Genomic DNA, 72,089 nt, shown 5'->3' with positions numbered 1-72,089 from the left:
CGTAGTATCACTACCTTAATTCATCAGTATATATGTATTTTACAAAAAAGGATATTATAGGATCGACGCTGACATGCGCATATAACCTATTCACCAGTGCTGTAATATTTCATTTCTTCTGACACATATCGACACGAGAAATTATATTCAAATTTAAAAGGAGCCCAAGTGGGATAGAAATTTGAGTCTGAACCTGTTGAACAAGGCTTGTTTCATTTTGGGCTATAGCATTGCCGCAAGGCCTGGGCAGAAGGGAACACCTGTTTGCACCCATCAGATACCAATCACAACTTCTCTCTCCAAACGAAAACAAAATACGATAAATGTCGGAAGTGTATCCTTCTAATTTTCTTTTTAGATACATGTTTTAACTTAAATTAATTATATGTATCTCATGTATTATTGGTATCTGTGATGCTGGTACCGTTTTGTTGCCATTGTGTAGCTTTTGCGGAGTTATTATGAATATCAAATACATGCCTTGAAATATGGACTTGTGAAAGAACTCATCATTGAATCATTTGCATTTAAATTAATGCATATACCATTTACTTGGCGTGTATGGACATATTATCCATCTACTTATACACACTTATTATGGACATATACAGAATTTCATTGTACCCTATTATTTAAAAAAATACCCGTGAAGATCCGGGTTAGAATAGGCATTCAACAACCCATGCTTCTACGAAGGCGACTTGGCTCGCTGACTTGGTTGATGCATGTCATCGTATCCCAAATGCGTAGATCGGTGCTCTTGATGATAATGACTAAATGTTTGGTCCAGACTGGATTATTTACGAACCACCGTCATATAGCTGGTATATTGCTGAGGGCGGCGTTAAACAACAAAAAATCAAACAAAATCTATATAATTATTAAACACCTTCCAACAATGAGAAATTAAACTTATATTTTCTAAATATTCTGTTATATTTATAACATAATTTGATTCATAATTAAATTATTGCTTTGCTTTCTTCCCTGTCATTCAATGTGCATGTTCAAACCCCTAAACTTTTAATATTTCATTTTTCATAAATGGCTACGGAAGTGCGTTGCCTAGATCTCTCGTTACCTACTCACAAGAATAGATTAAAATAATTTGTTTTACTATCATATTTCTGTTTATCTAATTCATAATACGAAATTGATAATTCATTTATAATAATATAGATCATATTCGTGTTTACACTATCTGATGCTAAGGTTTTATTTCAGAAAATATAATTAATTCAAAATGTAGAAAGATACACAATTTGCCATTATTTGACTTTTAAACAGTACAAAGTATGATATAATGATCAGAATACCTGTAACGGGTAGTATTTAAGAAAGAAATATTTGTCGAGAAGTCCCATTTTCAGATATGCCCTTCAGTAGTATTATTGGAAATCTCCAGAGAGAGGTTTACATTGTAGTTTTCATTATTTGTGGATAATTCAAAAAGCAACATAGAAAATATATATGCTACCATGACGAAAGAATACAGAGTATACATAACTCGCAATTCTATATATTCAGCAAACAGCCCAAAACCGAAACTCCACAACATATCCGATTACACTGATTAAGGCTGTCCCAGTTCTCCATGCGATACTGACGCCCGTTCGTCTCCCAGACCATACAGAATAAATTTAAAAATAAAATCCAGCTCAAGTCTAGAACGATTTGGCAAGCCTAGATTGCCTTAATTCTATCCATGAAAGTAAGCATTAATAAAACAATATTGTTCTTGTCTGCTTCAGATTATATTTTGTAGATACTTATTTTATCTAGGAAAATTGTACTGACACCGGCGCTGTCCCTATTGAAGCTATCCATAAGAATTTCGAATTGCCGTCCATTGTTCGATGTCAATACATCGATGACAAGTGAGGATATCATAAAGTTATCGTTGATGCCGCGCTACACTTTGATAAAAATTATAATCAAGTTGACTGGTGTGTACATTGCTACAGTGAACATGTACATGATCATGCCCTAATAATCAAATGCCGTAATGTCAAATACTAATTTATTATTGTGTGATGAATTTAACTGGATCAGTGGTAACATGTGAGATTAATATTCCATCAATTTCTTTCCTGGTTGGTCCATCCATGTCTACAAAATGAAAATAATACAATTAAAATGGAGCATAGAACAATTCTTAATTTCAGGCTAGAGCTGTGGAAATCTAGACTTTCCCAATCATTATAGACTTGAGTTGGTCTCATGTTTTACATTATTCTCTTAGGTCAACGTCACAGCTCATACCATACACTAACAAGACCAGCTTGCCCCCCGCCGGAGCGCCTGGATTTTGGTTATATCATCTAACATGGCCAACTCTGCTCTTAAGTAAACAAGAACCTAAATCAGCGAGGGGTCCTTTGTCATCCCTATGTGGCTGCTTATAAAAATCTGATATCTTTTCCCAAAGACCTGGTTAATAATATATTTTCTGCTGAATATTCGAAACAAATAGAGTGAGTTGGTACCACATATATATACATATGTATACGGTTCTATTTTAAATGACTGCAGCGCTCCATTATGAAAACAATTTGTTTTAACGCCGCTCTCAGCAGTATTCCACTGATATATGACGGCGGTCTGTTGTACATGAAATATATGCAAATTGAATCTTGAATCTTGAAAGTTGTAACATGTCCGCAAATAAGTATCACATGCAGTATACAGTATATCAACTGCAATATACTTACAAGTCAGCAGACGGACAAGACATTGTTCTGCCTTGTGTGTTTGAGAAACGCGCCAATTTTCGTTTTTAGGAGTAAATGTGCAGGTCTTTTGAAACACTTTGCAGAGACCAAACCTTTTGAAATCTTTCGGAAACCTTGACAGGGTTACATTGGCTATCCGACTATGTTTAAATAACCACAATGGTGTTGCGCATGCGCGTGCGGTAGCACCCTAACAGTGGCCTCTGACGTCAATTTGGACACCTTCAAACGCTTGTATTTCCCTAACGACCAAATATATGTCTGTCGGATTTGGTATCAAACGTCTCAGAATTTCAAGAGCTATCCAACGAGCCATCATGCACTAAATCGCTTAATATTTAAGAAAAACGTGTTTTTTCACCTCTCCAGTAAAAATACTTCAAAGTCAGCAGACGGACAACACATTGTTCTGCCTCGTGTGTTTGAGAAACGCGCCAATTTTCGGTTTCTTTTAGTAAATGTGCAGGTCTTTTGAAACACTTTGCAGACGCAAAATATTTTGAAATCTTTTGTAAACCTAGACAGGGTTACATTGGCTATCCGACTATGTTAAAATAACCACGATGGTGTTGCGCATGCGCGTGCGGTAGCGCCCTTACAGAGGCCTCTGACGTCAATTTGGACACCTTCAACCGGTTGTATTTCCCTAACGACCAATTATATGTCTGTCGGATTTGGTATCAAACGCCTCAGAATTTCAAGAGCTTTCCAACGAGCCATCATGCACTAAATCACTTAATATGTAAGAAAAACGTGTTTTTTCACCTCTCCAGTAAAAATACTTCAAAGTCAGCAGAAGGACAACACATTGTTCTGCCTTCTGTGTTTGAGAAACGCGCCAATTTTCGGTTTTTGGAGTAAATGTGCAGGTCTTTTGAAACACTATGCAGAGACCAAATCTTTTGAAATCTTTTGGAAACCTTGACAGGGTTACATTGGCTATCCGACTATGTTAAAATAACCACAATGGTGTTGCGCATGCGCGTGCGGTAGCACCCTAACAGTGGCCTCTGACGTCAATTTGGACACCTTCAAACGCTTGTATTTCCCTAACGACCCATTATATGTCAGTCGGATTTGGTATCAAACGCCTCAGAATTTCAAGAGCTTTCCAACGAGCCATCATGCACTAAATCACTTAATATGTAAGAAAAACGTGTTTTTTCACCTCTCCAGTAAAAATACTTCAAAGTCAGCAGACGGACAACACATTGTTCTGCCTTCTGTGTTTGAGAAACGCGCCAATTTTCGGTTTTTGGAGTAAATGTGCAGGTCTTTTGAAACACTATGCAGAGACCAAATCTTTTGAAATCTTTTGGAAACCTTGACAGGGTTACATTGGCTATCCGACTATGTTAAAATAACCACGATGGTGTTGCGCATGCGCGTGCGGTAGCACCCTAACAGTGGCCTCTGACGTCAATTTGGACACCTTCAAACGGTTGTATTTCCCTAACGACCAATTATATGTCAGTCGGATTTGGTATCAAACGCCTCAGAATTTCAAGAGCTATCCAACGAGCCATCAAGCACTAAAATCGCTTAATATTTAAGAAAAATGTGTTTTTCACCTGTCCAGCAAAAGGACTTCCAAGTCAACAATCGGACAAGACATTGTTCTGCCTCGTTTGTGTGTTTGAGAAACGCGCCAATTTTCGTTTTTTGGAGTAAATGTTCAGGTCTTTTGAAACACTTTGCAGAGACCAAATCTTTTGAAATCTTTTGTAAACCTAGACAGGGTTACATTGGCTATCCGACTATGTTAAAATAACCACGATGGTGTCGCGCATGCGCGTGCGGTAGCACCCTAACAGAGGCCTCTGACGTCAATTTGGACACCTTCAAAAGGTTGTATTTCCCTAACGACCCATTATATGTCTGTCGGATTTGTGTAATTTGTATAGTGGAAGTTTGTGGTGATTGATGTGGGTTGTGTAATCTGTATGCCTAGTCCTGTTATGTGATTAGTTGCTTGGGATGCATCGGTATAGATATGGGCGTGTTTTGGCCAGTTTTGGTGAATGTAGTTGTTGGTTATTGATGTTTTGTCTAGTTTTTTGGTGTCTGGGTGGAGTGTGAATGTTTTGTGGAGGGTGAGGTCTGTTTCGGGGGTGGTTTGTCATTAATGTATATGTTTGATGGGGATGTGTGTTTGATGTTTTCAAGTTTGTGTGTTTTGATGAGTTTGTATAGGTGTGTAAGGTATGGGGCTAAGGTGTGATTGTTTTTGAATTTTTTCAGGGTGGCAGTTCTAAGGTTGTACTTGGTTGTAATCTGTTTGAATATTCGGTAGTGTTGGGCCCCAGCCCAGTAATTTAAGGTGGTTTGATTTCGTCTTAGCTGTAAGGAGGTGGTACATGATATAAGCTGGAGTGTGTTTAGTGCGGTACCGGTTCTAGTGCCCAGGGCTGTTTTAAGGGCTTTGTACTGGATGGAATTTAGTTTTTTGTTAATTTTTTTCTGAGATGGAGTTGAGGACTAGAGCGGCAGAGTCTAGTTTAGGTTGAATAAGTGATATATATATATTATGTAGTGTTTGTTTGTCAGCGCCCCAATCAGAGCCGCTGATGGCTCTCATTAGGTTTAGGTCTTTTTGGCATGATGTGACCAAATTATGAATATGGGGAGCCCATGTTAGTTGTTGGTCAAAGGTGATTTCCAGAATTCTCAAAAATTTTGAACACAAATTAGGTCAAACTGGACCTAAGATGGACGCCACTCGTCGTCGGCAATGGAAACCTCAATGCTCAACGCTCTAGAGATGTAATCCCATGTCCAATAGTGCTGCCCTTTCTCAAGCAACAACCTCGTGAAGTTCTGTACCAACACGACAACAGCAGGCCCCACACAGCACGCACCGTAGTGGACTTCCTGGCTAACAACGTCAACATCTTCCCGTGGGCGGTATGTTCTTACCATCCATAGAACACCTCTTGCACGTCATGGTCAGGCGAGTTAAGAGTCCAACCATACCCTCCCGCCAACAGATCAGAGTTGATACAAGCTCTACAAGATGAATGGAACGCTTGCCACGTGACGTCATCAGACGTTTTTGTCTTTCATTGGTCAACTCTCGTAAGATTATTCCAAAAGTCAGATCTTAGTTCTCGCTACCGCTAAACAAGAATCTGAGTACATCAAATTACGGGTCATGTCAGAACGACCTTTCATCTGACCAATCATGTCACCTCAAAAAACACACACAGGGTATTGTGAACGACAATTATGGGGTTGATGTCTGTATTCATACAACCACGGCCATCCATTAGCCATTCTAGAATGTTCTTTTGTTCAGATTTTTTTTTTTTAATCAAGCGTATGTCAAAATATGTTTCGAAGTGCAGTCGCCAGTTTGAAACTCGTGCTGTAAAGCTCGATTAAGCTGCTTTATGTTTGGCTATTGCTGACTTCTTGTAAGTCATTCCATTGCTCGGTCAAGGTTCGCGAAAGGTCGGTCTGACATGACTCGTAATGGGATTGGATTATTTCCCATGCACATGAAAAATGTTCGCGTTCGAAAGTTTTAATTTTAGAGAATCAAGTCAAGTCGACGTCCTGGCTACTATTCCCTGATAACCAGGTGTATGTGATAGGGGATTTTCATAATTATGCTCCACTGGCAAGAGGTAATGCTTAGCAACCCTTGACCGACAGTCTTTGTGCCGTTTGTTTGCTATTTATGCCACTCAACAATGTTTAAGTTGATCTAATGACATAGAGCTACTAGATATTTATAAAACAATATATCTTATTGTTGATTGTCATTTTGGAGACATAAATGCGGAGTTTCATTAATGCGAATGAAGATCATTCGAATCTTCGCATTTATGGCTAAAAAATAATAGTCTTGGATCTCAGGCACCACCCACATCATCATAAAGTCTGTCGCAAGTTTTGTTTTTATTTCCATTTTTCTTTTAATATAAAATCCCTAACACTTAAACACAATGGACAAAAAAATGAAAATGGAAACAAAAACGAAACGTGCAATAAACTTATGATTATGTGGGCAGTGCCCAAGATAGCAAGGAGAATATCCTTAGTTTTGTCGAATGATATTATCATAATAGTTGGAAATAATAATCACATATATTCATTTCCACAATATCAGAACAGGAACGACCAGTCGAGTAAACCTATTTGTGGGAATGGTGCAGTATAATAAAGTTCATTATGATGGTTGGGTCTCTTTGTCTCATCTCCATAGCCGTGACGCTGGGAAAGGGCAGCATTTAATTAATGAGAGTAGGAAGAGACCGGTAGATGTGGGCGGGGGGTTGTGTATAGATGGCCGTTGCACAATGGCAGCAAGGAGAGGTAAAGCAGTGTTGATTTCACCGGCTTGTTGAACAATTCTTACATTCCCATCGCCACTGTCAATATATCTACTACTTGATCCTAGATACATCATTTTTGTATTTACAATATATATTTTCTACGAACAATTATAGTTTACTAGTCATATCTTATAGTGTATTTGTCAATTGTGTTGAGCTTACAAGCAATAATTGTGATGTGTTGTGACATGTAAATATAAAACGCCTCATGTTAAAAGTAAATAAGATAGGAAATAATGTTATTCAAATCGCATTAAAAATAAAATGATAACAAGATACATATGTAATAAAAAAGCCCGTGTTCTACGTTCAGAGCCAGAAGGAAAACTGATCAAATAAAGGGGAAAAGCTTGCCCTTACTTATATGTATCATCTGAATATAACTATATATGTAAATGAAACGATATTGTTGCTATCTTCACGAATTATTAAAAAATGGGCATAAGGTTCACAGAGACGTAGACTATAGATACAATACAATATTCGATTTATTAGATGATAAATAGAGTGTCTTTTGATATCAAATATATCAACAAGTGTTGATAAAAGTGGGAAAACTCCGAGATTGTTTTATCATCCAATATCATTCTTCCAACTTTTTCATTTTGTGGACAGTAAAACTCAGTGTCTTAAGTGTAAAATGTAGCGTTAACAGCTTCAGTAGCAGAGCCATTAGTGATGTCATTTAATTGTGACGTCATGATAACAATGACGTCACAATGGTCTTCAAAGCATTGTGATGCAATTTCATTGCAGCGATATCTACAGTGTGGATATCACTTGATCTCACCAAAGCGATTTCTCCCATGGGAGCCAGTTTTGGATGATAAAGTACATTTTTTTATGTAATATATTTAGTTATTGATATCTAAAAAATGATTTGCGATAACTATAAATATTTCATGATAAAATATAATAAAATTTGAGATATAGGTTCATTCTTTGGTATCCATAAATGAAGTATTAATATCAAATAAGGAATAAATAGTAAAAAGGCGCCTTCTATATTGTTCTTTGTGTATTGTATTAAGAAACGCGATTACATCACATTATAGTGTTAATTGCTAGTCTTTCTATTGCACTTTGATTCAAAAGCACAGAAAATCAGTACCCCCAAATATTGTGTAACCCTTTACCCTTGTCTTCAGACGTTCCATTCTGACAAAAAGTCACATGTGACAGTTATCACAATCTCATCGGTTATAAGGATTTGAGTTATAAAAGCGAGTGGGGCCGAGTAAGCTTATGCTTACCCAGTTATGTGCGCACCGATTAGATAACCCTACCGATGGTGGGGATGGTGGCTCAAAGCGAAACGGACAACCCTGTTTGGTGTCTAATAAATGCTAGGAGGCGCCTTTGATCTTGCCTCCAACCATGCATGTAGTATAAGTAAACAATGATCAGGAGGGCCTGGAAATAAACAAGATTCTTTCTTGTTGCATATCAAGGCACCAATTCAACACATGCTTAACGCTTATTCACGCTTGGTGTGGCAGACTGAAATTGAACATTATGATAGCGTCAGCAGGGATAATAGAGATCACAAGACATATTTTTATTTGCCTTTCTGGCCACCGACCGTGGCATATGAACATCATACATAAATATGCTTAAGTTACATGGACAGCAGGCAAGATTATTTACAGCAATACACTGCAAATATTGTGTTCAATAAAAGAAAACGGACGTGACATCTAAACTTCCTCACAGACAATATATTTTTCGCGAAAGCGAAGCACATTTTGATCAAAGGTTTATTTACAATTTGATAAACTATGATAATGTGATACTGAAATTCATCATCACTTGTCAAGTTTACTAACAAGTCACCTGTTGGAAAATGTCATAGATAAACAAGGATTCTAACTAAGCTTGAACGTCTTTGACACAGAGATTTATAGCCCCACTTTGCTAGCACACTGCAGAGTGAGCGGGCATGGTTTTAGCAGTTACTGTATTAATAATACAAGCACTGAAGTCATGCCAAAAACGCTCTCAGTAGTTAGTGAGTAAACTCAATTGAGGATTTTACAAGTATCCATCAAAACCGAGGAAAGCTTACATGTGAATAAACTCAGTTCACTGAAATTTAAGGCACTTGCAGTTACCAGTTAACATGTTAGTATACTGAACAACAAAAGTTCCTGTGACATTGAATAAGATTTAATGCAAAGTTATGTTTTTTGCCAATCTGAAACAATTTCGGTTTGCAACAGATAAAAGATTCGTGTAAGTGTTCAAATGGTTTAATTTGCCATACTGACTTCGGAAAATGCGTGATTTCATGATAACAAACATGAACAAGCCAAAATGTCAATTTACAAATCAAGAGCTTGCGTGTCCACCTCTGGCTGCGATGAAAGCAACACGTCTTCGTCTCATGGAATGGACCAGGCGTCGCACGAAGTCCTGTGGGATATATGTCCATATTTGCTGGAGCATGTTTCGAAGTTCCTTGAGTGTCTGTGGAACACGTGGTTGACGTCGAAGGCGCCGATCCATCTCATCCCACATGTGCTCGATTGGTGAGAGGTCAGGGGAGCGAACCGGCCAGGGTATGACATTCACGTTGTTTTGTTGAAGTCGAGCAATATGAGGCTGGGAGTTGTCATGTTGAAAGATAATGCCTGGGCCATGATGACGCAGAAACGGTAGAACAACAGGGCCATCGCGGGAAAGCTGTTCATTGAGATTTCTCTCTACCACTATCAAACGGGTCTTCTGTCTTGCTGTAATCCAACCCCATACCATAACGCTGCAGCCACGGAACCGATCTTCTTCCATGACACAGTGATTGACGTAACGTTCACCTCGATGTCGGTACACTCGAATCCGTCCATCACTGTGGCTGAGGTGAAAACGAGACTCGTCAGTGAATAGAACCTGTCCCAACTGCATGGCCGTCAAGCGTAAACGCTGTCTGCACCACTGTAGACGTGCTTGACGATGGTTTCCTGTCAAAATTGGACGTCTGGCGGGGCTTCTGGCGACAATCCCTGCACATCTGAGGCGACGACGTACAGTTTGTGAAGATATTCGTCGAAGGCCAGGGATGCTTCTTGCAGTCACCGTTGCTGGCTGGAATCGATTTCGTAGGTGTGTTATTCGAATCCAGTTGTCTTGTCGATTATTGGTTACGCGGGGCCTGCCACTCAGAGGATGGTCTCTGACTGCATTCGTCTGTTGTCAACGTTGCCATAAACACCAAATGGTGTTTCTGTGGACCTTAAATTGTCTTGCAACATCACGTTGACTCGATCCTGCTACAAGCATACCAATGGCTCGCACACGCTCATTTTCGGACAGACGCAATGTTGAATAATTGTGTAATTTTGTTGTTTTTATGAGTAGTTGTTGTCAGGACATGGGAAATGCATGGGCGTAAAAGTCAACTTTTGCAAGGAATGTATGCTTTTCTGTAGCAGTTGCGTTTTTGTGACTTGATTCCATAAATGTACTACAATATTGAAAACCAAACTTTACTTATTTGAAAAATACACTAAAATATTGGTGTCACAGGAACTTTTGTTGTTGAGTATATATAAATACCGGGAACGCCGAACAACTTCATTGTAAATAGACACATGTACCTGTTAATGGCGTGGTGGCCGTAGCCCTGTATATCAAGGTTTTAAATACGAGTGAAACAAAGACGAGGTACCAGCAAACACTGGAAATGCTTTATGCTGCATGTCAATCAACACCTCCAGTTATCGTTTGGCGATCCCGAGTCTTGCGCATAACCATTATCCTGACCAGGTTGAGTGACTTCCTACCTTCAACGTAAAAGGATTATCCAGAGAAAGAAATGATTAAAAGCCTAAAGATATCCAAACCACATGGTATAAGTATTTCCTTTTATGATAAACTGTCACCTTTGGTATCCCCAGTATCCCCAGCAATACTCACTATTGTCATTGGGTAAATGTAAAAATCACAAACCATAACGATATTCTGTCTACATGGTCACACCCGGTGATTATGAAGATCTAAACCTCTATCAACACTTAGACAACATGGCTATTCATATTCATTTCAAATATCCTCTTAGAATTAGTGATAAATGAAAGTCCCACACAAAAATTTCTCTTAATAATTCTTACAAAATATAATACAGAAAATAGGGGTATGGGGAAATGGGACATATTCCTACGTGACATAATAAGACACAAGTAGTGGCGACTATTCTATAATAATTGTACTATCTAAAGCAAGAAATTGGCGAATCGTTATATTTAATATAGAGAATCTCACCCGAGGCTTGCCGAGGATTTTTGCCACTTTTGTCAATGAGTGTTGATATATTTGATGTCAAAAGACACGAGGGTGAGATTATATTTATGATCCAACATCATTCTTCCAACTTTTTCAATTTGTAGACAGTAATGAGCAGTGTCTTCAGTGTAAAAAGTACTGTTAATAGCTTCAGTAGCAGAGCCATTAGTGATGGCATTTGATTGTGACGTCATGGTAACCAGTGATGTCACAATGGTATGCGAAGCATTGTGATGTAATTTCATTGCAGCGATATCTACAGTGTAGATATCGCTTGATCTCATCCAAGCGATGTATTTTTTTGGGAGCCAGTTTTGGATGATAAATTATGTTTATCGTTCGCCAATTTCTTGCTATTATTTGCAGTCAACTGGAATGACTCAGGTGGGCAAAACTTAAAGCGAATATGTCCGCAATCCACAAATAGTCACTTCATTAAAGACGAACATTTACCAGCCCGTGGCAATCGTGTCAACTCTGGGTTGCAATATACTCGACTCTAACTTTACTACCGTTCCACTGTCGGCGAACTTCATCACAACTGTTAGTTTTTCCTTTATGTGTCTGTGGCACTGCTACTCGTCATTCATGTAACTCAAGATACACTTAACATATATATTGAATATGCTCCAAGAATACCCATGGACTGTTATCCCAAATTGAATTTAGTGATTATAGCAAATATAGTAAATTAAAGTAACATCTTTAGATATATCTATCTTCTTAGCAGACAAATCATTAACAACTTGCATTTTTATACATTTAGATTTCATTACATTGTTTTAATTTAAATTTGCGTGCAGTGGTAGAAACTAACATTTCTTTACACTAGGCCTTATGTTAACATATAGCAAAACCTTCATAAATGGCAAGTTTCTACAAGTCCTTATGACACCTTAGCTATTGGGCAGCTTGGCAAGGACTACAGGACTTTGCTTCGATATTTCAGTTTTCAACTATATTGGCTACTGTCACTGTCCGGCTGACACATCATTTACCCTGTGACGTGATAAATATTAATGCGCGAATTCAAGGAAAACTCGCAATGTTTCGGTAATATTTGTGAGGGAGGGAAAGCAATTTTCAAGCACTGAGTATAAAAGAATGACATTATATGACAAAGAGGTTATCCCGCCAAGGCTCGCTAAATACAATGTTTATTCCTAATGCAGAATATTGACCATCCCCAAACACACTCCCGTGATAACCTCTATATACCCATGTCCAAGCATGTACCGTTCCAACGTTCACGCGATACTTCTTTACAAGAGTTTCACTATAAAATCTTTCACCACATTTTACATCGATAACATAGCTTTTGTCCAATTACAGCAAGAAGTGGCTTTCACATATGTTCCGAGTATAGCAGGCTAAACCCGATGTGGCAGCAACTGGAGAGTTGGATTTTTACAAAAAACAGATGTTAGAACACACGTCACAAACGACACATTTTGCTCGGATTCCCGAAAGAAACAACGACCCTTTAAATGTGATACTAAAATTCTTCCAACAACTAATATTCATATGTAGAATCACAAAAATAAATCCAACTTTCCAGTTCCTACAGCGGACATTGTATTAATATTTTACCATTAACAAAAAGTGTGGCAATTTTAAGCTCGCGATTGGATATATTTTTACAAATTAAGGACTTTCTTTCATCTATTGTTTAATTGATTCACTTTGTCCATTTCATATACATGATAAAATCAGCGTGTATTGTTAAATGTTGTAATAGCTGTAAATGTAAAATACTCCGCTGTACACACCTTTGTTCTGTGTCACAGAAAGCTCCTGCATAATTCATCATCTTAGAAGATGTGACATGACAAAGCAATTAAACATGTCGTATAATGAAACAATGAATAAATATTGCTTTACACAGCATCACCAATATATCAGTTATCTGCGACGAGATCCATTTGAGGAAAATCAAAATGTTTTGTGCAGAAGACCCCATGCTGAAAAAGAGATCAAACAGCCTATCTCATAGAAGCAAAATGTTTTACAAATATTCCAATTAAATGTTATGCACACAAGCATTGCAGTTTAGATCTCTCCACCGAATGCAAGTTACCTTATATACTCCTCACAAAAGTTAAGCAATAAAATTATTGAATCAAGTTATTGAATCATGTTATAGCAAAATAAAAGAAATACGCGCAATAACCAAAAGTGGCACTGAACAATGACAGAGCTAGAAACGTGGAAACCTCGAAAAATATCGTGCAAGATGTGTTTTCTGCACGATTCGGAAAAATCTATCTTTTGATTTTCCAACATCAAGTCGTTGTGAGATGACCATACAAGATTCCTTAACGTGTATGCCCACCGTTGGCATGACTGCAGGTTTTTAACGTCTTCGCATTGACGAAATGAGATGATCAAATTGCTGCTGGGGAATATTTTGCCATTCTACCCGTAAAGCCTGCTCAAGTTGGTCTGGGTGTGAACATGGCGACCGTAAACACGTCTCCAAAGGATGTCCCAAGCATGTTCAGTTGATTGAAGTATATCTCGCTGATCAGTTCACGTGTGTAATATTGTTGGCCTGGACGACATCAGTAAAGACTCTTGCTCGCTGCGGTTGGGCGTCACTGTCATTGAGACAGGTGTATATTTCATCTCTGTAATGTACGTCAGTCGTGGTACCCCGTCTGATGACCACAAGACCGGTTTTCTGTCACCCATGATGCCACCCAACACCATAGCAGAAACAATTAGTAAAATGTCAATGCAGTAAATTGTAGTCTGTCAATTATGATCCTCTCAAAACCCAAATAAAAGAACATCAAAGCTCAGTCTGCTAAGATGACTCCAAATCAGCTCTATCAGACCACACCCGTGACAACCCAAGCCACAGCATTCAGTGGGAGAGAGTTACAGCCCTCACCACCAACCTCAAAGACTTCAAGATCAGGAAACTACAAGAAGTCATCAACATCAAAAGACTCCAGCTGTCAATCAACCGTGACCAAGGCTATTACATATCCCCGGCGTACCATCAACTCATCAGAGACTCCAATCAGCTATAATCCCGTTGTTTATATTAATGGCTTCATCCTTTGTTTATGTCACTGACTTCACCGATGATTGTCATCACTACCCTTGTACATAACAGGCTTCTCTACTCCAGTATAACAATATCTACTCTACTGTATAAACATTGCCTCCTACTTGTATATATACTTGCCGACCCCACTCTGAATATCACCTGCTTGATAACGGTATTAGAACTTACACCGAAACGTCGCTCTTAATTGTAATAAAGAAGTTGTTCATCCATAAAATTCTTATCCTTACTTAATTATGATCCTAAATTTCAAGGTATCAACATTTGAAGAAAGAAGATTCTGAATTTTTAATCTAATGATTTAGAAGATTACAATATATCTTTTTCCTTACCTGAAATGCAAGAGGCTCTGATTAAAGTTCATGACACATCATCTGGTAGATATCCACTACCAACTATTGAAACATGTACCTACGTGGGACGAGGTTCCAGATTGAGCGACCGACCCCTTGTATTTTTATGGTTTTTATATATTAAATATTACAAATCGGAGTCAGTGAACTTATTTATATATAAGAGACAATTTTTAAATTGGACCGCCTCCGTGGTCTAGTGGTAAAGCGTCCGCCAAGAGAGCGGAAGGTCCGGGGTCCGGGGCTAGCGTCATTCCAAAAGACGTTAAAAGATGGTACTTGTTGTTACCCTGTCTGGCGCTGGGCACTAAGGGGCTAAAACAAGGACAGATCGGCTAGGAGTCAGTATACTGTGTCTGAGTGGAGTTTGAGTGGAGTTTTCACGTTAAACTGCAGCATGGTATCTCAGTCGGATAGCAGAAAAGGCATTAGTTCGGACTGGTACAAGCAGTCACACATACACACATGGCCTGATGTCAGTTTACTTTTGTCAAAACTATAGAAGTCTGACACAAATCGATTGATACGTTGTGCTTGTTTACAAATAGTGAGACGTCTCCGCATTGTTATTCGGCGTTAAGCAACAATTCAGTGCCTTGTGTGCATAATATTTAATTGCAACATTTGCAAAACATTTGGCTTCCATGAGATAAACTGTTTGATCTCTCTTTCAATCTTTCAAAACATTTTGAAAAAAATCCAATCCTTTATAACACAATATGGATTTAAGTTTTTCATCTATTAGTGTCACATCTTTTATATCTGATATTTAACGTCATGATTTCATTATTTCTTATTAATATGCAAATGTGAATTTTCTTCAATGGGTCGTCTCGAATAGCTGTTATATTGGTGATGCTGTGTAAAGCAGTATTTATTCATTGCTTCATTACACGACATGTTTAACTGCTTTGTCATATCACATCTTCTAGGGCGGTCGGGTAGCCTAGTGGTTAAAGCGTTCGCTCGTTACGCCGAAGACCCAGGTTTCCTCCCCGACATGGGTACAATGTGTGAAGCCCATTTCTGGTGTCCCCCGCCGTGATATTGCTGCAATATTGCTAAAGGCCGCGTAAAACAATACTCACTCGCTCACATGCTCACATGCTCTAACAAAGGTGTGTACAGCGGAATATTATAAATTTCCAGCCATTACAAAATGTAACAATACACACTGATTTTATTATGTATATGAAATGGACAAATGGAATCAATTAAGCAATAGATGAAAGAGTGAGTGAGTAAGTTAATATTTTCATCGCATCGGCAATATTTCAGCCATATAGTATAGATGAAAGAAAGTCCCAAATTGGTAAAAATATCCAATCACGAGCCTAAAATTGCCACACATTTTGTTTATGGTATAATATTAATACAATGTCCGCTGTAGGAACTGGAGAGTTGGATTTATTTTTGTGATTCTACATATGAATATTAGTTGTTGGAATAATTTTAGTATCACATTTAAAGGGTCGTTGTTTCTTTGTAGGAATCCGAGCAAAATGTGTCGTTTGTGACGTTGTATTCTAACATCTGTGTGTGTAAAAATCCAACTCTCCAGTTCCTGCCACATCGGGTTTAGCCTGCTACACTCGGACCATATGTGAAAGCCACTTCTTGCTGTAATTGGACAAAAGCTGCAAGAATCAATGTCTATTAATCCATTTTTTACAAGTCAAGTATTGATGTCAAATGTGGTGAAAGATTTTATAGTGAAACTCTTGTAAAGAAGTATCGCGTGAACATCGTAACGGAACATGCTTGGACATGGGTATATAGAGGTTATCACGCGAGTTTGGGATTTGGCATTAGGAATAATTCCAAAGCTCGCTAAACACAATGTTTATCCCAAATGCAGTATATTTACCATCCCAAACACACAAGCGTGATAACCTCTTTGTCATATAATGTCATTCTTTTATACTCAGTGCTTGAAAATTGCTTTCCGTCTCTCACAAACATTACCGAAACATTGCAAGCTTTCCTGGAATGCGCGCATTAATATTTGTCACGTCACAGGGTAAATGATTTGCAGTCGGACAGTGACAGTAGCCAATATATACTGCTCACACAAAGTAGGGGATATTGAGAAGTTACGACGAAAAGCTTCAGAATTATGTTTAATTTTCGTTGGGAAACAATAATAATGTGGAAATAAGGATGTTAAGAAACAGTTTTGAAAGTAATGACTTTGATCAAGCTGCAATTTCATTTTGTAGACACTGGAAAGTTCATAAATGGGTTAATACCGGGTTGGCCCACCATTAGCAGCCAAACAAGCATTACACCAACGTCTCATACTCCTAATGATGCGACCAATGTGAACTTGGGGAATCCTTTGCCATTCCTCTTGGAGTGCCACGCCCAGTTGTTGCAAGTCTTGACATGGGGGATGCCGCCTCTGCACTCGTCTTCCGAGCATATCCCACGCATGCTCTATAGGGGAGAGGTCGGGGGACATCGCTGGCCATGGAAGAGTTTCAATTTGGTGCCGCCGCAAATGGTTAAGGACGACGTGCGCACGGTGAGCCCTGGCATTATCGTCCTGGAAGATGAAACCCTGTCCGTGACGGTGTGCAAATGGCAGGACATGTGGCGTGATGATGTTGTCCCGATAGTAAACACCAGTAACTCTTCCTTGGGAGATGTGGAGATCGGTTCTGCCTGTTACCGTGATTCCACCCCACACCAAAACAGAACCCCTCCCATACCGACCATGTGGAATCATGGCAGCTGGCTGATGACGCTCACCAGGACGACGCCAGACACGATGACGGCCATCATTGAAGTCTAAAGAGAACCTCGACTCATCACTGAACATCACATGGTACCACCGGGCATTGCTCCACCTCTGGTGACGACGACCCCACTCTCGCCGGGCTTATCTGTGACGCTTGTTAGGGGTAATGTGATGTAAGGTCGCCTTGCTCGTAGTTCTGCAGCATGGAGCCTGTCTGTGTGGAGATGAGATTCACAGTGGCATGTCTGTAAACCTGCTGCAGCTGTGTCGCATTTAAACGTCGATCACGGAGGGCTCCAATGATGATCCGCCGGTCATCACGTCTGGTCGTGCATTTTGGACGACCTCTTCGGGGTTTGTCTTGAACCCATCCGTGCCCACAACCGGCTGACTACTGACTGTGAGACATACAGTTGTGCTGCTGTGTAGGCCTGCGTTCTTCCGGCCTGGATCATCCCAATTGCTCTCAATCTTTCGTCTTCTCGTAACCTTCGCATTGTGGAAAGTGGTGAAGTGATGGATGAACTTGGTCCAAGACCCATGTCAACACCCATTTTGCACGTTAGGCACATGGACATTGTCATTTGCACGTGTGACACAAGATGTGCTTTCTCATCCCCACCCCTGGTACGTTTGGGTGCAATTTTCTTGGATGCAGGGGCATCTGGTGGTCATTGTGAGCCATGCTCAGACGGACCTATGCTTTTCCTCAATCATACATAAATTATTTGTAGGCCTCTATATTACTGTCTTTGTGCCACTGATTTTAATTTCAATATCCCCTACTTCTTGTGAGCAGTATAGTTCCAACTGAAATCTGTTTCTTATTCAGTGGCGAAGCAACATATACGCAAAACAACACTTGTTTTTACTTGCCTTTCGCGGCAAAGGGAAGCTACTCTAACCCTAGTCTATGAGACGTCACGGCCATGCTCAGACGTTGTTGACAGTCGGCCTGTCCTGCAATAACGTTAAGAAGTGCAGTCAGATGCACACACGGCGACAAAACGAAACAAGGTAACAATTCAAACATATTTCGGCCAAATCCAATTATTTTAATTTGTGGAAAAGGTTTCAAGCCGCAGAGGTCTACAAGCACAGATATCACTACTGATCCGTCTTGGCTAGGCGTTATGTCCTCGCAAAATTGTTTCGAAATTTGTATCTCCAAAGTTGCCTAAACTTATAAAATGCCTTAGCTTACGTCACAGTTAGACACTGATTTTCAGTATATTAGGCTGTTGCATCGGACATCATGATGGTCAAACTTGGAAATCCATTTCCGTCGTCGACAGCTGATAAGACCAGTTCTTCATTAATACCGGGGCACCATGTGTCAAACTTATTTAACGCAATAAGGTGAATAAGGGCATCGGATGTCACACATGAGATAGAAATAAAATAAAAGGGAATCGGATGGTGATGACCTAAAAGTGTATGGTTTCAATATCGGGTTTTTTAGGAGTAGGGGGTGTGTATAGGGTGGGGGTGGGTTGGGGTGGGGAAGACACGTCATCCATATCGAATTCACACCAGTCTAGCGTAGTTACAATGGTGTAGGGGGGCACGGGTGGCCCAGTCGTCTAAGGCGCCGCGATTCGCTGTGCAGAGTTGCGTCCCTTGGGCACGCCAGAAACCTATGATTGTGGGTTCGAATCCCGGTTCGCCCCGATTATGTTTCTAGGTTTGTCAGCACCATGCCCGTGCTCGTGGGTTTCACTGAAGTGGTAAACGTCTAAGACCTGCATTACTTCGGGCTTTCCTCCCACATTAAGCTGACACGCCGCGATATAACTGGAATACTGTTAAAAGCGGCGTTCAACCCAACTCACTCACTCACTCACTCACTCACTCACTCACTTTGCATGTGTGTGTATCTCTGCCGTCACTGGAAGTCTTAAACCCAATCCGCTTGTGTAACGCTAGGGCAATACAAAGAGACAAAGCAATTTCAGATATCATGGTGTCGTTTAGATTTTAAACAAGAATTTGTTTTTTGTAGATTTTGCAAGATCAAAGTTGACAGTGAACAAATTTACAAACCTCGAACAACAATTCGTTTTTTCTCTTTTTCAAGCGGGTCTTACATTTGCAATTATTTTTTACACCCTCGGATAGGCAGTTAAATGTTCTGTAACTCAATGTAATGTAACAGTAAGAGAAGAACCCTTTTTCAGAAGGTATAAAAAATATAGACTGTTTTGCGGAATGATTACGTACAACCAATGTCAGACCTTTTCATGTCAAGCTTAATTATAGTAACAATCATTAAACGGGCAACATATGGTTATATGTGTTATCAATGCTGCTATTAAACGAAAATTGAAACATCTACTTAAAGCATTATCTCAAATGAAGCGAAAATTGTGACTGATGTGTTTGCTCTATGATATGTTTAACATACGGAAAGAGTCTGACATCACTCAATAATATTTGTGTCCAAAAGAAAAAACATTACACTGGTTATTAGCAAAAAAGTACACGCTTTCTTCTTTCCGTTTGCAAATGATCATCGTTTTGGAAAAGGTCAAAATAGTTGCAAGAACCTATGCAAAACCCTACCCTGTTTCTTCAACGTCAAAGCCAATTCTTTCATAATATTAGAATTAAAAATGTATTTTCATACTTTTATCAAACATGACTCAATGGATTGTTTGTTCATTTGTTGTTTAACGCCGCACTCAGCAATATTCCAGCTATATGACGGCGGTCTGTAAATAATCGCGTCTGGACCAGACAATCCAGTGATTGACATCATGAGCATCGATCCACGCAATTGGGATCGATGACATGCATCAACCAAGTCAGCGAGCCTGACCACTCGATCCCGTTAGTCGCCTCTTACGACAAGCATAGTCGCCTTTTACGGCAAGCATGGGTTGCTGAAGACCTATTCTACCCCGGATCAAACAAACAAACAAACAAACTTTATCGGTGGTATTTCACGAAAATAATTGACACCCGAGACATAAGTACAAACATGAGATCATTTATTTCCAATTAAATCAGGCCTGCCTGTTCTTCCTTGGTGGTATTTCACGAAAATATATGGGGTCAAATTTTTGTCGGCTCCGAAACAGCAAATAGTTCGCCTTCACGATCCGCGTGATAAGCACGTGTTCGAGGCCGCCTTGTGGAGATACACGCTGATAGGAAATGGGAGAAAGACGAAGCCGTTTCCGAATTCTTTCCCTTTTCAAAAATTGTCCCAGCGCATGACGAGCTTCCGCTAAACCAAACGCTCTTCCTTTGTGTAATATGGACGTTCTGAGATTATCTGAATTTAAAGAGTAAACGTCGTATGCGTTTACGCATGCCCAGATCTCTCCACTGTCGACGTCACAAGGGCTGGACCAACAGTTTTTAACTTCCGGGTCATCAAAAGATACGAACCCTGATGTTTTAATAAAAGATTTTTCTTTAGCCAGGACGTCCATGTATTTCATTTTCTCGCGTACTGTTCTTGCTAACAGCATAATGCGCAGAGAGAATTGGAACATTGGTTGTTTTATGGGGTGGAAGGAAATGGCATTTTGTTTCTCAGCTTTTAAGCCTACAGTCCAAGCCCCGGTCTTCTCGTTGTAGTTTTGAGAAAACATGCCGTCAAACTGAAACAAATGGATTTGAATTTATATATGCTTTGTGTAAAACAAGAGAATCACGATCAGTTGGATTGAAAATCTCCTTAAACATAGTTGAAATTCGAGTCAATTTGATGTGGGATTCGTTTGTTGGCTAACACCGCACCCATCAATATTACAGCTATATGACGGCGGTGTGTAATTATCCGAGTCTGGACCAGACAATCCAGTGACTGACATCATGAGCATCGATCCACGCAATTGGGATGCGATGACATGCATCAACCACGTCAGCGAGCCTGACCACCCGATCCCGTTAGTGGCCTCTTACGACAAGCACAGTCGCCTCTTACGACAAGCACATGGTCTCAGGCGCTTACTAACGAACACGGCTATGGTTCTGAAAGACCAAGAACGTAATCAGAACTAATCAGCGAATCGAACCAGCTCTTCCACTGAGTGAGTGAGTGAGTGAGTGAGTGAGTGAGTGAGGTTTAAAGCCGCTTTTAACAGTATCAGCTTAATGTGGGAGGAAAGCCCGAAGTGATGCAGGTCTCAGACGTCTACCACTTCGGTGAAACCCACGAGCACGGGTATGGTGCTGACAAACCTAGAAACATAATCGGGGCGAACCGGGTTTCGTAGGTTTCTGGCGTGCCCAAAGGACGCAACTCTGCACAGCGAATCGCGGCGCCTCAGACATATCATATCAGTGTTCATATCAGTGTGTGATTTGGCAATATTCCAAAAATATCACGGCGAGGAACACTAGAAATGGGTTTTACAAATTGTACCCATGTGAGGACATCGAACCCGGGTCTTCGGCGTGACGAGCGAACGCTTTAACAACTAGACCCGCCTCCTTGTTCAAATGAACTATATGTCTCTATGCGACTATGTAGATAACAGGGGGCACGGGTGGCCAAGTCGTCTGAGGCGCCGCGATTCGCTGTGCAGAGTTGCGTCCTTTGGGCAAGCCAGAAACCTATAATTATGGGCTCGAATCCCAGTTCGCCCCGATTATGTTTCTAGGTTTGTCAGCACCATGCCCGTGCTCGTGGGTTTCACCGAAGTGGTAAACGTCTGAGACCTGCATCACTTCGGGCTTTCCTCCCACATTAAGCTGACACGCCGTGATATAACTGGAATACTGTTAAAAGCGGGGTTAAACCCAACTCACTCACTCACTATGTAACAATATTGTTAAACTTGCGTTCAGGTCATGGGGGGCTGTCGGGTAGCCTAGAGGTTAAAGCGTTCGCTCGTCACGCCGAAGACCCAGGTTCGATTCCCGACATGGGTACAAAAGGTGCCACTAGCCGTGATATTGCTGGAATATTGCTTAAAGCGGCGTAAAACCATACTCACTCACTCACCTTTTGCGGTTGTTCCAGATTCAGCTATTTACACGCTTCCGTAATCTACCAGGAATATAGCTGACAGCGGCGTAAAATCATATCCCCTCAATTTCATACAAACTGGTTGGCATCGGATCATAAACTTACCTCTCTCGCGATTGTACATGACAGACTCGTCACCTTCTCCACACACCTCCCAAGCTCCGAGTCCTCATGTGACGTCACGGTGTCGTTCAGGCAGCCCAGAAGGTGGGGTGCAACTTGCCTGAGGGTGGGGCCGCTCAGGATCACCCCCGGACCTCCCATACAGTAAGGCTTGTCGTCATGGAGACCTAAATTTCCCTTCTCGTCCGCCTTACCCGTACCCGGGTGCCCCATGTACAAGTGTTGAGAGCTGTTGATGGAATTGAGGAAAGTCCGGAGGCGTTCCGTGTTGACAAACACGTCGTCGTCGAGTCTCACGAACCAGTGGAAGTCGTGGCCGTGTTGGCTGGACATGTGGCGGAGCATCTCGAAGGACTTCCGTTGCGGCGGGTACTCGTCGTCGGCGACGTCGCTCAACACAATCACCGGCAGCGATGTTTCATAATTCTCGCCCGTCCCCACAAAAAACACAAGCCGGCCAGGAGCATGTTTTCCCCATGTTTTGTAAATAGCTTCAGCTCGTGTTTTGAGATACCTCCTGGCGGTCATCACGCCGATGAACACAAGTCTCTCCGTGGGAATGTCCGAGTCACACAGCGGCTTGGGATCTGTGGGTGGAGGGCGTGGCCGTCCCCATCCCCCCGGCGACCTGCACGCCGCCTCCTGTCGGCGCCACAGGACAACGAGGACGGTGTGACTGGTGATGTATCCGGTCAGAAAGCCGATAACGAGGCTGCACAGGAAGTCCCGGAACATACGATGTGACGCACGTCTACCCATGATGCATCTCACTCCCTCGTCGTTATCAACTGAAAAAGACAATGCAGAAAACTAAAAGGAATAAAATGCTCAATGATGTATCAGTTTAATTAAGGGAAACCATCAATCTTTCTAAAACCAGACCTTAGTTCTCGCTACCGCTAAACAAAGATCTGAGGACATCCCATTACGGGTCACGTCAGACCGACCTTGCACGAACTTTGACCGACAAACGGAATGACCAATCAGAAGGCAGCTTTCTCGTGCTTTACGGCACAAATTTCAAATTGGCGACTGCGCTTCGAAACATATTTTGACAAATTCTCGATTACAAATTTGAAACCTGAACAAAAAAACATTCTGGAATGGCTAATAGATGCAGGTCTAGATTGTAAGGATTCAGTCGTTAAACCCGTAACTATCGTTCGGAATACCCATGTTAAAGTTTTCTTGATTGCATGATTAGAAATCACATTCCGAGTGTCACTTTCATAATCTGGTAAGCGACGCACTGATTGGTCGGATGAAAAAAGGTCGTTCTGACGTGACCCCTAATGGGATGTTTTCAGATCTTTGTTTAGCGGTATTGGGGAAACCATCGGGTTTTGATGTGTTAGAGGCGTTAAGTCATCTGTATAATTTGTGTTTTTCATCTCCCGTCCGTCCTAAATTACTACTTAAATATATAATAAATGTTTGTTTAATTGTTTGTTTCTTGTTTAACGCCTTATCCGATAATGATGGGAACTGATTAAATCAGTGCTATTTAGACCCGTTAATTCGACAGTCTCGCGCTGTGACTCCGACACACCTAATTTGTAATAAATTACCAAAATCAAAATTATTAATCAGTCTCGTTAATCCGACACAGTGATCAGCATACTCCGTGGTCATCTGCCCCCTACTTCACAGCCCGTGTTTTGATGAGAAACAAGTCTGCTAGTAGCTGCATACTACGACGGCTGCAGAGAAAACTTGCTTAACAATAAACAACAAGAGTTTGCCACTAACGTGGCTATATCCCCCACCACTGTTGCAGAATTTATGACATAATTAAATCTAAACAAACCCTAATTTTTTTAACCGAGGTGGAACTTGTCATTGAAATTGTAAAGAAATAAGAGTTTGGAACCTAAGTCCATCTTGTTGCCATGGAAACGTAAAAAATACAAATTTCTAAAATTTCTAAATAGCAAAAGGCACCAGTTCAGCATGTACCTGACATACCTGCAAAGTTTCAGGAAAAAATATTGAACGGTTTCTGAGTTATGCTCCGGAAACGAAACGTGACGGACGGACGGACGGACGTCGCCCGTTTCTATATCCCCCGCAAACTTTGTTGGGCGGGGGATAATTAATGCTTTAAACAAACAAAACGGGATTAATCCTATGCTTAGATTACTTCAATCTCATCACAAACAGATACAAGTTCTTGCGACCGTTGAGACGACTTAATTTCATGTAAGCACCATTATTAAGGGGTTACACAGATAATAAGAAATAAAAGTATTCGCAAAACGTCACATTTTTAGCGTCCAACTGTGCAGTTCATTTGCATCTGGAATGAATAATTTTATACCCACATTGACTGTTACTTGACATGCATTTGAACATACATGGGAAACACAAGCTGATTTTGTGAAGGCGAGGGTTGTGGGTTGCCTTTTCCATCACCTTCAATCTTGAATTTTTCATTATTTTTTATGGTCGACCATTTTCAGTTTCATAAAACCATCCAATCAGTGTGACAGGGATAAACAACATGTTCTTCACTGTTGGTTGGTTTGTTGGTTGTTTAACGCCGCATGCAGCAATATTCCAGCTATATGACGGCGGTCTGTAAATAATCGAGTCTGGACCACACAATCTAGTGAGCATCGATCCATGCAATTGGGATCGATGACATGCATCAACCAAGTCAGCGAGCCTGACCACCCTATCCAAGTAGTCACCTTTTACGACAAGCATGGTCGTCTTTTAGGACAAGCATGGGTTGCTGAAGACCTATTCTACCCAAGTATTCCTTTCAAACCCGTTCGCCAGCTTGAATATTACCCCAAACTAGAACTTGTATTAACGAATTTCCATTTTCAAAACAAAACTGAGCTGTATGTCACTGTGAAAGCCCGAGTTCGATTACTTTGTGAATCGTTTTTTTGTCACATATCTTAAACAACACATGACTTCGGGACCGACCATTTGTTTGAGTGAGTGAGCATGGTGTTACGCTGCTCTTAGCAATATTCCAGCAATATCACGGCGGGGAACACCAGAAATGGGCTTCGCACATTGTACCCATGTCGGGAATTGAACCCGGGTCTTCGGCGAGACGAGCGAACGCTTTAACCACTAGGCTACGCGACCGCCCCCCAATTGTTTGAGAAAGAAATGCAGGGTTTAAACAAACAACGTTCGCTGATCACCCTGGTAGTCCGGAAAAAAGAGAGGGAGACATTATGTCTTTGGAAGGAATGGCTGAACATATATCCTGTCTCTAAACCAAATGAATATAATATCAAATGTTCAGGGGGTATTTTATTGTCAATATTTTTCATTTTCTTTCGCCTATCCTCTCTTTCTGTAGATGCGCATGTAGCCCATGATACGAGGCACAAATATTTATATGTGTTTTTCTATTTTTTTGTTTGTTTGTTTAACGCCGCATTTGACAATATTCCAAACACGACAGCGGTGTGTGTATAAACGTGTCTGTACTAGACAATCCAGTGATCGATATGATGAGCAACGATCCACGGCGTCGGGTTACAATGACACACAATCAACCATTCACCTTGCCTGACCAGCCGATCCCGTTAATCGCCTCTTCCGACAAGCATAGTCGCTGAAGACCTATTCTACCCCGGATCACTGGTCGAATATTATTTGAATTTTTATCAGTCAGTAACTTTTGTTATTTACTTATATACATAAATCAGTTAATCTTCCAGATTAACGTGTGCGAATTAACAACTCGTGGGTAGAGAGTTACGTCCATTTATATTTCTGTAGACGTCTCCATCAGTCACCGACATGTGAGGTCTTCAGATTAGCGCCGTCCGGACTAAACAGGTTTTGTTTTGTTTTGTATTCTGCAATATTTCCTAGTTTGTCATCTGTTCGTTTTTTCTGATCATTCTTCAACTGAAAACAGGGCTTTGTTAGCTTATTCTCAAAATCCAGGGCACATTTTCGTAATGTTTCATCATGAGTGAGTGAGTGAGTGAGTTGGGTTTAACACGGATTTTAACATTATTCCAGTTATATGCTTAATGTGGGAAACCCACGAGCACGGGTATGGTGCTAACAAACCTAGAAACATAATCGGGGCGAACCGGAAACTGAACCCACAATCATAGGTTTCTGGCGTGCCAAAGGGACGGAACTCTGCACAGCGAATCGCGGCGCCTTAGACAACACAAACTACGGATCATGAACAGTTGTTCCGTCATATAACGACTCATTGGCTTAAGCTTATTATGAAAGAAAATCCTAAATTGACAATTGTATTTTTAAGAACTGTTACTAAAAGACTTTTCAAATTTCGTTTTTGAACCGGATTCCGACATTTGCACCTCGAACCACAGGGGGCGTGGCCAAAAGAGGCACATTAGAATTAAATTTCTATAGTTTTCTAACCTACCAGAGAAATAAAATCAAAACATCAAATCGCTCTCCTTACCCAGTTTCCCTGTATCGGTGCTCATGCTTTCAGTCACTGGTTTGCTCTGACCAGACTCCGTTATGTACAGGCTGACGTGATTCAGCTGTAATATTGCCGATTGCGGCGTTGAAGAACATGTACTTTTGCTGCTTTGATCAATAGTTTAGTTAGTTAACGGCTTGTGATCTTAAGCTTAATATGGAAGAAAAACCCAAATTGACGCATATTGTTTCTAAATTTTGAACAAATCCACCCGATATTGTGTTAACACTAAGGATCATATCCGGCTGAGTCTGGATTTGAACTCCCAAGCAGCGGATCCTGGTATCCGTCCTTTATTTACTAAGCAAAAGGAAAAGGAAGGCAGTTGTTTTCAATCGGATCGTCTCCGCCCAACAGCACCTGGGCGAGCGGGAATCCATATTAGAACTACTTTCGTACACGTGACCACCACGTGCCTCAATTTAACATGGTGACAGTCTTGAATTTTTTTATGGCTGATTCCTTTTATAACGGATGACAACTCTTTCCGTTCGCTCTTGTCAACAGATCAAAATGTATATCTGATGTCTGTTACCATGCCCTCTGTTAAGTGCGGGACTACCATGCCCTCAGTATGTCCGTCATGTCATAGGGATCTGGCGTTACACGGTTTACAGTAAAATTCATATCACTACTCTATTGGACCCTTGAAGATCCGGGGTAGAATAGGTCTTCAGCAACCCAAGCTTGACGTAAAAGGCGACTATGCTTGTCGTAAGAGGCGACTAACGGGATCGGGTGGTCAGGCTGGCTGACTTGATTGATGCATGTCATCGATCCCAATTGCGTGGATCGGTGCTCATGATATCGATCACTGGAATGTCTGGTCCAGACTCGATTATTTACAGACCGCCGTCATTTTGCTGAATGTGGCGTAAAACAACAAACCAACCAACCACTTCTCTTTTGCTGCGCGAGATAACGTGCGAAGCGGAATAAGCCGAATCGACCCGAGTCGACTTGTCGCTTATATCATGCTGGGTGAACTTATTTGATCATCAATATTTTGATCACAACTAAGTATGGTAGGCTGAGTTATCCAACAAAGGTTGATCACGGTATTTGCTCAAAATCATGGTGTTGGGACCGCCTCCGTGGTCTAGTGGTAGAGCGTCCGCCCGGAGAGCGGAAGGTCCGGGGTTCGATCCCCGGCCGCGTCATACCAAAAGACGTTAAAAGATGGTACTTGTTGTTACCCTGTCTGGCGCTCGGCGTTAAGGGGCTAAAACAAGGACTGGTCGGCTCGGAGTCAGTAAACTGTGTCTGAGTGGGGTATTCATGTTAAACTGCGGCATGGTATCTCAGTGGGCTAGCACTATAAATCGGCATCAGTCCGGACTAGTACAAGCAGCCACACAAACACACACACGTACATGCACGTCGCTATATGAGTGCAATAATCTTTGACGCGACGTTAAACCCCATTTTGGCTCGGCTGAAAGTCATGCAGAAATTTGAATACCACAGGCGACAATATTTTCAACATGGAGAAGCTTCAAGATTGAATATTTTATGAAAGCTTCATTCATTAATATTCTCGTCCCGCGCAAACATTAACCAAGAAACTGACCCGATACGCAAGTTAATTTTTCCCTCTTGACGTTCAAAGAAATAAATAAAAACGCAATCGAAATAATATTTAATAAAATGCTTTTCAGTGTGCATGTCAGGGCTAATTATATATTGGCTTTCAATGTTAGAAAAAAAGATTGAGGTGTGGTGGTGAGTTACCTCCCTTCATCTGACAGTGCGTTGATGTGAACGCCACACACGGTGGGGTAGCCTACTGGTTAAAGCGTTCGCTCGTCACGCCGAAGACCCGGGTTCGATTCCCCTCTTGGGAACAATGTTTTAAGCCCATTTTTTGGCCCTTCCCCCGCCCCTTCCCCCTCGGCTGTTAATAAGAGATAAAAGGATAAAATTAAAAGGATCGATGTTAAGTTGCATCAGGAATGAATAATTTTATAAAAATACTGACTTTTACTTGTCATGTGTTGAACGTGCGTGGGAGAAGCCATGGTTGCGTTCAGATGCAGGTTTTGGGTAGCTGTATCCATCACCTTAAATCTTGCACTTTTCATTGTTTTTAATAGTCGAGGTCCATTTTCCGGTTTCATAAAATCACCCAATAAGTGCGACAGGCTTAAACTACGTGTTAACTGCACTGTCAGCATACTCAGACGCTTGTTGGCATGAGTTCGTGTTTGCCACCCGACATACCTAGGGCACCCTTCACTAATGAGGATGGAATCAAGGACATCTGTGCCTTATTTAAATATGGCGAGTATATTATATTACGACGGTTATGTATTAAGCTGGCAGTGGGGATTTATTCGCCATTCTAAGTGGACGGTTATAGGTGTGAAAAGAACTGCGGGCTTAAAATATGGAAGAAAATATCTAAACTTGTCTGATGTACGACTACACTGTATATATTTATAGGCTGTGTCCCACATCACGTGACCGTGTCTCAACAATCACATATGACTGTCACCAGTACACTGTCGGAATGAGTCACAGCGCAACGGACGTATGGGACCTGTTTATGCCGACACTCCTTCGGCTGGATTCGCCCCTTTCCGTCACTTGCAAGAAGACTCGTCCCCCTATCGTTGAATGTTATGTGAGAAATACGACAAACCAATCAGAATGCGCGTATGATTTCAAGATCTTCGTCAAAGAATCCCTCAGAAATAATTTTTGATTTTACATATGTCTTGCATCTAAAAATATACCAAGGACACAGTTAAATGTGTTCAATCATACTGTATAATTCCGCACGTGCCGAAGTGCTTTAAATTGCATCTGAAATATATATAATATATGGGAAAAATGTGTGAACCATTACGCAACGAGTTGACAATTGCTTTAGGTATGCCCGTTTGCACTAAGACGGAACCCGGTCGCAAAAATGGCCACGAGAGGGGCACGAGTAGCTATTCGGCTTGTCCCGGAATAACACGAGTTGGTCACGAATGCTTTCGCTGGACCACAAGCACAACGTATGCCCTTGATGGAAAGAAAGGAGAAGACTTCAGGCCCCCTGCATTTCTACAAAATGTGTATATCACACCGAATTCGTCCATAATTGAATACGTGTACAAAATGTGGTCCCTCTCATATTCAGAGCAATTTACGAATTAGCGTTAGGAATTGGCACTAGTCCTATCGTCCTTGCCAAACTACCCAATAGTAAAGGTATCATATGGACTAGTAGAGATTTTCCATTTTTAAGGGTTTTGCTATATGTTATCATCATATGGACTAGTGGACTAAAATGGTTAGTCTCTATCGCTGTCTTAACTGCAGTATCTAAATTACAACCGTAATAAAGTCTCCGTTGTCTAGTAGATAGAGTGTCTGCCCGGAGAGCGGAAGGTCGGTGGCTTCTTTTTGTTACCTTGCCTGCCTCTCGGCATGAATGGGCTAAAACAAGGACTGGTCCGCTTGGAGTCAGTATACTGTGTCTGAGTGGGGTATTCATGTTAAACTGTTGCATGGTATCTCAGTGGGCTAGCAGAAAAGGCATTAGTTCGGACTGGTACAAGCAGTCACACATACACACACATGGCCTGATGTCAGTTTAGTATTGATGAAACTATAGAAGTCTGACACAAATCGATTGTTATATAAATAAGCATTTCATGAACCTATACCCCTCTTTTACGAGTATTTACATAGAAGGCACCAAAGATATTGAGGAGGTATCAGCTGCAGTTGTCATTTACTGTAAGATTGTGTCGATGCGACAACCTGATGGAAGCTCGATTTTTACGGTTGAAGCTCATGCTATACTATTGGCTTTGCAATAAATTGAAACGTTTACCAAAAGCAGTTTTATCATACTTTCTGATTATCTATCCAGGCAATGAGAAATCATTATTAGCTGACATTTTAAGGTGGCATCTCAATTTGTCACACACACACACACACACACACGCACACACACACACACACACACACACACACACACACACACACACACGTCAGATTCGGCACATGAATGACATAAAGACAATGATGAGAGATAAAAATATAAATTGCCAAAGCAAGATAATAAGCCGTCTAGATTATCCGTCGAAACATCAAAATTTGGCTTAAAGGGCAAAATAGCTGCGATAGATATGAATGGACCGCAGCACCGAAGCCTCATTGGTCGTTGGATTGAATCCGAGGTTAGCTCCAATTAAGACCCTTGGCTTGTGAGCGCCATACCGGTGCTCAGGAAAACGTCAACGACTGGAATCACGTCGGGCGTTCCTCCCACTTTAAGAGGGGCGGTCGGGTAGCCTAGTGATTAAAGCGTTCGCTCGTCACGCCGAAGACCCGGGTTCGATTCCCGACATGGGTACAATGTGTGAGGCCCATTTCTGGTGTCCCCCGCGTGATATTGCTGGAATATTGCTAAAAGCGGCGTAAAACCAAACTCACTCACTCACTCACTCACACATTAAGATGTCACGCCGTAATATAACTGAAATACTGTTCAAGATAACGTTATACAAGTATCCGTAAACCAAACTCATTAGTATATTACCAGTGAAGATCTTGGCCCCGTTCCGCAAAGCGATCAAAACGCTAAGACAATCGTAACGCCCATACTTTAACATCGACCTACGACAGTTGAAGGGCTCAATCGCTTTGTGTAACGTGCCCATGGGTTAGAACAGGTCTTCAGCAACTCGGGGGCACGGGTGGCCCAGTCGTCTAAGGCGCCGCGATTCGCTGTGCAGAGTTGCGTCCCTTGGGCATGCCAGAAACCTATGAATGTGGGTTCGAATCCCGGTTCGCAACGATTATGTTTCTAGGTTTGTCAGCACCATACCCGTGTTCGTGGGTTTCACCGAAGTGGTAAACGTCTGAGACCTGCATCACTTCGGGCTTTCCTCCCATATTAAGCCGACACGCCGCGATATAACTGGAATACTGTTAAAAGCGGCGTTAAACCCAACTCACTCACTCACTTCAGCAACTCATGCTTGCCTTAAAAGGCGACTATGCTTGTCGTTAGAGGCGACTAACGGGATCAGGTTGGTCAGGCTCGCTGACAAGCTAGTGACCGACAACATGAACATCGATCTCCGCAGTTTGGGCCTCTAACGACAAGCATTAGTTACTGAAGACCAGCCGTCTAATCTGGATCTGCTCGTAGTTAGGCCGGTTTAGAGGTTGTAGTGTTATTCCATGTTATGGCGGGGAAGCCAATAACAATACGCTTACACATTATCATTTGGGAGTTTTGAACAGGAGTCAATGACGCGAGGGGCGGTCGGGTAGCCTAGTGGTTAAAGCGTTCGCTCGTCACGCCGAAGACCCGGGTTCGATTCCCGACATGGGTACAATGTGTGAAGCCCATTTCTGGTGTCCCCCGCCGTGATATTGCTGGAATATTGCTAAAAGCGGCGTAAAACCATACTCACTCACTCACTCAATGACGCGAAGAGCGATCACTGTAGCCACTCAGCTACCCCACTGCCCCCATAACTATGAAACCTGTTCAACCTAAATGTGGGGCGGTCGGGTAGCCTAGTGGTTAAAGCGTTCGCTCGTCACGGGTTCCATTCCCGACATGGGTACAATGTGTGAAGCCCATTTCTGGTGTCCCCCGCCGTGATATTGCTGGAATATAGCTAAAAGCGGTGCTAAACCATACTCACTCACTATCTCAACCTAAATGTCATTTTGGTGATTCAACTCCGAAATCAAAGTTCAAAGGTTATATAAACAAACCCACGATAAAAGAGAAAATGTAAAAATAAATGGTATGTTAATATCCGGTATTAGACATCGGATCTGGGCGAGTCGTGGTTCGCGTTTACAATGCAAGTGTTTATCAACAATCCCCGAGCAGCAGCTAATGCACTTCACTGATTAAACAGCCTTTAGAACAATACTGCCTGCGCTGGGACGGAGGCGTTTGTCCACTCACTGAAATGATTCGATATGCGTTGAAAGGAAGTCCCGGCAACATGTGGCTACCAGATAATGCTGTTCGGGTCGCCCCGCTCTGAAATGTTGTGTCATACAGGCGGCGAGACGTCTTAGCTTATCCTTTCATTTAAACAGCGACCTTATATTAATAAGCGACTTTATCATCCAAAACTGGCTCCCACAGGAGATATCGCTTGGATGAGATCAAGCGATATCTACACTGTAGATATCGCTGCAATGAATTTACATCACAATGCTTTGCAGACCATTGTGACGTCACTGGTTACCATGACGTCACAATCAAATGACATCACTAATGGCTCTGCTACTGAAGCCGTTTTCAGTACTTTTTACACTGAAGGCACTGCTAATTACTGTCTACAAATTGAAAAAGTTGAAAGAATGATGTTGGATGATAAATAAAATCTCACCCTCGTGTCTTTTGATATCAAATATATCAACACTCGTTGATAAAAGTGGCAAAAATCCTCGGCAAGCCTCAGAATTTTTCCACTTTTATCAACTCGTGTTGATATATTTGATATCAAAAGACATTCGGGTGAGATTCTCTATGTGTCAGAACAAATTCGACAGCAACGATAATACGACGATAACATTTGACTGATAAGAATCAAAGGGTTAAGAAAAGGATAAAACCTTCTTTGAGATAAGAGAATGGAGATACAAGAATGGAGATAAATCGCTTGTGTTATGTATGTAACGTAGATAACTATCCAAATGTTTTGTATTTTGGTTTGTTGTTTAACGCCGCACTCAGCAATATTCCAGCTATATGACGGCGGTCTGTAAATAATCGAGTCTGGACCAGACAGTCCTGTGATTGACATCACGAGCATCGATCTATGCAATTGGGATACGATGACATGCATCAACCAAGTCAGCGAGCCTGACCACTCTATCTCGTTAGTGGCCTCTTACGACAAGCATGGGTTGCTGAAGACCTGTTCTACCCCGGATCTTCATGGGTCTGTCTAAACGTATACACATTGCTCTTAACGCGACATTATGTTTCTAGGTTTGTCAGCACCATGGCAGTGCTCGTGGGTTTCACCGAAGTGGTAAACGTCTGAGACCTGCATAACTTCGGGCTTTTCCCCTACATCAAGCTGAAACGCCGTGATATTACTGGAATACTGTTAAAAGCGGCGTTAAACCTAACTCACTCACTCACTCATTCACTCACTTAACGCCACAATATGTTGATGTTAAACTGACCGAGTTTGTTTTTATGCAATTGAAAATTGAAAAAATGGTTGTTAAATTTGAGGATTCGATGTATCGTTTCTGGGTTGTTCGAACCAAGTATCGATATATTTATCTATCTTCTTGAGTCTTTTATTATATAATAGACGTTACTAAGTTGAGTTTGTCCTACATATGAAGTTCTGGACATCCCGCTGCACGTCGTGGAATAAGTACAATAGCAACGCGACATTAAAACTAATTTCACCTCACTTAAAAACATTACAACACAAGATGCGCGTATGTGCCAAATGTTTGTTTGCATTCAGTAATATTCCAGCTATTTGTAAATAATCGAGTCTCGACCAGACAATCAAGTGATTGATATTATGAGCATCGATTTATGCAATTGGGATACGATGACATACATCAACCAAGTCAGCGAGCCTGACCACCCGATCCCGGTAGTCGCCTCTTACGACAAGCATAGTCGCCTGTTAAGGCAAGCATGGATTGCTGAAGACCTATTCTACCCCGGATCTTCATGGGGCTCTTCCAAATGAAGACACACGTGTATTTCATAAATTCTGTTTAGTACACGTGTGGTGGACGGTGTGAAACATTGTGAGAAGATGTGTATACCTACACATGAATGTCATATAAAATTGTCTCTCTACACGTGACTGTACATGTCACACATTATATTCATCTGCACGTGACTTTACATGTCACACATCATGTCCACCTACACGTGATTGTCACACATTATATCCACCTACACGTGACTGTACATGTCACACATTATATCCACCTACACGTGATTGTCACAAATTTTACCCACCTACACGTGACTGTACATCTCACACAATATATCCACCCACACGTGATTGTCACAAATTTTATCCACCTACACGTGACTGTACATCTCACATATTTTATCCACCTACACGTGACTGTACATGTCACACATCATATCCACCTACACGTGTTACATATGTGTTATTCCCCTACACGTGACTGTCACACATTTTACAGTGAAACCTCCTTGCACCTATATAATCCTGAAGCTCAGGTATCCGTTTAAATCACATAAGTACTGACGGTTTCATATATATATTTGATTTTACAACCAACAAAAATAAATTGCTTTCTGGATGAACTGAAAAATATATGTCATGAACAGGCATTAAAATGTTAGGCAGAATTGTTTTTCGCGTTGTTCTAAGAGGTGACCGACAAAATTGCCTGTGTCTTCAAAAGAACTTACCAGGCCCCAAATCACCATCACCATCACCCCTCCATAAATGTCGTAAAGGACGGCTGCATGTACGCAAAGTACATTTTTCTTTGACAATAAAACGTTAATCACTGCAAGACAGGTGATAATTCCTACCAATTCAGTGAGAACGTCAAAGGCCGGATAAACGAGGCTTACACGAGAGGGGCTCAACGTACGTCACACAATGAATGAGGTGCTCGTTTGCGGAAGCAACATGAGTCCTATATGACCTCCTCTGTCCCAATGATTGAAGTACGAGATGTGCAGGCTTGTTTGTGTTGGTGTCATGAACGTCCGGTCACGTCATGACATTTTATAAACACTGAAGAGAAGCGCTCTTCACATCATGGCCATCAACCTCTGCACCGGTGGAATCATTTTGGAGCAGTCACGACCAGGTCGTAGATGGTGGTGCGTTGTTAGAATAGTTCATTAACAGAGTTTTAGGTTTAAAATGGGGGCACGGGTGGCCCAGACGTCAAAGGCGCCGCGATTCGCTGTGCAGAGTTGCGTCCCTTGGGCAAGCCAGAATCCTATGACTGAGGGTTCGAGTCCCGGTTCGCCCCGATTATGTTTCTAGGTTTGTCAGTACCATACCCGTGCCCGTGGGTTTCACCGAAGTGGTAAACGTCTGAGAACTGCATCACTTCGGGCTTTTCTTCCACATTAAGCTGACACGCCGTGATATAACTGGAATACTGTTAAAAGCGGCGTTAATCCCAACTCACTCACCCACTCAGCTAGGTTTAACATGTTGGACATCTTGTTACGCATATGGCAGTTGACTTGTTTGTTTTCTCGGCATGCTTGTACTATAACTGTTTATGATAATGAATTATTGGCTGGATGCATGAAATATCGAAATATGACTGAGTTGTTTTGTGGTCAGTTTTAATGGAACCAGTGTAAAGGTGAGTGAGTGAGTGAGTGAGTTGGGTTTAACGCCGCTTTGAATATTCCAGTTAGCTTAATGTGGGAGGAAGTATGAGCCCGAAGTGATGCAGGTCTCAGACGTTTACCACTTCGGTGAAACCCACGAGCACGGGTATGGTGCTGACAAACCTAGAAACATAATCGGGGCGAACTGGGATTCGAATCTACCATAATGTGTCTGGCGTGCCCAAGGGACGCAACTCTGCACAGCGAATTGCGGCACCTTAGTCTACGGGACCCGTACCCTATCGGTGAAAAAACTTTCAACGAGATAACATATAAATGTCAGCTTGCAAGGAAGAAAAACATGGTACTGTTAAAATTATAAATATATAGGCCGCCTCCGCAATGTAGTGGTAGAGCATCCGCCCGGAGAGCGGAAGGTGCTGGTCGATCCTGGTCGTGTCACACCAAAAGACGTTAAAAGATGGTACTTGTTGTTACCCTGTCTGACGCTCGTCATTAAGGGGCTAAAACAAGGACTGGTCGGCTCGGAGTCAGTATACTGTGTCTGAGTGTGGTATCCATGTTAAACTGCGGCATGGTATCTTGGGCTAGACTCAAGCACTATAAAATCGACATTAGTCTAGACCAGTGCAATTTTAAGCGGCAACACACACACACACACACACACACACATACACGTCGGTATAAATAAGGAGACACAAGTCTATTGATATTTACGTAGGATTGTGTTCCCAGAAGTAGAAATCTATATATTCTGTCTCATAATTCACTACTGACGTCTAAAATGTCTAGATATATCTGAGACCTTATTAAGTATTTGAAACCGCCTCCGTGGTCTAGTGGTAGAGCGTCCGCCCGGAGAGCGGAAGGTCTGGGGTTCGATCCCCGGACGCGTCATACAAAAAAACGTTAAAAGATGGTACTTGTTGTTACCCTGTCTGACGCTCGGCATTAAGGGGCTAAAACAAGGACTGGTCGGCTCGGAGTCAGTATACTGTGTCTGAGTGGGGTATTCATGTTAAACTGCGGCATGGTATCTCAGTGAGCTAGCACTATAAATCGGCATCAGTCCGGACTAGTACAAGCAGCCACACACACACACACACACACACACACACACACACACACACACACGTGCATGCTCGTTGCTATATAAATGCAATAATCATGGACGCGACGTTAAACCCAATTTCACCTCACCTATTAAGTATTTGAGTATAAAAAAAAACGTCAGTATACATTACAGACAAAAGAATTAATTGAAAGTTTGATATATATATATTAAATATTACCGGTCAGACACGTGTCCACTGTTTTCAACCGACATATTGGTCGATATACATTCATGCATTTCCAAAGCCGTACCTATATTCACGAGACGCCATTGTCAATACGTCAAGTGCTATTAACACGAAGTAAGTATATTTGCAGCTCAAATATACAAATGTTTGTGTATCCATGTAAGTATACAATAAATCACCTTACCTGATATCTGTCACCCCTGCTGTTCTAAGTAACTCTGGGTGCCTCACGCCGCTTAGGGGGTTGTCACTGACTGAGGCATCGTTCTGGTCGCTACTCCGTAGCGCTGTCAGGAGTTGTGGCGCATCTCGCATACAGATATCTACAAGCAGAGATACGAGCTCCACAGCAGTGCGCATGAACTGAATGTTTATCATGTATATGGAGAAGCCTGGAAGCGCTTGTTATTTATCGCACATTGTTTTCTGCACCCGACGTGAAGAAGTGTGCACCATCTTGTTCCCATGTGTTGTTGAGTGTAGGGACTATATCGCGCTGACTTATGACGTACACGTTTATGGGTTGCGTAGACTGAACATTCAGGCCTACAATACCCTAAAATGTGATTACGTATTGACAAATATAATATTGTCACCATGTTTGAGTTTTATTGGGTTTTTTAATGCATTGACGTTACTTGTTGATGCAGTACAGTAGATGTCTAGTTGTATGTCTTTATCAGTTCCGTTGGGATATATTGCAGACGTGGGTCACCATTTCCACTTGTTTTGTCATAAACAGATGCAGATTAAAATACAGCTATGACGTCACTGTATTGTTTCAGCGTGGATTGTTTGAAATGAATTTTACATTTTACTGACCTACTTTCTGCAATGTACATTTTAAGCTCATGCATTAATTCTAAGAAACAATAACGTTGAAATCACAGACAAATGCACGTGCAGCACGAATGTGGGTTGCACAAATGCACCACAATATCGGAACACGTAGTTAAAGATTCGCATGCATTGCGAATGTACTGCGTGAGATTTAAGTGCAGCAGAATTGTGTTGCATTTATTTTTTATTTATTTAACGATTTATTTTGACTTTTTCGGGCTGTATTTCAAATTTGATTACGCAGTATTTAGTTATTTTGATGCTGCATTTTAAGTCAGATAGTGAGTGAGTGAGTGAGTTGGGTTTAACGCCGCTTTTAACATAATTCCAGTTATATCGCGGCGTGTCAGCCCGAAGTGATGCAGGTCTCAAACGTTTACCACATCGGTGAAACCCACGACCACGGGTATGGTGCTGACAAACCTAGAAACATAATCGAGGCGAACCGGGATTCGAACCCACAATCATAGGTTTCTGGCGTGCCCAAGGGACGCAACTCTGCACACAGGCGTAACTGGGCATTCGTTGCAATTGATACTCTCCTACTTCGCTGGGCCGTCCATTATTCGTAACGCCTGGTGTTTTCTTTAACATATATTACTTACGATATGCTATCATCCACTGTTTGTCCGGTCTAGACAACTGTAGATGCATCTCCTCATAGTTAAAACATTGTTATCTCGCAAGATAAACGTTATCTCAAAATATCTCCAAACACATCCAGCCATCCATTACTTACTGATATTCTAATGTTCCTCAGGAGTGTAGATCTGTGAACGGAACTTATATCCTTTTATGTACCAAGACGAAACACGACCTATACTTACTACTACTACTTCTACCATTATTATTATGATTATTATGATTATTATTAGTAGTTGTAGTGGTAGTAGTAGTAGTAGTAGTAGCAGCAGTGGTAGTAGTAGTAGTAGTAGTAGTAGTAGTAGTAGTAGTAGCAGTGGTAGTAGTAGTAGTAGTAGTGAGTGAGTGAGTGAGTAAGTATGGTTTTACTCCACTTTTAGCAATATTCCAGCAATATCACGGCGGTAGTAGAAGTAGTAGTAGTAGTAGTAGTAGTTACACTGCTGCAACTACTACTACTAATATTATTACCACAGTACTACTGCTACTACTAATAATGCTAACACTGCTACTTCTACTACTGCTACTACTACTACTACTACTACTACTACTACCACCGCTGCTACTGCTATTACTACTACTACCACTACTACTTATAATAATACAATTAACACTGCTACTACTACTACTACTACTACTACTACTACTACCACCGCTGCTATTACCACTACTACCACTACTACTTATAATAATACAATTAACACTGCTGCTTATAGTTAGGTTACTACTACTACAACTACTGCTAATACTGCCGCTACTGCTACTATTTTTACCACGACTACAACTATCATACCTACTACAACAACTACTTCTACTCCAACCGCTAATCCTACGATTACTTTTTCAGGTACTACTCCATCTTCTGCTGCTGCTACTACTACTATTAATACTACTACTACGACTACTACGACTACTACGACTACTACTTCTACTAGACCCGCGAAGATCCGGGGTAGAATAGGTCTTCAGCAACCAATGCTTGCCGTAAAAGGCGACTATGCTTGTCGTTAAAGGCGACTAACGGGATCGGGTAGTCAGGCTCGCTGACTTGGTTGATGCATGTCATCGATCCCAATTGCTTAGATCGATGCGCATGATATCAATCACTGGATTGTCTGGTCCAGACTCGATTATTTACAGACCACCGTCATATAGCTACAATATTGCTGAATGTGGCGTTAAACAACAAACAAACAAACAAAACAAACTACTACAACAACTCCTACAACCACTACTTCCACTGCGACAATGTCCAACTGAAGACATAATATCCGTCTTTGTTCCAACCCAGCCACACCCACGTCCATGTCTACACACGAAACACATGTGTTAGTACAGTAAAGAGGATGTTTAGGGAAATAAATACCTTAGCTTAAACAGAGTCAGCCTGACATTTAGCGGTTCCAGATTTCGCCGGCAGTACACATCGGCAGGCCTGCAGAATCGGACTAGCGCAGAGAGCGCGATGGCGAGTTTCCTCCATCACGTGTTTGACCCACATGATAACCCACGAGTGATAAGGATATTCCCAACTTATCTATTCTCTATATCCAGTCGCCATCCTCCTTCACACTGATAGCTTATTCGCTGCTCGGGCCCCATTGTAACCAGACCTCGCCCTTATCGAGCATTATGTCATTTGCGTCGAACTGTGATACGTTGAATACCGACAGGCGATATACCGACATATTCCAGCGTATGTAAACCGGTTTGCGTAAAAATAAACATCCTTTTTAATACTTGATTGGCGTTTTTCATATATGGTACATACTTTTATTGGGTTGTATATATGCCAGGTGAAATGTTACGCAAGTTTTAAAAGTTGAGTCACATTTCGGATTTTATTCCTAGGACCTATATTCAAGGATAGGTATTTTTGCGATTTCTTGAAATAGTTGTCAGATTTCGACAGCTTAATATAAGAATGAAATAACAAATTAAATTGATTTTGGGGGGAAACACGCTAAAGGGTTTGGTGGGTTTATTTTTTTTAGGATATCGATGATAATTTTAACTAGTTAACGGTGTCAACGGGCAAAAAATGAGATGCTTTTTTCAAGCTTTATCTAAAATTGATAGGGTTTGTGGATTCGAGTAAAAGTCGTAGTAACAGCAGTAACGCCGAAGAATAATATTAATTCAATATCGTAGCATCGATTTGATAATACCCGTCGTGTATGGTCAAAAACGTCCAATATCCTGCGAGGTTAAATTAGGCTCATAGCCTCTTGCAAAAAGCTAATCATTGGAATTGAAAAAAACAAGGAAAGATGCACTATAAAATGCACGCTTTAAAATAAAAAAATCAGTGTAATTCCTTCAGCTCGAACACCACAAGCTCTGGCCTAAGGTTACAGTTTAATTTCATGCATTGTACATAATAATATTTAACATAGCACGTTAATAGTTAATCTGTTTTCCTGAGCGGTATTTATGAATGCAATGTGTGGTTTGTTTATCAATACGGATTTCACTGATGAAATAAAAATATATTTAAACCAATATCCGAGTACTGTATTTGTGTTGTTTTTACTTTGATCTTTTACAAAACAAAACTCACTCAATCGAGCGTTAGCGACACATTAGAGACTAAACGCGCTGATATGTAGACTGACCGTACACCCCTTATCGCTCTAGTGTCAAAAGGGGGGCACGGCTGGCCCAGTCGTCTAAGCCGCCGCGGTTCGCTGTGCAGAGTTGCGTCCCTTGGGCACGCCAGAAACCTATGATTGTCGGTTCGAATCCCGGTTCGCCTCGATTATGTTTCTAGGTTTGTCAGCACCATACCCGTGCTCATGGGTTCCACCGAAGTGGTAAACGTCTGAGACCTGAATCACTTCGGGCTTTCCTCCCACATTAAGCTGACACGCCGCGATATAACTGGAATTATGTTAAAAGCGGCGTTGAACCCAACTCACTCACTTCACTGGGCGCCGCCATTTTTGTTTAAAGCAAATGCTTTGACCCTATACGGAGCTTCGGTGTAACCCACGAGCGCTCACAAATTCGAACTGACGTTCAGCGAAGCCCAACACGTCCAAACGACATACATCGAAGACGTCATTGCTCTCTAAATGACGTCTTAAGTGCAATAACGTAATAATTAGAAACCGCGAAATGCGCTTACATACACCGAGACCGCCTCCGTGGTCTAGTGGATATTCCGGAGGAAGGACTCGATGAATCGATCCCCCGTCGCGTCATATCAAATTACGTTACAAGATGAGTCTTTTTCGTACCCTCGGTACGCTCGGCATAAAGAGGCTAATACAAGCACTGGTCGGCTTGTTTCAGTATACTGTGTCTGTGTGAGGTATATATTTTAAATTGCGCCATTGTATCATCGTGTGGTAGCTACCACTTTTAAACCGGTTTAAGTCCAAAGTAGTTCAAGCACACACACACACACACACACACACACACACACAGACACGCACGCACGCACGCACGCACGCACGCACGCACGCACACACACACACGCACGCACACACACACACACGTGGATGCACGTCGGTATATAAGTGCAATAATCTTGAACGTGACGTTAAGCCCCATTTCACCTCACCTTTAAATATGGAGACACAAGTCTTTTGATATTAACGATTGTATCGTGTTCCCTGAAGAAGAAATCTATATATTTTGTCTCTTAACTCACTACCAACCTCTAACATGTCTACATATATCCGAGACACGCACGTGTCGAGCCTGGACCAGAAAATCCACTGATTACCATCATGAATATTTGTGTTATGTTCGGTATGGTATTCTACACATTCACGTGTGGCACGTACAAGCATATCAGGACTGTGCGCATAATAGACCCGTGATCACAGACAAGTTTTGTTTGTTTGTTTGTTTCCTTGTTGTTTAAAACCGCATTCAACAATATCCCAGCTATATGACGTCGGTCTGTAAATAATCGAGTCTGGACCAGACAATCCAGTGATTGATATCATGAACATCGACCCACGCAATTGGGATACGATGACATGTATCAACCAAGTCAGCGAGCCTGACCACCCGATCCCGTCAGTCGCCTCTTACGACAAGCTCAGTCGCCTTTTACGGCAAGCATGGGTTGCTGAAGACCTATTCTACCCCGGATCTTCACGGGTCAACAGACAAGTAATATATACAGGACAGATGCATATGCTCAGGATGGGCCTATATAAATACTTACATCATAGTGTAAACAGTTAAACCACTCAAACCCCGTTCACTACTGATAACGGGCCTAACTCACTATGACAAGATAGGCAAACAAGCTAACTCACCATGCCAACGACATTACAAGGCTTTTGTTTACTATCATTTCATCGACGTTAATCCCGTTCAAAAGCTATGATGTCAAACCCAATCCTGGACCCACTTGCACAAAGTGATCTTAGCACTACAACTATTGTAAGCCTATGTTAAAGTATGGTAGTAACAATCATCTTAGCGCTAAGATCGCTTTGTGCAAGTGGGCCCTGGACCCACTTGCACAAAGTGATCTTAGCACTACAACTATTGTAAGCCTATGTTAAAGTATGGGAGTTACAATCATCTTAGCGCTAAGATCGCTTTGTGCAAGTGGGCCTGGGCAGCCTTACATGTTGTTCATAGCGATCCGAGTTTCAGCATCTCGCCGTATCTTTTGTTCTCGAACATGTGTGTTTGGGTTCAAGTAACTCGGCTCGTTTCCGAAGCAATGTCCGCTATATGACGATATGACTTCCGTTACGGGCCACGCCAACATATCTCGACCCAGTGTAACAATCACGCAGCTGTACACTTACGTCTGTTTAAAACGGTCACGGTATAATATTAGATGTTGTCCGCGGTCGTGGAGTATATGGTGATATATATATATGTATATGTATATATATGTACCTCAAACCCTTTGTGCAATCGTATATTTTCTCCATGTGAGTGCACCGAGCAGGCAGACGAGCTATATGGTGAGATGTATCCTGTGTGTAAATCTACAAATATACACCGAGCTGGTAGACGAGCTGTATGGTGAGATATACCGTGTATGTGTACACAGAGCTGGTAGACGAGCTATATCGTGTGATGCACCGTGTGTGTGGATACAGAGCTGGTAGACGAGCTATATGGTGAGATATATGGTGTATGTGTACACAGAGCTATATGGTGAGAATTACCGTGTATGTGTACACAGAGATGGCAGACGAGCTATATCGTGTGATATACCGTGTATGTGTACACAGAGATGGTACACGAGCTATATGGTGAGATATATGGTGTATGTGTACACAGAGCTATATGGTGAGAATTACCGTGTATGTGTACACAGAGCCGGTAGACGAGCTATGTGGTGAGATGTACCGTGTATGTGTACACAGAGATGGTAGACGAGCTATATGGTGAGATATACCGTGTATGTGTACAGAGCTGGTAGACGAGCTATATGGTGAGATATACCGTGTATGTGTACACAGAGCTGGTAGACGAGCTTTATGGTGACATATACAGTATATGTGTACACAGAGCTGGTAGACGATCTATATGGTGAGATATACCGTGTATGTGTACACAGAGCTGGTAGACGAGCTATATGGTGAGATGTACCGTGTATGTGTACACAGAGCTGGTAGACGACTTATATGGTGAGATGTACCGTGTATGTGTACACAGAGCTGGTAGACGACTTATATGGTGAGATGTACCGTGTATGTGTACACAGAGCTGGTAGACGAGCTATATGGTGAGAATTACCCTGTATGTGTACACAGAGATGGTAGACGACTTATATGGTGAGATGTACCCTGTATGTGTACGCAGAGCTGGTAGACGAGCTATATGGTGCGATGTACCGTGTATGTGTACACAGAGCAGGTAGACGAGATATATGGTGAGATATACCGTGTATGTGTACACAGAGCTGGTAGACGAGATATATGGTGAGATATACCGTGTATGTGTACACAGAGCTGGTAGGCGAGCTGTATGGTGAGATATACCGTGTATGTGTACACAGAGCAGGTAGACGAGTTATATGGTGAGATATACCGTGTATGTGTACACAGAGATGGTAGACGAGCTATATGGTGAGATATACCGTGTGTGTGTACACAGAGCAGGTAGACGAGCTGTATGGTGAGATATACCGTGTGTGTGTACACAGAGCAGGTAGACGAGCTATATGGTGAGATATACCGTGTGTGTGTACACAGAGCAGGTAGACGAGCTATATGGTGAGATATACCGTGTGTGTGTACACAGAGCTGGTAGACGAGCTGTATGGTGAGATGTACCGTGTATGTGTACATAGAGCTGGTAGACGAGCTATATGGTGAGATGTACCGTGTGCGTGGACACAGAGCTGGTAGACGAGCTATATGGTGAGATATACCGTGTATATGTGTACACAGAGCTGGTAGGCGAGCTGTATGGTGAGATATACCGTGTATGTGTACACAGAGCAGGTAGACGAGCTATATGGTGAGATATACCGTGTATGTGTACACAGAGATGGTAGACGAGCTATATGGTGAGATATACCGTGTGTGTGTACACAGAGCAGGTAGACGAGCTGTATGGTGAGATATACCGTGTGTGTGTACACAGAGCAGGTAGACGAGCTATATGGTGAGATATACCGTGTGTGTGTACACAGAGCTGGTAGACGAGCTGTATGGTGAGATGTACCGTGTATGTGTACATAGAGCTGGTAGACGAGCTATATGGTGAGATGTACCGTGTGTGTGGACAGAGAGCTGGTAGACGAGCTATATGGTGAGATATACCGTGTATGTGTACACAGAGCTGGTAGATGAGCTGTATGGTGAGATATACCGTGTATGTGTACACAGAGCCTGTAGATGAGCTATATGGTGAGATGTACCCTGTATGTGTACACAGAGCTGGTAGACGAGCTATATGGTGAGATATACCGTGTATGTGTACATAGAGCTGGTAGACGAGCCATATGGTGAGATATACCGTGTGTGTGTTCACAGAGATGGTAGACGAGATATATGGTGAGATGTACCGTGTATGTGTACACAGAGCTGGTAGACGAGCTATATGGTGAGATGTACCGTGTTGGTACACAGAGCTGGTAGACGAGCTATATGGTGAGATATACCGTGTATGTGTACACAGAGCTGGTAGACGAGCTATATGGTGAGATGTACCGTGTTGGTACACAGAGCTGGTAGACGAGCTATATGGTGAGATATACCGTGTGTGTGTTCACAGAGCTGGAAGACGAGCTATATGGTGAGATGTACCGTGTATGTGTACACAGAGCTGGTAGACGAGCGATATGGTGAGATGTACCGTGTATGTGTACACAGAGCTGGAAGACGGGCTATATGGTGAGATGTACCGTGTATGTATACACAGAGCTGGAAGACGAGCTATATGGTGAGATGTACCGTGTATGTGTACACAGAGCTGGTAGACGAGCTATATGGTGAGATGTACCGTGTATGTATACACAGAGCCGGTAGACGAGCTATATGGTGAGATGTACCGTGAATGTGTACACAGAGCTGGTAGACGAGCTATATGCTGTGATGAACCGTATATGTGTGTGTATATATATATATATATATATATATATATATATATATATATATATATATATATATATATATGCATGAAATATAATTGATGAAATGTAAGAATTGATACAAACACCAACTTCTTGAACACCCTGACCTAATCCTGTATGATGATGGGTAATTGTATATCAAAAGGAAGCTACTAATACATTTATCGTGAATAGTTTGAAAATGTCTTGATCAGATATGAGTACAGATAAAATATTAAAAGATGAAAAGGAATCAACTTCAATTGGTAATCAAGCCAAGATAAAATATATGTATCGGTACAAATTATGTTGATGGAACAGTCTGGATTTCTCATATTTAATAAAGAAAAACAAACTGAAATTTTCATGTCTTTATTTCTCACAATATAAGTTTTCAAAATTTAACATGGAACGGGTGTCTTTGACAGTCAAAAGCACTTAATTAAATTCCAGGAGAAAATCATTTTCTTCCTTGTAAACAAATGGTACAATGTGCTTTTTTTAGTGTCTGATAAATATTGGCCATGTTGTTTTGTGAGCGAATAAGGCTTTTCACTTCCTCGTCCTATTTAAGTGAAATGTGACAGGAAGCACATTTGTTGATTGAATATGGCTTTTCAGTTCCTCGTCCTTTGACAGGATGCACATTGTAACCAGTGTGTTACTGTCAGCAGAAAGCTCCTCCAGACATTCGTCACCGGATACTAATTCTTCATTGTGTTGACTCGCTGGCCTGAAATGAATAATTCAATAATATTGTAATAATATTTATACTTCAATACAATTTTTTTAGATCAAATGCATATTCACCTTCTCTCAAGAAATTGCTTATTTAGAAAACAAATTTAACGAAATTTAATCACAGTGTGTAACATACATGCTGAAGGCATCAATTCATCTCATGTGTCTAAAACTCGATAAAATCCCGGAAATAGACACACACAGAGTATTTATCGATATTGCAAACCTATTGTTTTATTTAGAAAAAAAACATGCGCACTCTTTAACACCTCGTACTTACTCGGTTGTGAGGCGTCAACATCGAACATTTTGTCGCAGCTATGGTGATTGTGATTTTGGTAATAACGTACACCGGTAATGAGACGCAAATACCATCACGTATATTTCAGCTGCGATACCTACATCCTTGAATTCCTCATACATTTTAGAATCAAATGCCAAATGTTCTTTGTCACCAATGCAAATTGTCTAGATGTAATGAAGCAAAATAAATGAGGTGTGAAAACGAACGCTGAAAAAACTGCACTTGTTGGAAATGTAAACAAAGCCATTGGTCTATTCGTTGAGTACATTGGCTCGAGATCTGCATTTTCAGAATATACACGGGAAGAGAATCGTAGGAAGAATTAGGGAATTAAACATATATACATTGCAATTATTTGATATTTTCAACAGAACTTGTCGAAGTTCCCGTCCTGTGTGACGCCATGACTGACGCACAAAATCACGCACAACGACAACGGTATTTATCAGAATTTCTGACTATTTTCGTTGGTTTCAATGAAAAATACAACAAAAAACAGTACACAGATTGTCAGAATGTTTCTGATTACTTACATGTCACATTTATGTATATACGAACCCTGAATCAACGAAAGTCCCCTCGACAAATCCCGCGCACTGTTGACAGTCAACACGCCATTTTGTAAAATTCGATCACCGGTGGTTATGTCAAACTTCAACATATTTGTTGTACATATTTGGTAATTTCTCTGAGGTGAAGGTCCTTGAATGAAAGTACACACGAACATTGTTAACTGCTTTTTACTGTTTTATGATGTAGATCTTGCATATCTTTTGTACATTTTTTTCACACAATTAATTTCACTTTGGATATTAATCAATGTTCAATATGATATCATACGTAGATATAGGCCACAACATATATGAACGTTTGATAATCTCCTGTTTGTTTGAACAATGTTCACATATGAAGTTGATAAGTTTATAGTGTCGTATACGATATTTTCTTTAATTTGAACAAGTGTACATGTGACAGGTACATTTACATTTCATCTTGTATGTATTTCTAGGGAGTGTAATAGTCAATATAATAAGTTCATATAAATAGTGTCCATGAATAGCCGTTTCATTTTATTTCATAACTAAAACTGACGATATAACTTAACCAAAATCGATATTATTTTTTGTTAAATTATATGCACACATTTCTTGAAGAATTGGCTTGGTCTTGGATTTTTTTTATGCCGTTTGATATACAGAACAGTGATATCTCAGGATTCGCCAGGAGCGCGTTAGTCGCTATGGTGATTGTGATTTTGGTAATTATTTCATTGTAAATTTTTTTAATTAAAAATTTAAAATCCCAATGATTCCAATGAATAGAGCAAATCAAAATATTTGTTATGAATTTTGTATTTCAAATTGCGTCCATTGTTAATTAGTATGCAAAAAATGCTCAAAATGCTCAGTAATTATGTATTCCTACAACAGAGAGCTTGGAATTTTGGCGCTTTTCTATATACGACTGTGACGTCACATTTTTGCGTCACAATGAGCGATATGACGTCATAATGGTGACGTGCGATGTAGAGCGAAGGCCTTGCAAAGCTTGTTTTGTTTTCTTTAGGGATGCCCACCTCATGTTAGCTTACCAAGTTGCCGTGCTTATATGCTTTCAATGCCTGTCATATGTTCGAGTGAAGTATTACGGTGTAAACAAACTGCTTGAATATATACAGCACCATATTTTGTTCGGTAATTCCGTAAGCCAGATCGACAACCCACACAAAACACTGAACTCAACCAATGCCGCTTCACTCAGTATATTTGCTAACACCAAAGAGTTCAAAGAGTGTGTGTACACGGAGCTGGTAGACGAGCTGTATGGTGAGATGGAGCGTGTTTGTGTACACCGAGCTGGTAGACGAGCTGTATCGTGAGATGGAGCGTGTTTGTGTACACCGAGCTGGTAGACGAGCTGTATGGTGAGATGGACCGTGTTTGTGTACACCGAGCTGGTAGACGAGCTGTATGGTGAGATGGACCGTGTTTGTGTACACCGAGCTGGTAGACGAGCTGTATGGTGAGATGGACCGTGTTTGTGTACACCGAGCTGGTAGACGAGCTGTATCGTGAGATGGAGCGTGTTTGTGTACACCAAGAAGGTAGACGAGCTCTGTGGTGAGATGTACCCTGTGTGTGTTTGTGTACACCTTGCTGGTAGACGAGCTCTGTGGTGAGATGCACCCTGTTTTTTGAACCCGTATGTACACCGAACTGGTAGACGAGCTCTGTGGTGAGATGCACCCTGTGTGTGAACCCGTATGTACACCGAGCTGGTAGACGAGCTCTGTGGTGAGATGCACCCTATGTGTGAACCCGTATGTACACCGAGCTGGTAGACGAGCTCTGTGGTGAGATGCACCCTGTGTGTGAACCCGTATGTTCACCGATCTGGTAGACGAGCTCTATGGTGAAATGTACCCTGTGTCTGACACCGAGCTGGTAGACGAGTTCTATGGTGAAATGTACCCTGTGTCTGACACCCAGCTGGTAGACGAGCTCTATGGTGAGACGCACCCTGTGTGAGAACATATATGTTCACCGAGCTGGTAGAGGAGCCCTATTGTGAGATGTACACTGTGTCTGACACCGAGCTTGTAGACGAGCTCTGTGGTGAGATGTTCCCTGTGTCTGACACCGAGCTGGTAGACGAGCTCTGTGGTGAGATGTACCCTGTGTGTGAACCTTTATGTGTGAACACCGAAGCGTCATATAAGCTCGCATGAAGTGTACACCACACCATATAACCCAAAGGACAGATTGACAATGCATTTATCTTACTGTCATAATTTTTGCCCCTTTGTTTTTAAAAATCTATTCATAAATTATCGGTATGACAAGCGAACCGTTTCACAGACAATTTTGCAGCTTGCAGACGACATTACCACATCCAGAGTTCTCTCCCTTGTATTACAGCCTGATATTCTGACTGACTGTTTCGTTTCGAGATAATAAAATTATATTATAAAAGACAATCAGAAACGAGTATGTTAGTTCAAGATAAGTTAAATATGAACCTATATTATACAAAATGTGTCACTTCCCTGTTTTAATTATTTTTATTGTTTAACGAGCTATTCAGCAGTATTCCAGCTTTATGACGGTATTCTGTAAATAATCGAGTCTAAACCAGACAATACAGTGATTGATTTTGTGAGCATCGATCTACGCATTTGGGATACGATAACATGCATCAATCAAGTCACCGGGACTGACACGTCGAAACTTACTACAAGCATGGGTTGTTGAAGATTTTGACCCGGATCTTCACGGGTAGTAATTTAAATGTGTTCAGTTGAGTGGGCATGGGTCGTTTCGGGTGCCTCAATTCGCTGTGTAGAGTGAGTGAGTGAGTATGGTTTTACCCCGCTTTTAGCAATATTCCAGAAATATCACGGCGGGGGGCGCCAGAAATGGGCTTCATACATTGTACCCATGTCGGGAATCGAACCTGGTTCTTCGGCGTCGCTGTGTAGAGGTCTTATAGGGCTGCCATAAGTCTATGATTCGAAGGGCCACGGGTGGCCCAGTCGTCTAAGACGCCGCGATTCGCTGTGTAGAGTTGCGTCCCTTGGGCACGCCAGAAACCTAAGATTGTGGGTTCGAATCCCGGTTCGCCCCGATTATGTTTCAAGGTTTGTCAGCACCATAGTCTTGCTCGTGGGTTTCGCCGAAGTGGTAAACGTCTGAGACCTGCATCACTTCGGGCTTTCCTCCCACATTAAGCTGACACGCCGCGAAATAACTGGAATACTCATTAAACCCAACTCACTCACTCCTTCTCAAGAAATGACTAAGTGAGTCTGATGTAAGGCTTATTCTCTGTCACTGTGTGAGAGTTTGATGTGGGAGGACCTTCGAAGCACAGGCCTTGGACGCTTACTGTCGTTTTGGTACGACTCGGCCAGGTGAACGAACCACCCACCTTCCTTCTCCGAGCAAGCGCTCTACCCACTATACCAATGAAACGGTACTTACTATGAGAGCAAGGTCAAACGTAATGAACCGCCTCCGTAGTCTAATGGTAGAGCGTCCGCCCGGAAGGTCCGGGGTTCGATCCCCGACCGCGTCATACCAAAAGAGTGAGTGAGTGAGTGATTTGGGTTTAACGCCGCTTTTAACATTATTCCAGTTACATCACGACGTGTCAGCTTAATGTGGGAGGAAAGCCCGAAGTGATTCAGGTCTCAGACGTTTACCACTTCGGTGAAACCCATGGGCACGGGTTTGGTGCTGACAAACCTAGAAACATTATCGGGGCGAACCGGGATTCGAACCCACAATCATAGGTTTCTGGCGTGCCCAAAAGACGCAACTCTGCACAGCGAATCGCGGCTCCTTAGACGACTGGGCCACCCGTGCCCCCTCATACCAAAAGACGTCAAAAGATGGTACTTGTTGTTACCCTGTCTGGCGCTCGGCATTAAGGCGCTAAAACAAGGACTGGTCGGCTCGGAGTCAGTATACTGTGTCTGAGCGGGGTATTCATGTTAAACTGCGGCATGGTATCTCAGTGAGCTAGCACTATAAATCGGCATCAGTCTGGACTAGTACAAGCTGCTACACACACACATATATATACACCGAGCTGGTACACAGCTATATGGTGATATGTACCCTGTGTGTGCACACCGATCTGGTAGACCAGCTATATGGTGAGATGTACCCTGTGTGTGTACCCTGTGTGTGCACACCGAGCTTGTAGACCAGCTATATGTTGAGATGTACCCTGTTTGTGAACTTGAATATATACAACTAGCTTGTAGACCAGCTATATGGTGAGATGTACACTGTGTGTGAACTTGCATATATACAACTAGCTTGTAGATGAGCTATATGGTGAGATGTACCCTGTGTGTGAACTTACATATATACAACTAACTTGTAGATCAGTTATATGGTGAGATGTACCCTGTGTGCGAACTTACATATATACACCGAGCTTGTAGATCAGCTATATGGTGAGATGTACCCTGTGTGTGAACTTACATATATACAACTAGCTTGTAGACCAGCTATATGGTGAGATGTACACTGTGTGTGAACTTACATATATACACCGAGCTTGTAGACCAGCTGTATGGTGAGATGTACCCTGTGTGTGAACGTACATATATACACCGAGCTATATGGTGAGATGTACCCTGTGTGTGAACTTACATATATACACCGAAATGGTAGACGAGCTATATGGTGAGATGTACCCTGTGTGTGAACTTACCTATATACCACGAGATGGTAGACGAGCTATATGGTGAGATGTACCATGTTTGTGCACACCGAGCTGGTAAACAGCTATATGGTGAGATGGACCCTGTGTGTGAACCTACATATTTACACCGAACTATATGGTGAGATGCACCCTGTGTGTGCACACCGAGCTGGTAGACGAGCTCTATGGTGAGATGGACCCTGTGTGTGAACTTACATATATACACCGAGCTATATGGTGAGATGCACCCTGTGTGTGCACTCCGAGCTGGTAGACCAGCTATATGGTGAGATGGACCCTGTGTGTGAACTTACATATACACACCGAGCTATATGGTGAGATGGAATCTATGTGTGAACTTACATATATACACCGAGCTATATGGTGAGATGGATACTGTGTGTGAACTTACATATATACACCGAAATGGTAGGCGAGCTATATGGTGAGATGGACCCTGTGTGTGAACTTACATATATACACCGAAATGGTAGACGAGCTATATGGTGAGATGGACCCTGTGTGTGAACTTACATATAAACACCGAGCTATATGGTGAGATGGACCCTGTGTGTGAACTTACATATATACACCGAGCTATATGGTGAGATGCACCCTGTGTGTGCACACCGAGCTGGTAGACGAGCTATATGGTGAGATGTACACTGTTTGTGAACTTACATATATACACCGAGCTATATGGTGAGATGCACCCTGTGTGTGCACATCGAGCTGGTAGACGAGCTATATGGTGAGATGGACCCTGTGTGTGAACTTACATATAAACACCGAGCTATATGGTGAGATGCACCCTGTGTGTGCACACCGAGCTGGTAGACGAGCTCTATGGTGAGATGGACCCTGTGTGTGAACTTACATATATACACCGAGCTATATGGTGAGATGGACCCTGTCTGTGCACACCGAGCTGGTAGACGAGCTCTATGGTGAGATGGACCCTGTGTGTGAACCTACATATATACACCGAGCTATATGGTGAGATGCACCCTGTGTGTGCACACCGAGCTGGTAGACGAACTATATGGTGAGATGGACCCTGTGTGTGAACTTACATATATACACCGAGCTCTATGGTGAGATGGACCCTGTGTGTGCACACCGAGCTGGTAGACGAGCTCTATGGTGAGATGTACACTGTTTGTGAACTTACATATATACACCGAGCTATATGGTGAGATGCACCCTGTGTGTGCACACCGAGCTGGTAGACGAGCTCTATGGTGAGATGGACCCTGTGTGTGAACTTACATATATACACCGAGCTATATGGTGAGATGCACCCTGTGTGTGCACACCGAGCTGGTAGACGAGCTCTATGGTGAGATGGACCCTGTGTGTGAACTTACATATATACACCGAGCTATATGGTGAGATGGACCCTGTGTGTGCACACCGAGCTGGTAGACGAGCTCTATGGTGAGATGGACCCTGTGTGTGAACTTACATATATACACCGAGCTATATGGTGAGATGCACCCTGTGTGTGCACACCGAGCTGGTAGACGAGCTATATGGTGAGATGGACCCTGTGTGTGAACTTACATATATACACCTAGCTATATGGTGAGATGCACCCTGTGTGTGCAAACCGAGCTGGTAGACGAGCTCTATGGTGAGATGGACCCTGTGTGTGAACTTACATATATACACCGAGCTATATGGTGAGATGCACCCTGTGTGTGCACACCGAGCTGGTAGACGAGCTATATGGTGAGATGGACCCTGTGTGTGAACTTACATATATACACCGAGCTATATGGTGAGATGGACCCTGTGTGTGCACACCGAGCTAGTAGACGAGTTCTATGGTGAGATGTACACTGTTTGTGAACTTACATATATACACCGAGCTATATAGTGAGATGCACCCTGTGTGTGCACACCGAGCTGGTAGCCGAGCTCTATGGTGAGATGGACCCTGTGTGTCAACTTACATATATACACCGAGCTCTATGGTGAGATGGACCCTCTGTGTGAACTTACATATATACACCGAGCTATATGGTGAGATGGACCCTGTGTGTGTACACCGAGCTGGTAGACGAGCTCTATGGTGAGATGGACCCTGTATGTGTACACCTAGCTGGTAGACGAGCTGTATGGTGAGATGGACCGTGTTTGTGTACACCGAGCTGGTAGACGAGCTGTATCGTGAGATGGACCCTGTGTGTGAACCTTTATGTGTGAACACCGAAGCGTCATATAAGCTCGCATGAAGTGTACACCACACCATATAACCCAAAGGACAGATTGACAATGCATTTATCTTACTGTCATAATTTTTGCCCCTTTGTTTTTAAAAATCTATTCATAAATTATCGGTATGACAAGCGAACCGTTTCACAGACAATTTTGCAGCTTGCAGACGACATTACCACATCCAGAGTTATCTCCCTTGTATTACAGACTGATATTCTGTTGGCTGAACTGACTGTTTCGTTTCGAGATAATAGAATTATATCATAAAAGACTGTATTCGCCTCGGTACGACATGTGGCATTTCCCAGCGGGGATATGAATTTCCACCGTTTGTGTCAGTTGGGTACATTAAAAAGAACTACCCAGTCAGTAACCAATCAGAAACGAGTATGTTAGTTCAAGATAAGTTAAATATGAATCTATATAATACAAAATGTGTAACTTCCCTGTATTAATTATTTTTATTATTCAACGAGCTATTCAGCAGTATTCCAGCTTTATGACGGTGTTCTGTGAATAATCGAGTCTAAACCAGACAATACAGTGATTGATATTGTGGGCATCGATCTACGTATTTGGGATACGATAACATGCATCAATCAAGTCACCGTGACTAACGCGTCAAATCTTACTACAAGCATGGGTCGCTGAAGATTTTGACCCGGATCTTCACGGGTAGTAATTTAAATGTGTTCAATTGGGTGGGCAAGGGTCGTTTCGGGTGCCTCAATTCGCTGTGTAGAGTGAGTGAATGAGTATGGTTTTAAGCCGCTTTTAGCAATATTCCAGCAATATCACGGCGGGGGGCACCAGAAATGGGCTTGACACATTGTACCCATGTCGGGAATCGAACCCGGGGCTTCGGCGTCGCTGTGTAGAAGTCTTATAGGGCTGCCATAAGAGCTGACTCAGCCGTCTAAGGCGCCGCGATTCGCTGTTCAGAGTTGCGTCCCTTTGGCACGCCAGAAACCTATGATTGTGGGTTCGAATCCCGGTTCGCCCCGATTATGTTTCTAGGTTTGTCAGCACCATAGTCGTGCTCGCGGGTTTCACCGAAGTGGTAAACGTCTGAGACCTGCATCACTTCGGGCTTTCCTCCCACATTAAGCTGACACGCCGCGATATAACTGGAATACTGTTAAAAGCGGCGTTAAACCCAACTCACTCACTCCTTCTCAAGCAATAACTGATGTAAGGCTTATTCTCTGTCACTGTGTGACAGTTTGATGTGTTTGGTACGACGCGGCCAGGTGAACGAACCACCCACCTTCCTTTCTCCGAGCAAGCGCGCTACCCACTACACCAATTAAACGGTACTTACTATGAGTAAGGGGGCGGTCGGGTAGCCTAGTGGTTAAAGCGTTCGCTCGTCACGCCGAAGACCCGGGTTCGATTCCCGACATGGGTACAATGTGTGAAGCCCATTTCTGGTGTCCCCCGCCGTGATATTGCTGGAATATTGCTAAAAGCGGCGTAAAACCATAGTCAGTCAGTCAGTACTATGAGTAAGTGAGTATGGTTTTACGCCGCTTTTAGCAATATTCCAGCAATATCACGACGGGGGACACCAGAAATGGGCTTCACAAATTGTACCCATGTCGGGAATCAAACCCAGGTCTTCGGCGTGACGAGCGAACGCTTTAACCGCTAGGCTACCCGACCGCCCTACTTACTATGAGAGCAGTCCCAACGTAATGTAGGCCTTGGATGTTTACTGTCTTTTTGTACGACGCGGTGAGGTGAACGAACATTGCACCGTCCTTTCTCCAAGCAGACGCCTACAACAATGAGGTGAGGTGAGGTGAGGTGAGGTGAGGTGAGGTGAGGTGAGGTGAAATGGGGTTTAACATCGCGTCCAAGATTATTGCACTTATACAGCGACGTGCATGCACGTGTATGTGTGTGTGGCTGCTTGTACTAGTCCGGACTGATGCCGATTTATAGTGCTAGCTCACTGAGATACCATGCCGCAGTTTAACATGAATACAGTAAACTGACTCCGAGCCGACCAGTCTTTGTTTTAACACCTTAATGCCGAGCGACAGACAGGGTAACAACAAGTACCATCTTTTAACGTCTTTTGGTATGACGCGGCTGGGGATCGAACTCCGGACCTTCCGCTCTCTGGGCGGACGCTCTACCACTCGACCACGGAGGCTGTCCCAACACCAATGAGATGGTTTCTTACTTTGAGAGAAAGGCCAGTGATGCAGGTTTCAGATATTTACCAATTCGGTGAAACCCAGGATCACGTTGGTGACAAACCAAGAAACATAAACAGTGCAAATCTGGGATTCGAACCCGTCGAGAAATAACAAGATGCATAACCAACAAACACATCATCAGTATAGTATTCTTTATTTTATTACGTCTCGGCTAGTCTGACATTGCACCAGAACTCACACAGGAACGCTTCCTACACCAGGTTCCTGTGAGATAAGGAAAGTTATGATTGTTAACAGTAAATAAAAGAATAGCTCGAATCAACAATCTCATGGAGTTTTGGTCCGTCCAACCCAAACTCCACAAAGGCACCAACCATTTGATATTCGTAAAAATTTCAGTCGGGTTCCATTCTCGCTGATGCGCATGCAAAACAACATGGGGCCATGGGTGGTCAATGGATTTAAGACGTAACAATTCGTTGTGCTGAGTTGCGTCCCCTGCACACACCAGAAACTATGATCGTCGGTTCGAATCCCAGTTCGCCTTGATTATGGTTCTATTTTTCTCATCTCTGTGCTAACTGGTTTCGCCAAAGTGGTAAACATCTAAGACCTGCATCACTTCATATCCCCACCCACCCACATTAAGTTGACACGCCGTGATGGAATCGGAATACTGTTCAAAGCTGCGACAAACCCACTCACCCACTCACCCATACACCCACTCACTCACCCACCCATTCACCCACAAAATATCATGTTCTTCTGGCAATGGTTGTGAAGGACGGAGAATCTTTACTTATAATGGTTAGCTCGTTACAATATGGGGGGCACGAGTGGCCCAGTCGTCTAAGGCGCCGCGATTCCCTTGGAAATGCCAGAAACCTATGATTGTGGGTTCGAATCCCGGTTCGCCCCGATTATGTTTCTAGGTTTGTCAGCACCATTACCGTGCTCGTGGGTTTCACCGAAGTGGTAAACGTCTGAGGCCTGAATCGCTTCGGGCTTTCCTCCCACATTAAGCTGACATGCCGCGATATAACTGGAATACTGTTAAAAGCGTCGTTAAACCCAACTCAATCACTCACTCACTCACTCGTCACAATATGGCACACATGCCATATGTTGAAATACACGTACTTGAGAAGATGCTCAGAGTATCTGTTGAAGTCAGCCTCGCTGATCTGACCAGCATCTCTCTTCTTTCTGAGATTCGCAATATTAGCTGCAGGACATACGTCATGATATTAGACAGTTATTTTGACATTTAACGACAGCTGAACGTCAGTTTCCTATTCAAACAAACAAGCACACAAACAAAAAATATAGTAATTTAATGACAGATGAACGTACGGTAACACAACACACACACACCTACCCACAACACACACAACACATACACACACAACACACACACATACACACACAACGCACACACGCATACACACACACAACACACACACGACATACACTCACACAACACACACAACACACACACAACCTACACACAACCTACACACAACATACACACACACGCATACACACACAACACATACACACACAACACATACACACAACATATACACACACGCATACACACACACAACACATACACACAACACACACATACACACACGCATACACACACACATACACACACAAGACACACACAACACACACACACATACAAACACAACACACACACAAATAGTAGTTTCATGACAGCAGAACGTCGTGTAAAACAACAAACAAACACACACACACAAATAGTAATTTAATGAAAGCAGAACGTCGTGTAACACAAAAAAAACAAACAAACTGTAACCACGACAACAGTGCGAATGGAAGGAAGGCGTTATGGTTACCTTCGGTCTGCCTTTTCAGTTTCTGTTTGTCTGCATAAGCCTGGAAATTGACAGAGTGGAATTGTATGCTTCGATATGTCAGCTGAGTCACAGATAAACATTATAACTTCAAACGTTATATAAATGGCATTACTTTATGAAACATGAGGGCATGTTACTATAGTGAACATGTATAGAATTATAAGCCTCCGGTGACGTCATCCTATTGTTGTCCAGTCGGGTTCAATCTCATAAACAGGGACGTTGTTACTTACTTACTTATATTGGAGATTTTACGTGCGCTTTCCGACTGCAGCGTATTTCGCACACGGAGGGACGTTGTTATGTCCCTGGGATTTTATAGGATATTCAAGTCATCTTTGCTATATAATGTGTTATAATATCCCAGGGATGTTATATAATGTCCTGGGTATTTTATTAATATAACTTCCTTTCAGATTGTAACATGTAATGAAATGTAAAATCAATGACAAATGTTTTCTTTCTTTTCCCGAGGATCGAACTCGCAACCTACATATCTGTAGCCCAGTGAGTGTACCACAAGGTTACAGAGGTGTTTTACACTGGTTTTTAGAATGTCCTTTTCAAGATCCGTACGCCAGCAACAGATATTTTACGCGCGTTTCCTAAGGTTCATGGAAAGTATGTTCGAAACATACAAATGCTGATAAATGTTGTTTTAAGTTTATTTTTTCGGTTCATAAGTTAGATAAAACACTTACCGTCGGGTTGTTATGATATCTAAAACCCTTTCCCTCAGAAAATCCCTCGGGATGCGGGTTTTAAATATCATAACACGCCTCGGACGTGTTTTATCCTATACTTAAAACACGTTATCACATACCGTTGAATGATTAATTAATAATCGATCTAACCAAAATTCAGATCTGTTACTCTGATTATATATATCTCCTTATTGACCGCTAAATAAACAATAAGAATGCACGTATGTTTTTAGTGAATCAGCTTCGTAAACTGATTTCACTTCATTGCCAAACTTGGTTGTCGGGTAGCCTAGTCTCATTGCCAAACTGGTAGCCTTGGATGGGGTTTGCGGGCAGTTTACTTTTATGTAATTGAACATTGAAAGCACTCTTGATGAATCTGATTTTGTCTATTTAGCCACGACTCCTTCATGTATCAGTTCGTGAAAGGTTATCTGTGGCTGGGTGTAAAATAATTATTTTCTATAAATGAAGACTGGGGTAGGCAATGAATTTGGCAGCCACATGACCCCTACCGTGTTTGAACTGTTTGAACAAATTCATTTTCTTTATTCATGTTCAATATTGTGTGATTAATATTTTTAATACTATTATTACGAAAAATAAAACAATATAGTGAGTGAGTGAGTGAGTTATGTTTAACGCCGCTTTTAACATTATTCCAGTTATATCGCGGCGTGTCAGCTTAATGTGGGAGGAAAGCCCGAAGTGATGCAGGTCTCAGACGTTTACCACTTCGCGGAAGCCCACGAGCACGGGTATGGTGCTGACAAACCTAGAAACATAATTGGGGCGAACCGGGATTCGAACCCACAATCATAGTTTTCTGGCGTGCCCAAGGGACGCAACTCTATACAGCGAATCGCGGCGGCTTAGACGTGCCCCCTAAAACAGTATAGAAGTATTATTTGACTGATGACAAGCGGTATGTTAAGATGTTTTCAATTGAAAATGAAACATGGGAAAATAATCAGTATAGTTTCCTTTGCTCTAAGTTTATAATGTCATTCTTTGAAAGATGCGAATGAATATAAATGTTTGAAATATCCGCACACAGCGCTGTCCTTATTATTCTCAATCGGAACTGCCCATTTATGTTAAGATAAGAAAGTTCACTTGGCATGACTTCCTAGAGACGGTTTGTCAGAGAGGTATCGAATAAAGTAAAATTAAACGTAGAAAATTAAACACACCGCTTGGGCCGAGTATTTGTGATCGTATGCACTGGTTTCAATGACCAGGAAGAGGCACACAAGGGCGACAACTGCGTAGACTCGGAAAGACGACATCGTGACCGAATGAGAACAATCTGTAATGATAGAGTTAAATAATAATAATAATAATAATAATAATAATTAAAGCTGCAAGCAGCAATGGCGGGCTCCAAGTAACACTGTGCCCAAACGTCCATGTTCGAATCCTCAAAGGGCTTCCTTGAACCAAATCCGTCAAATGTAGGCACCACTTGCAGGGTATCGTCGCTAGGAAATTGGCGTGTGCCAGGGGGTCCAGGTCTGTTCTAAAACCATTGCCGACCTCGAACATGTTCGAATCCATAAAGGGTTTGCCTGTGCCAACTCCGTTCAAAAATTGTCACCTAACATCGCTGCTACGAATTGGCGTGTTCCAGGGGTGTCCCAGGGGTGTCCCAAATATTGATCAAATATTACCACGAAGCGATGTTACTTTTAGCATGCAACCAAGAACAAAAGATGAGGTATACATGTCAGACTAACTTCATGTCAATTTTCAATAGTTTCTGTGGAGAACCTTACAAGATATGATCTTTCAAGTAAAATTTCGGTGAAAAAAATCATCAAAATCAAAATCCAATAGGGCGATGACTAAGAAAGATATCCAAAAAACGGCTAACAGAGTTTAATGCATAATGTATGGAGACAATTCTCAGAAAGTTTGGATGCAATTCAGACTGTGGATTCAGAGGAGATAGGATTTGAAGACAGGTACCCAAAAAACCCTGTGAAAACCTTGAATCCAATATGGCTGCCAAACCACGTGACCAATGACCAAAGTCAAAGAACATCAAATGTCAAGCACCCAAAGCAGTAGACACATCTAAAGTTTGAAAGTAATTGGACAAGCGGTTGCGAAGCAATAGGGCAAAATATAGCTTTTAAAATTGCTTATTTTTCAGTTATCTGCCCTTGGGCTTTGGGCCTACGGCCTTGGAATTTGTGTGGTATCTGGTACGTAAGTATCTGGATACACATACAAAATTTGAATGGAATCGAGGCAGTGGTTACTATGCTAGCTCTGGTACAAAAATCGGCGGAATAATAATAATATTAAATCGAACGATAGCACTGGGACTCTTCAGCTTTTCGGCTTGGTGACTCTGAACCAGACTGTAACTTATTTGTCAGTTGAGCTCCAGTCAAATGGATGAGCGTTCTGAGTTCGTCAGGGCCCCGGGTTTATGTCGTATTGCTGAGATAAAGTGCTAAACCTGTTTCCGACCTCGTCCATGTTCGAATCCTCAAATGGTTTGCCTGTACCAACGCCGTCAAATGTAATGAACCGCTTGTCAGACATCACCACGTGTGTCCCAGTGTGTTCTTAACCCATGTTTGACTTCGACCATGTTCGAATCCTCAAATGGTTTGCCTGTACCAACGCCATCAAATGTAATGAACCGCATGTCAGACATCACCACATGTGTCCCAGTGTGTTCTTAACCCATGTTTGACTTCGACCATGTTCGAATCCTCAAATGGTTTGCCTGTACCAACGCCGTCAAATGTAATGAACCGCTTGTCAGACATCACCACATGTGTCCCAGTGTGTTCTTAACCCATGTTTGACTCCGACCATGTTCGAATCTGCATAAGGTTTGCCTGTACCAACGCCGTCAAACGTAAGGAACCATTTGTGAGACATCCCCACATATGTCCCAGTGTGTTCTTAACCCATTTTCGACCTCGAATCCTCATGTTCGAATCCTCAAAGGGTTTGGTTGTACCAACTGCGTCAAAAGATAGTCACCATTTGCAGGACATCACCACTACGAAATTGGTGTGTGCCAGAGTTAACCAGAGTGTTCTTAACCCATTTACCACCCAGACAATGTTCGAATCCCGATAATCGCCTCTTGAGACAAGCATGAGTTGCTGAAGACCAATTCTAACCCTCATCTTCAAGGGTAGTATACATACTGCAAAAGACACTTGACGGTCAAAGGGAAATAACCCTAGGTTTTCTGAGCGATGTTTTCGGTATTTTGTCAATATTACCACCAGGCGGTGTTACTTTTAGCATGCAACCAAGAACAAAAGATGAGGTACATATGACACACTAACTTCATGTAAACTTTCAATAGTTTCTGTGGAGAACCTTACAAGATGTGATCTTTATATAAAGGAAAAATTCGGTGAAAGAAATCATCAAAATCAAAATCAAACAGAGCCGTCACTAAGACAGATATCCAAAAACGGCTAACAGAGTTTGGTGTGTTATGTGTGGAGACAATTCTCAGAAAGTTTGAAAGCATTTCATGCAGTGGATTCAGAGGAGATAGTATTTGAAGACAGGTACCCAAAAAACCCTGTGAAAACCTTCAATCCAATATGGCAGCAACTAAAAAAGATATCCAAAATCGGCTAACAGAGTTTGATGTGATATGTACGGAGACAGTACTCAGAAAGTTTGGATGCTTTGCATGCATTGGATTCAGAGGAGATAGGATTTGAAGACAGGTACCCCGAAAACCCTGTAAAAACTTTGAATCCAATATGGCTGCCAAACCACGTGACCAATGACCTAGATCAAAGAACAGAAAATGTTAAGCACCCGAAGCAGCAGACATGTGTAAAGTTTGAAAGTAATCAGACAAGCGGTTGCGGAGCAATAAGGCGAAATACATCTTCAAAAAATACTTGTTTTTCAGTTATCTGCCCTTGGCCATTGGGCCTACGGCCTTGGAATTTTTGTGGTATCTGGTACCTAACACCTTGCACACACACACAAAATTTGAACAAAATCGAGCCAGTGGTTAAACTGCTATCTCTGGAACAAAAAACGGCGGAATAATAAATAATAATAATAAATAATTAAAGCTGCAAGCAGCAATGGCGGGCTCCAAGTAACAGTGTGCACAGTGCACATCCATGTTCGAATCCTCAAAGGGTTTCCTTGAACCAAATCCGTCAAATGTAGGCATCACTTGCAGGGTATCGCCGCTACAAAATTGGCGTGTGCCAGGGTGTACAGGTCTGTTCTAAAACCATTTACGACCTCGAACATGTTCGAATCCATAAAGGGTGTGCTTGTACCAATTCTGTCAAAAGATAGTCAACGGAAATCGTCGCTACGAAATTTGCGTGTTCCAGGGGTGTCCCAAATATTAATCAAATATTACCACCAAGCGGTGTTACTTTTAGCATACAACCATGAACAAAAAACGAGATGCATATGACACACTAACTTCATGTAAACTTGCAATAGTTTCTGTCAACAACCTTACACGATATGATCTTTAAAGTAAAATTTCGGTGAAAAAAATGATCAAAATCAAAATCCAATAGGTCCGTCGATTTAAAAGATATCCAAAATCGTCTACCAGAGTTTGATGTGCTATGTATGGAGACCATTCTCAGAAAGTGTGAAAACATTTCATGCAATGGATTCAGAAGAGTATGCATTTAAAGACAGGTACCCAAAAGACAATGTGAAAACCTTGAATCCAATATGGCTGCCAAACCACGTTACCAATGACCAAAGTCAGAGAACATCAAATGTCAAGCACCCAAAGCAGCAGACACATCTAAAGTTTGAAAGTAATTGGACAAGCGGTTGCGAAGCAATAGGGCAAAATATAGCTTTTAAAATTGCTTATTTTTCAGTTATCTGCCCTTGGTCTTTGGGCCTATGGCCTTGGAATTTGTGTGGTATCTGGTACGTAAGTATCTGGATACACATACAAAATTTGAATGGAATCGAGGCAGTGGTTATTATGCTAGCTCTGGTACAAAAATCGGCGGAATAATAATAATATTAAATCGAACGATAGCACTGGGACATTTCAGCTTTTCGGCTTGGTGACTCTGAACCAGACTGTAACTTCTTTGTCAGTTGGGCTCCAGTCAAATGGATGAGCGTTCTGAGTTCGTCAGGGCCCCGGGTTTATGTCGTATTGCTGAGATAAAGTGCTAAACCTGTTTCCGACCTCGTCCATGTTCGAATCCTCAAATGGTTTGCCTGTACCAACGCCGTCAAATGTAATGAACCGCTTGTCAGACATCACCACGTGTGTCCCAGTGTGTTCTTAACCGATGTTTGACTTCGACCATGTTCGAATCCTCAAATGGTTTGCCTGTACCAACGCCGTCAAATGTAATGAACCGCTTGTCAGACATCACCACATGTGTCCCAGTGTGTTCTTAACCCATGTTTGACTTCGACCATGTTCGAATCCTCAAATGGTTTGTTTGTACCAACGCCGTCAAATGTAATAAACCGCTTGTCAGACATCACCACGTGTGTCCCAGTGTGTTCTTAACCCATGTTTGACTTCGACCATGTTCGAATTCTCAAATGGTTTGCCTGTACCAACGCCGTCAAATGTAATGAACCGCTTGTCAGACATCACCACATGTGTCCCAGTGTGTTCTTACCCCATGTTTGACTTCGAACATGTTCGAATCCTCAAATGGTTTGCCTGTACCAACGCCGTTAAATGTAATGAACCGCTTCTGAGACATCTCCACATATGTCCCAGTATGTTTTTAACCCGTTTCCGACCTCGAATCCTCATGTTCGAATCCTCAAATGGTTTGCCTGTACCAACTCCGTCAAAAGATAGTCACCGTTTGCAGGACATCACCACTACGAAATTGGTGTGTGCCAGAGTTAACCAGAGTGAAGCATGGGTTGCTGAAGTCCAATTCTAACCCTCATCTTCAAGGGCAGCATACATACTGCAAAAGACACTTGACGGTCAAAGGGAAATAACCCTAGGTTTTCTGAGCGATGTATTCGGTATTTTGTCCATATTACCACCAAGCGGTGTTACTTTTAGCATGCAGCCAAGAACAAAAGATGAGCTACATGTGTCCGACTAACTTCATGTAAACTTTCAATAGTTTCTGTGGAGAACCTTACAAGATGTGATCTTTATATAAAGGAAAACTTCGGTGAAAGAAATCATCAAAATCAAAATCAAACAGAGCCGTCACTAAGACAGATATCCCAAAACGGCTAACAGAGTTTGGTGTGTTATGTGTGGAGACAATTCTCAGAAAGTTTGAAAGCATTTCATGCAGTGGATTCAGAGGAGATAGTATTTGAAGACAGGTACCCAAAAAACCCTGTGAAAACCTTGAATCCAATATGGCAGCAACTAAAAAAGATATCCAAAATCGGCTAACAGAGTTTGATGTGCTATGTATGGAGACGGTACTCGGAAAGTTTGGATGCATTTCATGCATTGGATTCAGAGGAGATAGGATTTGAAGACAGGTACCCCCAAAACCCCGTAAAAACTTTGAATCCAATATGGCTGCCAAAGCACGTGACCAATGACCAAGATCAAAGAACAGAAAATGTTAAGCACCCGAAGCAGCAGACATGTGTAAAGTTTGAAAGTAATCGGACAAGCGGTTGCGGAGCAATAAGGCGAAATATATCTTCAAAAAATACTTGTTTTTCAGTTATCTGCCCTTGGCCATAGGGCCTACGGCCTTGGAATTTTTGTGGTATTTGGTACCTAACACCCTGCACACACACACAAAATTTGAACAAAATCGAGCCAGTGGTTAAACTGCTATCTCTGGAACAAAAAACGGCGGAATAATAAATAATAATAATAATAAATAATAAATCGAACGATTACAATAGGGCTCTACAGCCTTTCGGCTTGGAGCCCTAATAATAAATAATAAATCGAACGATTACAATAGGGCTCTACAGCCTTTCGGCTTGGAGCCCTAATAATAAATAATAAATCGAACGATTACAATAGGGCTCTACAGCCTTTCGGCTTGGAGCCCTAATAAATCGAAAGATATCAACAGGACAACATGATTACAATAATAAACTGGACAATCCCAATCTACACAGGAAATTTGGTCGAAATCGGACCAGTAGTTTCCGAGTTACAAGTGTTCAAAGGTCTGCCATTCAGAGGTCTGCTGTACGGCAGCTTGTGGCAGGGTGACAGGCAGGGTGGTTGGCAGGGTGACAGGCCGACAGGCCGGGTGGCACTTTGTGACAGGGGGTCAAATAGTCCGGGAGAAGAATGAGCGTAGCTCCTTTGTCCATTGAGCTACAGACAAACGGATCAGCGTTCCGAGCTCGCCAGCACCCCGGCTTTCTGTCGCACTGCTCGGATAAAGTGCCGAGCCCGAACCTGTTTCCGACCTCGTCCATGTTCGAATCCCCAGATGGTTTGGTTGTACCGACGCCGTCAAAAGCAAGGAAACGCTTGCGAGACATCGCCGCCACGAAACTGACGTGTCCCGGAACGTCCCGTGATGTTCTACGCCCATTTCAGACGTCGCGCATGTTCGAATCCGCATAAGGTTTGCCTGTACCAACGCCGTCAAACGTAAGGAACCGTTTGCGAGACATTACCGCATGTGTCCCAGTGAGTTCTTAACCCATTTCCGACCTCGAATCCTCATGTTCGAATCCTGAAAGGGTTTGCTTGTCCCAACTCGTGCAAAAGATAGTCACTGTTTGCAGGACATCACCGCTACGAAATTGGCGTGTGCCAGAGTCAACCAGAATGTTCTAAACCCATTTACCACCCAGACAATGTTCGAATCCCGATAATCGCCTCTTAAGACAAGCATGGGTTGCTGAAGACCAATTCTAACCCTCATCTTCAAGGGCAGCATACATACTGCAAAAGACACTTGACGGTCAAAGGGAAATAACCCTAGGTTTTCTGAGCGATGTTTTCGGTATTTTGTCCATATTAGCACCAAGCGGTGTTACTTTTAGCATGCAGCCAAGAACAAAAGATGAGCTACATGTGCCCGACTAACTTCATGTAAACTTTCAATAGTTTCTGTGGAGAACCTTACAAGATGTGATCTTTATATAAAGGAAAAATTCGGTGAAAGAAATCATCAAAATCAAAATCGAACAGAGCCGTCACTAAGACAGATATCCCAAAACGGCTAACAGAGTTTGGTGTGTTATGTGTGGAGACAATTCTCAGAAAGTTTGAAAGCATTTCATGCAGTGGATTCAGAGGAGATAGTATTTGAAGACAGGTACCCAAAAAACCCTGTGAAAACCTTCAATCCAATATGGCAGCAACTAAAAAAGATATCCAAAATCGGCTAACAGAGTTTGATGTGATATGTATGGAGACAGTACTCGGAAAGTTTGGATGCATTTCATGCATTGGATTCAGAGGAGATAGGATTTGAAGACAGGTACCCCCAAAACCCTGTAAAAACTTTGAATCCAATGTGGCTGCCAAAGCACGTGACCAATGACCCAGATCAAAGAACAGAAAATGTTCAGCACCCGAAGCAGCAGACATGTGTAAAGTTTGAAAGTAATCGGACGAGCGGTTGCGGAGCAATAAGGCGAAATATATCTTCAAAAAATACTTGTTTTTCAGTTATCTGCCCTTGGCCATAGGGCCTACGGCCTTGGAATTTTTTTGCTATCTGGTACCTAACAACTTGCACACACACACAAAATTTGAAGAAAATCTAGCCAGTGGTTAAACTGCTATCTCTGGAACAAAAAACGGCGGAATAATAAATAATAATAATAATAATAATAATAATAATAATAATAAATAATAAATCGAACGATTACAATAGGGCTCTACAGCCTTTCGGCTTGGAGCCCTAATAAATCGAACGATTACAATAGGGCTCTACAGCCTTTCGGCTTGGAGCCCTAATAATAATAATAATAATAATAATAATTAAAGCTGCAAGCAGCAATGGCGGGCTCCAAGTAACACTGTGCACAGTGCACATCCATGTTCGAATCCTCAAAGGGTTTCCTTGAACCAAATCCGTCAAATGTAGGCATCACTTGCAGGGTATCGCCGCTACATCCATGTAATGAACCGCTTGTCAGACATCACCACATGTGTCCCAGTGTGTTCTTAACCCATGTTTGACTTCGACCATGTTCGAATCCTCAAATGGTTTGCCTGTACCAACGCCGTCAAATGTAATGAACCGCTTGTCAGACATCACCACATGTGTCCCAGTGTGTTCTTAACCCATGTTTGACTTCGACCATGTTCGAATCCGCATAAGGTTTGCCTGTACCAACGCCGTCAAACGTAAGGAACCGTTTGTGAGACATCCCCACATATGTCCCAGTGTGTTCTTAACCCATTTCCGACCTCGAATCCTCATGTTCGAATCCTCAAAGGGTTTGCTTGTACCAACTGCGTCAAAAGATAGTCACCATTTGCAGGACATCACCACTACGAAATTGGTGTGTGCCAGAGTTAACCAGAGTGTTCTTAACCCATTTACCACCCAGACAATGTTCAAATCCCGATAATCGCCTCTTGAGACAAGCATGAGTTGCTGAAGACCAATTCTAACACTTGACGGTCAAAGGGAAATAATCCTGAGTTTTCTGAGCGATGTTTTCGGTATTTTGTCAATATTAACACCAGGCGGTGTTACTTTTAGCATGCAACCAAGAACAAAAGATGAGGTACATATGACACACTAACTTCATGTCAACTTTCAATAGTTTCTGTGGAGAACCTTACAAGATGTGATCTTTATATAAAGGAAAAATTCGGTGAAAGAAATCATCAAAATCAAAATCGAACAGAGCCGTCACTAAGACAGATATCCAAAAACGGCTAACAGAGTTTGGTGTGTTATGTGTGGAGACAATTCTCAGAAAGTCTGCAAGCATTTCATGCAGCGGATTCAGAGGAGATAGTATTTGAAGACAGGTACCCAAAAAACCCTGTGAAAACCTTCAATCCAATATGGCAGCAACTAAAAAAGATATCCAAAATCGGCTAACAGAGTTTGATGTGATATGTATGGAGACAGTACTCGGAAAGTTTGGATGCATTTCATGCATTGGATTCAGAGGAGATAGGATTTGAAGACAGGTACCCCCAAAACCCTGTAAAAACTTTGAATCCAATATGGCTGCCAAAGCACGTGACCAATGACCCAGATCAAAGAACAGAAAATGTTCAGCACCCGAAGCAGCAGACATGTGTAAAGTTTGAAAGTAATCGGACGAGCGGTTGCGGAGCAATAAGGCGAAATATATCTTCAAAAAATACTTGTTTTTCAGTTATCTGCCCTTGGCCATAGGGCCTACGGCCTTGGAATTTTTTTGCTATCTGGTACCTAACAACTTGCACACACACACAAAATTTGAACAAAATCTAGCCAGTGGTTAAACTGCTATCTCTGGAACAAAAAACGGCGGAATAATAAATAATAATAATAAGAATAAGAATAATAATAATAATAATAATAATAAATAATAATAAATCGAACGATTACAATAGGGCTCTACAGCCTTTCGGCTTGGAGCCCTAATAATAATAAATAATAATAAATCGAACGATTACAATAGGGCTCTACAGCCTTTCGGCTTGGAGCCCTAATAAATCGAAAGATATCAACAGGACAACATGATTACAATAATAAACTGGACAATCCCAATCTACACAGGAAATTTGGTCGAAATCGGACCAGTAGTTTCCGAGTTACAAGTGTTCAAAGGTCTGCCATTCAGAGGTCTGCTGTACGGCAGCTTGTGGCAGGGTGACAGGCAGGGTGGGTGGCAGGGTGACAGGCCGACAGGCCGGGTGGCACTTTGTGACAGGGGGTCAAATAGTCCGGGAGAAGAATGAGCGTAGCTCCTTTGTCCATTGAGCTACAGACAAACGGATCAGCGTTCCGAGCTCGCCAGCACCCCGGCTTTCTGTCGCACTGCTCGGATAAATTGCCGAACCCGAACCTGTTTCCGACCTCGTCCGTGTTCGAATCCCCAGATGGTTTGGTTGTACCGACGCCGTCAAAAGCAAGGAAACGCTTGCGAGACATCGCCGCTACGAAACTGACGTGTCCCGGAACGTCCCGTGATGTTCTACGCCCATTTCAGACGTCGCTCATGTTCGAATCCGCATAAGGTTTGCCTGTACCAACGCCGTCAAACGTAAGGAACCGTTTGCGAGACATTACCGCATGTGTCCCAGTGAGTTCTTAACCCATTTCCGACCTCGAATCCTCATGTTCGAATCCTGAAAGGGTTTGCTTGTCCCAACTCGTGCAAAAGATAGTCACTGTTTGCAGATCATCACCGCTACGAAATTGGCGTGTGCCAGAGTCAACCAGAATGTTCTAAACCCATTTACAACCCAGACAATGTTCGAATCCCGATAATCGCCTCTTAAGACAAGCATGGGTTGCTGAAGACCAATTCTAACCCTCATCTTCAAGGGCAGCATACATACTGCAAAAGACACTTGACGGTCAAAGGGAAATAACCCTAGGTTTTCTGAGCGATGTATTCGGTATTTTGTCCATATTACCACCAAGCGGTGTTACTTTTAGCATGCAGCCAAGAACAAAAGATGAGCTACATGTGTCCGACTAACTTCATGTAAACTTTCAATAGTTTCTGTGGAGAACCTTACAAGATGTGATCTTTATATAAAGGAAAAATTCGGTGAAAGAAATCATCAAAATCAAAATCAAACAGAGCCGTCACTAAGACAGATATCCCAAAACGGCTAACAGAGTTTGGTGTGTTATGTGTGGAGACAATTCTCAGAAAGTTTGAAAGCATTTCATGCAGTGGATTCAGAGGAGATAGGATTTGAAGACAGGTACCCAAAAAACCCTGTGAAAACCTTCAATCCAATATGGCAGCAACTAAAAAAGATATCCAAAATCGGCTAACAGAGTTTGATGTGATATGTATGGAGACAGTACTCAGAAGGTTTGGATGCATTTCATGCATTGGATTCAGAGGAGATAGGATTTGAAGACAGGTACCCCCAAAACCCCGTAAAAACTTTGAATCCAATATGGCTGCCAAAGCACGTGACCAGTGGCCAAGATCAAAGAACAGAAAATGTTAAGCACCCTAAACAGCAGACATGTGTAAAGTTTGAAAGTAATCAGACAAGCGGTTGCGGAGCAATAAGGCGAAATATATCTTCAAAAAATACT

The 72,089-nt window shown here is 42.1% G+C and overlaps 1 protein-coding gene across 1 annotated transcript; it reads right to left on the bottom strand.

The window, feature by feature from the left end:
- Positions 1–20,486: 20,486 nt before the first annotated feature.
- LOC125377839 (chondroitin sulfate synthase 1-like) lies at positions 20,487–38,136 on the bottom strand. The gene is made up of 3 exons (XM_048391866.1): positions 37,857–38,136; positions 22,600–23,405; positions 20,487–21,121 (listed from the first exon to the last, which is right to left on the bottom strand). Exons 2-3 carry the CDS (start codon positions 23,374–23,376, stop codon positions 20,519–20,521), a joined length of 1,380 nt encoding a protein of 459 aa, XP_048247823.1. The 5' UTR covers positions 23,377–23,405; positions 37,857–38,136; the 3' UTR covers positions 20,487–20,518.
- Positions 38,137–72,089: the final 33,953 nt, after the last annotated feature.

The sequence above is a fragment of the Haliotis rufescens genome, unplaced genomic scaffold (assembly GCF_023055435.1).
Source record: "Haliotis rufescens isolate VD_foot unplaced genomic scaffold, xgHalRufe1.0.p SCAF_100, whole genome shotgun sequence".
NCBI classification, from domain to species: Eukaryota; Metazoa; Mollusca; class Gastropoda; order Lepetellida; family Haliotidae; genus Haliotis; species Haliotis rufescens.
The sequence above is the reverse complement of the archived record's forward strand: the minus strand, read 5'-3'. Positions and strand labels throughout refer to the sequence as shown.

Coding starts and splice junctions, on each gene's coding strand:
- LOC125377839 (XM_048391866.1), bottom strand. CDS start 23,376: ATGGGTAGACGTGCGTCACATCGTATGTTCCGGGACTTCCTGTGCAGC. Junction 21,122..22,599: donor CATGTACAATCGCGAGAGAG/GTAAGTTTATGA, acceptor CATTTGTTTCAG/TTTGACGGCATGTTTTCTCA.